The sequence below is a fragment of the Mesoplodon mirus genome (genome assembly GCF_964341445.2).
Source record: "Mesoplodon mirus genome assembly, chromosome: 20".
In the NCBI taxonomy this organism is placed as follows: domain Eukaryota; kingdom Metazoa; phylum Chordata; class Mammalia; order Artiodactyla; family Ziphiidae; genus Mesoplodon; species Mesoplodon mirus.
Window position 1 is genome coordinate 19,256,385 of NC_138996.1, and position 72,089 is coordinate 19,328,473.

The 72,089-nt window shown below is 44.4% G+C and overlaps 1 protein-coding gene and 1 long non-coding RNA gene across 2 annotated transcripts; one reads left to right on the top strand and one right to left on the bottom strand.

The window, feature by feature from the left end:
• Positions 1-4,883: 4,883 nt before the first annotated feature.
• On the bottom strand, positions 4,884-50,143 carry LOC309796004. Its single transcript, XR_014292398.1, has 3 exons — positions 48,458-50,143; positions 8,517-8,661; positions 4,884-5,046 (listed from the first exon to the last, which is right to left on the bottom strand). It is a non-coding gene; the product is annotated as an uncharacterized lncRNA (long non-coding RNA).
• Positions 46,622-58,106, top strand: PPP1R3B (protein phosphatase 1 regulatory subunit 3B). Its single transcript, XM_082608845.1, has 2 exons — positions 46,622-46,757; positions 52,359-58,106. The coding sequence occupies exon 2, from the start codon at positions 52,384-52,386 to the stop codon at positions 53,236-53,238; it is 855 nt and encodes a 284-aa protein (XP_082464971.1). The 5' UTR covers positions 46,622-46,757; positions 52,359-52,383; the 3' UTR covers positions 53,239-58,106.
• Positions 58,107-72,089: the final 13,983 nt, after the last annotated feature.

The window sequence follows — 72,089 nt, forward strand, 5'->3', positions numbered from 1 at the left end:
ATAAGACAGCCTTGTGATGTCTCTGGAAGAATAAAAGGTAAAATTTGCATTACTATAGAAAGTTACTAAGGGTGATGTTATGAGAAGGAAAAGTGAGGATTTTTTAAATGACATTTTAAAATCCACATGTAATTTCTCACTTGTGTAACTAAGTCCAGGCACTTAAGGTAAGATGTTAAACTAGTTTATGTATATTCTAGGATTGAACAGGTAGGTAAATATACGAGGACTAGAGTTCTCATTGTCAGAGAAAGGAGTTACAAATGAGAAAGGAGGAAGGTAAGAAGGAGCCCTGTGGGTTCGGATTGCAGTTGGAGATAGTAGGCACTTAGGTTTTTAATAGGTGTACAGATATTAATAGAAACAAATGTGTCTATAATATATATTTCTTAGCTCTGCCCACTGAGAGGCCTAGAAGTAATGACACTTCAACAGCAATGAGGACAACCATCTCCAAGATCTTAGACTCTAAACACCAATCTCCAAGGAAAGGAACAGTCTTCCTGGAAGAAATAGCTGATTCCAGGGCTCGAGCAGGGAAAGAACCAGATGAGCTTGGAACACCTTGATACATCAGAAAGTAAGAAAGAAAGTGCCTGAGGAATGATAGGGCCATGTCAAAAAGGACACAGGAACCTCTCTGAAGGGGCTCCTAATGGCCAAACCCAGGGATAATTTGAACAAGAAAATAAATGATGGTAGTAACGGATTGATAACTCATAGAAAATAAATAAAAATCCATGAGCCCTTACTGATATGAACAATTTTAAAATAAATAAATGAGAGAAAAGGAAGCTCTTCCTTACTGTACATTTTCAACTAAAAAATATAGAAGGAATGATAGAAACCCACCATTTGGAAAAACACCACAGTAATAATTGCTTCAGGTAAGAATCATCAAAGGATGCTAAAAGGAATAAGTGAATGTATGATGAGAAACAGGATATTTAGTCTCAAAGTATCTCTTCAAAGGGAAAAAAATAACTAGATAAAAAGAATGAAATTTTGCCATTTGCAACCACATGGATGGACCTAGACGGTCTAAGTGAAATAAGTCAGACAAAGGCAAATACTGTATGATATCACTTATGTGTGGAATCTAACAAATAAAGCAAACTAATGAGTATAACAAGAAAGAAACAGACTCACATATATAGAGAACAAACTAGTCGTTACCAGTGGGGAAAGGGAAGCAGGGAGGGGCATGATAGGGGTAGGAGATTAAGAGTTACAAACTACTAAGTATAAAGTAAATAAGCTACAAGGATACCTTGTACAACAGGGAATATAGCCAATATTTTATAATAACTATAAATGGAATATAACCTTTAAAACTGTGAATCACTATGTTGTATACCTGAAACTTATATAATATTGTACATCAGCTATGTTTCAATAAAAAAGGAAAATCGTATAAAGGAGGAGCCCAGGAGACACCACCTTAACCAAAGTGCACCTCACCAATAATGGGACATTTCTGATAAATGTGCCAAAGATACACAACCTGAATCTCATCACAAGGAGCCACCAGGCAAACCCAAACTGAGGGATATTCCACAAAATAATTGGCCTGTACTCTCCAGAAGCGTCAAGGTCATGAAAGACAAAGAAAGATGGAGGAAACATTGCAGATAAAAGGAAACTAAGGGGACAGGAAAATTAAATTCCAGGTGAGATCCTTGATTGGATCTTGGACCAGAAAAAGAACATTAATGGGCCAAGTGGCAAAGTTTGAATGTCTAAATATTAGATCTTAGTACTGTATCAAGCTTAATCTCCTGATTTTGATGGTTGTACTAAAATACTCCCATAGCTGTGACTATGTCAGATGTTAAATTTGGGGACTCTGGGTGAAGGATATACAGTACTTTTTTGTATTTTTTAAACCCTGAAATTATTTCAAAATAAGAGTTTAAAAATGGGAAAAAAATGCTCCCAGCAATACTTTTCTGTGGATAGGCAATACATCCTTGCCTCTTGCCCTTTCCATGTGGTTTTGAACTTGGGAATTTGCTGGGCTGTGAGATCCCCACACCTTACAGCAGTTATAACCACGTGTTTAGGCTCCCAGAGACTGAGTCCAGACGAAGTAATACACAGCACAGACGCAGTCTGGGACAAGCAAAATTCTTGTCTTCTTTTCCTCACTGTATTTTCTTCTTGCTTTCTGGCCACATCAGCTTTAGGCTGCAACTAAAACTAAATGAGGTCCAATCTCTTCAAAATACAGCTTGGGGGACTTCCCTGGTGGTACAGCTGGTTAAGACTCTGCACCTCAAACGCAGGGGGCCCGGGTTCGATCCCTGGTCGGGGAACTAAGATCCCACATGCCACACAGTGCGGCCAAAATTAAAAAAAAAAATTTTTTTTTAAACTACAGCCTGACAAGACACTTATGGTAGTAAGTTCAGGCCACAAGTTGAGACTCCTGCGGATGCTGGGCTGGGATGGGGGACAGGATATGGTTCCCAGCCACTCATCCCCCGCTTGGAAAAAATTCTGCTGGCCTAAAGTCTGTATTTGGACAGATAAACGCTCAGGTGTTCTGTGACAGGAGACCAAGCATCTGCCTTCAGTACAGGATAAAACTGATTCTCGTTCCTGGGCAGGTGCTCACCTCCATGGAGGCTTCAAAGACAGGAAACAGAGTCTGCCTGCCAATGCAGGGGACATGGGTTCGTGCCCCGGTCCGGGAAGATCCCACATGCCGTGGAGCGGCTGGGCCCGTGAGCCATGGACGCTGAGCCTGCGTGTCCGGAGCCTGTGCTCTGCAACGGGAGAGGCCACAACAGTGAGAGGCCGGCGTACAGAAAAAAAAAAAAAAAGACAGGAAAGAGTGCTGAGGGAGAGTGCCCAAGAGCCGAGACCAAACCTTCTCCCTCCGAGGGCGTCTGGTTACTGTCCACATTCTCCTGCAAGACTGCATTTCTGCTGGGATTTAGAGGTTTCAGAAGTTTATACTTTATATTCTCATTCCTCAGAGACAGAAGGCCTAGTCTTTCATTCCATTTCAATGAAAATAGTTTCCCTTAAACCCAATGGTTGGTTTTTCTTGATACGGGTTGTTTGGTCCTTTTGTACTAAACCTAATAGATTTATTCTAATACCCTTGCCTACATGAAAAAAATGCAGTGTACATTAATTCCTCTCTGAATCATTGAGAGACTGTGGGTATGATGATGTATGGTAATTACCATACAGGTAACATTAGGAATAGTCGTGTCTCATAAATGGGAAATAAGCAACCATGGATCATAGTGCATATTTCTTGCATTTTTAATACACGCCAGAGCTGCAAAGTGGGTCTGGCGGAAGAAATCGCTGCTGGATTAGTTTTCTGCTGCAGATACGGAAAATCATTCGATTTTTGCTGGAGCAGGACATCCTATTTTCTGTTTAGACCTTCAGACACTGTGTGTGTGCCTGGATTCCCAAGTAAGTGAGGCCGTGAGAGGGCTGCCCTAACCATCCAGGCACTTCGGCTCAGGCTTTCTACAACCTCCCAAGAAAAATATGCAAGACTCTTGAGAGATGCTAATGGAATGCCATTTGCACTGACTTTGAAATTATCTTGGAGGTGAGGAATCAAGATGGAAATTGGTGACTGTAAATTTTAATTCTGAATCCTGCCCCTACCAACACTAAACCTTCCCTAGGGACAAGCTGCTTGGTCATCTGCATGTATGACAAGTTCCCACCTCCTGTTGCCAGTTGCTGCTTGCTGCTGGCTGAAAAATGTGTTTAAAATTGAACTTTTTTTTTTAAGAAAAGAAAAAAACCTAAGACCCCAAAATAGGGTACTTTTTCCTTCTGGGAAAAACTTGCTCAAATGGAGAGTTTTTAATGAATACTGATAAGTCTGAATATGAAATGAATGATTAACAGCTCTGTAAGCCAGTGACAGATGTTCAACCCAATAAAACACAGCCTTGTATGCCATCAGCAGCCCTCCCAACAGAATTAAAGTACAGTTCTCATTAATATAGAAAACCTTTCCGGTCTTTCTTCCACTTGAAAAGAGCCACTTGGTTTCCTCAGTACCAGACGGGTTGTTTTAAACACTCGTGATAATTTATCGCCTTGGCACGGACTTTATGGTGAGGAGCGTGATTGTTAAATTTTACTCGTATATATCTCATTACTTTTTAATTATTTTGCAGCGAAAACAAAAATTGAAGAGAGCGCTAAAATACACAGGCAATTCTAAGATATAGAACAATAACAGAAACCCATGGAGAGAGCATTTTTACAGGTTGGACTCATCTAAACCAGGCAACATGTATACAAATGAAACAAATTCGAGATAAGCAGACACGGAAGGTAAATGCTTTGCTGGTGTTCACTAATCCGTAGGAAAACCCAGATCAGAAGTGGGAGTTCCAGAAAACCAGGCCAGAACAAAGGACAGAGGGTGGGGAACAGTGGAACAAGTTGTTCTTTCCATGGTGACATCATCAAACTCTTTGTAAGGCCACAGTTTAGATGTTGGTTGATTTTATTTCTCATCTCTTCTTGCCAATGTTATTTCAGAAAATTAACATCATGAATTTGAGTGGAGCTATGTCACATATAAACCTTTTTTTAAAACTGTCTTGAACCGTAATTTTATACATATATCAAAAAAAAATTTTTTTAATGAGGATCCTGTGACTTTTAAAAAATGGCCTACTTTGGGGCTTCCCTGGTGGCGCAGTGGTTGAGAGTCCGCCTGCCGATGCAGGGGACACGGGTTCGTGCCCCGGTCCCGGAAGGTCCCACATGCCGCGGAGCGGCTGGGCCCGCGAGCCATGGCCGCGGAGCCTGTGTGTCCGGAGCCTGTGCTCCGCAACGGGAGAGGCCACAGCAGTGAGAGGCCCGCGTACAGCAAAAAAAAAAAAAAAAAATGGCCTACTTTGAAGATTCCCAAAATGCAAGAAAGGTACTAAGTAGGAGTGGTTAGGGAGGAGGCCTGTTTATCTGCAAAACCACAAAAACCGCTCCCTTAGGCATCTACTTGCTTGTTTTCTGATCATTAGTTACTTGAACTTGAGTTAGGGAACTCTTGGTCTGGAGGAACAATGGGAAAGAAAATAGAGAATCAGAAAACCAAAGGGGTAAGCAAATTAGGATTTCAGTGATTTCTAGCTTGACTATTAATGTTATACCATGTTAATTGCTTTGTGGCATTTATCAAAATCTGTTATTATTCAATTCATTTACTAGTCGGTTTATAACCCTCCTCTCAAATGCAAGCCCTGTGAAGTCAGAGAGCTTCCTTGCCTTGTTCAGTGCTCTAATTAATGCCAGAGGTTCATCCAGAGTCTGACACAGGGCAGGTAGAATTCAGGGATGATTTTTGAATGAATAAGTACAGGAATGAATGAAATTCATAATCAATAAATCAATAGAGAATCAACAAGGAATCATTAACAAATAGTGGGTTGGCCAAAAAGTGCCTTTGGTGTTTTTTTGGGTTTTTAAAACATTTTTATTGGAGTATAATTGCTTTATGGTGGTGTGTTAGTTTCTGCTTTATAACAAAGTGAATCAGTTATAGCCTTCGGTTTTTAAGTAAAAATAAAAAATACATTTTTCATTTTCACCAAGAACTTTGTTGAACAAAGTATTCACCCTTTTGTTCCACTAACTTTTGCCATTTTTCAGGCAACTTCATAATTCCATCTTCCCAAAACTTTTTATCTTTTGGAGCAAAGAACTGTTCCAGGTGCCTTTTACAGTCTTCCAGGGAATTGAAATTTTTTCTGTTAAGAGAATTTTGTAAAGACTGAAATAAATGTAAATGCGAAGGTGCAATGTCTGGTGGATACAGGGGATGAATCAGAACTTCCTAGCCAAGCTTTAACAGGTTTTGTCCGGTCATCAAAGAAACATGGGGTCTTGAGTTATCCTGATAGAAGCTTATGTGTTTTTTGTTGACTGATTCTGGATGCTTTTCGTCGAGTGCTGCTTTAAGTTGGTCTAATTGGGAGCGGTACTTGTTGGAATTAATCGTTTGGTTTTCTGGAAGGAGTTCATAATAGAGGACTCCCTTGCAACCCCACCATGTACACAACATCACCTTTTTTGGATGAAGACCGGCCTTTGGTGTGGTTGGTGGTGGTTCATTTCACTTGCCCCACTATCTCTTCAATTCCACATTGTTGCACAGTATCCACTTTTCATTGGCTGTCACAATGTTTTTAAAATGGAACGTTTTCATTACGTTTAAGTAGAGAATCGCATGTGAAAATATGGTCAAGAAGGTTTTTTTCGCTTAACTTATGTTGAACCCAAACATCAAAGCAATTAACATAACCAAGCTGGTCCTAATGATTTTCAGTGCTTGATTTGGATATTTTGAGTATGTCGGCTATCTCCCGCCTGGTATAACATTGATTGTTCTCAGTTAATGTCTTGATTTGATCGCTATCAACTTCAACTGGTCTACCCGACCGTGGAGCATCATCCAGCGAGAAATCTCAAAACTTCACAAACCACTTTTGAGACATTTGATCAGTCACAGCACCTTCTCCATACACTGCACAAATCTTTTTTTGCATTTTTACCTTTCTTGAAATAATAAAGCATAACAGGCTAAAAATGTTGCTTTTTTTCTTCCATCTTCAATATTAAAATGGCTACACAAAAATTCACCGATTTTGATAAGCCTCTTTAAATGCATGCTGATATGACAGCTGTCACAACCTAACAAAATTGTTTCAAATGAAGTTAAAGAAAACTAAGTGTTACTAGAGCCATCTTATGGAAAAAAACTGAACGAAACTTTTGGCTAACCCAATACATTAATGGAAAAAAAGATTGCTTTAAAAATTTATGCTCTGTCATTGCAAGCACTCCCATCATACAAAGGCTGAGTGGTCTCTAATATTCCATAACTGAGAAGGAACACACTCCTGAGTCTCTCCCATGGATCATGGTACCCATGACATAGCTATACCCATCACCAACTTTATTGGCATCTTTAAAGATGTTGGTTCTGACTGTTTTCAGTTTTGACTACTATGGAATGATCCTGCAGACTTTTTTATATGTTGTCATTTTTCTGAAACTTTCATCTGAATTACAAAAGTTTCTAAACTAACACTTTGGAATGAGTCATGGAGATAGTGAGAGACAACATTTTATATACCTTCTTATTCTCAATTTGCTGAGGAAGCATTTCTTAAAACTCTATGAGGGGGAAAAAGCCCTACTCCTCAAAACCAGCTGGAACTGAAGAAAAGTTAAGAAAAGTATTGATTGTCAGCAAAAGATAGAAGTTATTGAGGGTAAGTTTAAGTTTTCATAGTATTATCGTAACCTCATTTTACAAGTAGGGACTTGCAAAGGAATGTGAATAAGGACATTGGGGCAGCGTGTATCATTAGGGCTCCTCTGATACCAGTCACTGTGAGGTCAGTACTGAACTATCCTGAGCTCTGATTCAGTCATTCTGAGCCACTTCCTAAAACAAAGCTCCAGCCTCCACCTGCATCAAGAAGAATCAAGTCATCTTGGCCCCAGAGGCCGGGAGGTGCCAGAGTGTCTTTGGGGTCCTGGTAGGAGAAGCCAAGGGTGGGCTGTGTCAACACTGCCTGTTCTCTGTTACCAGAGCTCCAAGTAAAGAGAGGCATTCCAGGGGTGATAAAATTGGGAATAGAGAGAAAAATTAGTGCAATCCTGGAATGCTCAGGCTAGAAGGGACCTTCATTTAATAAATGAGTAAGTGGGACCCAGAGAGGTAAAGTGACTTATAAAAGATGAAATCATGGTAGAAAAACAGATGGCAGGCAGGATACAGGTCCTAAGTGGATAGAAACAGAAGGTCAAGTTTGATGGTGAGCACAAACTTGTCAAATCCTTCTGTCCAATGGAATAGATTCTCCAGGAAGCCCTCATCCTAAAAGTTATTCTCTTTTATTGGCGGGAGTGGGCGGGGGGTTGTCAAAGAGAAAGGAGACGAAAAGAGACTCATATTCCAGCAAATACATAGGAGAAGGTCCAGCAATGGACCTACTCAGGGCTGAGTAGGCATAATTAGGGAAGGCAGTCCCTAAAGTCATTGAAATATAGTTAATGAAACAAGGACATTAAATTCTAAACTTGATGCCACTGCGCCCAGATGCACGGAAGCTTTTGCAAATAGTAGGAAAGCTCTGATCTGTCAGTGAGAGCATTCTGATTCTGACCTGCAGGGGACAGAGAGGAGGGGTGGCAGTGACAGAAAACCAGGACAAGGGAGTGAAGGTCCCGATGGGACATGACAGAGACATTGCCTTCCGCCACTGTGGGCTAAGGGTTTACCAGTAGTACCCAGAGCCTGAAGCTATCACCGGACTACAGCGAATCCCAGGGAGCTTTGGTGGGCATCAGTTATGTACCCGGGACTGGTCAAGGGGATTGGTGAACTGTACGTACATCATTCCAAACTGGGGCTTCTGTCATTCTCAACTCATCCCTTTAGAGAGTCCCTCATAGTTAAAGAATTGTTAAAGGTAAGCCTTAAACTTTCCCAGTTTGCCAACATTAAATCTTACCAGCTCACAAGATTGGGGAACCCAGAGTGGACATCCATTGGAGACGCTCACTGCACAGAGATGTGTCTGAAGAAGGTCCCCTCCAGCCTTAGGTGTGCTGCACAGGACTCATGCTTCTCTGATGCTCCAGAAAGAGCCAGGGAACCTAGGTAGGGCAGAAGTTTACAACCAGAAAGAGCATGAGTGTGGAGGTGGGCAGAGCTGGGCAGACCCCTGGGCTCTACATCTGAGCGACCCTGGCCTCTGAGTTCAGTGACCTTCTATTTCCTTATCTGTGTAATTGGGACAGGGTCATTTAAAGACTAAAATAATAAACTGAAAAAGTAGATAAGGCCTTAACACAGTGCCTGGCCAAATCAGAGGTACACATGTTCATTTTCCGTCCTTTATCTGGACAATAAACCTGTGTTCACTTCCCCAAAACTTTTTTTAATTGTGGTAAAAAAAAACCACATAACATAAAATGTACCATCTTAACCATTTTTAAGTGTCCATTTCAGTAGTGTTAAGTATATTCGCATTGTTGTATAATCAATCTCCAGAACTATTTTCATCTTGGAAAACTGAACCCCTATAGCAATGAAACAACTTCCCACTTTCTCCCTTCCCTCCAATTTTTAATTGAAAAGAACATCAATCACTACTTTGAACAGCTGCCTTAGCAGGTTTTTCTGATGAACTAAATTTCTGATTAAAAAAACAAAAACAGAAGCGAAGACATCAGAGTTGTTTAACAACTCGAAGTTCATAAAGGAGCGAGCAGTGAATTAAATGTGTCAAGAAGGCTGATCTGGTAAAACTCCATTTTAAAAACATCACAAGGGCTCAAAATCACCATGTTATATTCATGCTGCCAAATAGAAGTGTACAGCTTCATTACAAAGACAACATGCAAATATTTCGCAGGTCTACGTGATTGGGGTGGGAGAGAGAACAGGAAGGTCGAGTATACAATAAAGCAGTGTTTTCCAGGCTTCTCTGATGATAAGAATCACCCAAGATACTTGTTAAAACTACAACTTCCTGGGCCCCATCCCAGATTCACTGAATCAGAATCTCCAGGTTGGATTCCAAGTATGAAGTTCTAAAGCAATGATCTTCTAGAGGGTAAGCGATCTGTATCTAAGCACATGTCCATCTTCCAAAAAGCTGCCTGGTAATGCTGATGACAATATAAAACAAGAAACTGAGTACAGCAGCTCCAATCTGTCAGCCCCTGAGAGGTGAACTGAAATGTTTATTCCAAGCACTGAGCTGCAATTAGCCAAAAATGCAGCTAATTGTTAGGGGACACTGTTAGGGGCGCTTGGAACTGAATCAGGGACACAGTGCCTGTAGGATTTGGGTGGAAATGAACTAACAGTACAGGTTCTAAATATAACAGGGGGGAGGGGAACACCCCCCATGCACACCCACGTCGCAGTGACCCTTCAAACTTCCAGAAGAAAAGAGTGTAACTTTTCAAAACGTGCTAGAACATGGAACCAGCCTATAACACATGGCTCTAGGTGTTCTTTGATAGTGAAAACATTACTAGCTTTTCATCAAGATGACGACTGAAAACAAAGAAAAGCTAAGCACCACCTCCTAGAAAGACGTGCCACTCCCACCTGGGGCAGCTGGTCCCAGGCGCCGCACCCGCTGCAAGCAACCAAGCCAATAAGAAGGGATGATCCTGTGGGTACCAGCGGGAACTGGGCATGGGCACTGAAATGTAAAACCAAACCACAAGAAGAAGTTAACTCTGATTCTGAGCTGGAGCGTAGCTCTGTGGTTTTGTGCCTATAAAGCCCCCAGCCTTGTGCCCCCAGCCTAGCTCCCATTAGGATGGATTCTAAGAGAACCACCCCCATAGGCTTCTACCCTGATTATTCCACACTGTTACAAGTAAGACTTTTTTTTTTTTTTGCGGTACGCGGGCCTCTCACTGTTGTGGCCTCTCCCGTTGCGGAGCACAGGCTCCAGACACGCAGGCTCAGTGGCCATGGCTCACGGGCCTAGCCGCTCCGCGGCATGTGGGATCTTCCCGGACCAGGGAATGAACCCGTGTCCCCTGAATCGGCAGGCGGACTCTCAACCACTGCACCACCAGGGAAGCCCCCCAAGTAAGACTTTTAATGCCACCATCCATAGCCATCATCCTTGCTCAATGTTTTTTATTTATTCTCTTGATTTCAATACCTCTGACATTTATCAAAAAAGAAAAATACAAAAGAAACACTTCCTTGCAAAGTTCAATCAATGCTCTCAATTTGCTAAAAGGTTTTTTTTTTTATTTCTGGACATGTCTTTCACTTCCAGTAGTCCAAGCATTGACTCATATTCAATTCATCTTGCCAGATTTTCCATTGCTTTCCTTTCTTCTTGTTGAAGGAACAGTAGACTGTGCTTAACCGAAGTCCTTTAGAAGGCCATGGTGTGGATGGAGGAGAAAGTGGGGATTGTATCAAACCATGTGTGCCACATTTAAAGAAATCCCGTGTGTGTCTAAATTCTAGACAGAGCCACCTGGCCTCAGATAAAACTGCCTGTTTCAGTTCCTGCTTCCTCCAGATCTGCATTACTGAATTTTGGTGTATCCTTATGAATGAATGCTGTTCAAGTCACTGATAAAGAGCACACACCAGGGCTTCCCTGGTGGCGCAGTGGTTGAGAATCTGCCTGCTAATGCAGGGGACATGGGTTCGAGCCCGGGTCTGGGAAGATGCCACATGCCGCGGAGCAGCTGGGCCCGTGAGCCACAACTACTGAGCCTGCACGTCTGGAGCCTGTGCTCCGCAACAAGAGAGGCCGCGATCGTGGGAGGCCCGCGCACCGTGATGAAGAGTGGCCCCCGCTTGCCGCAACTAGAGAAGGCCCTCGCAGAGAAACGAGGACCCAACACCGTCATAAATGAATAAATAAATAAAGGAATTCCTTAAAAAAAAAAAAAAAGACGCTGACATCCTTAAAGAGTAAAGCTCACTGTGTTGCTGCACGTGTCTGATAAAAAAAAAAAAAGAAAAAGAAAAGAGCACAAACCATTGTAAATCCCTTTTGCTATTGCAACATTTTAAACATCTGCTGCTGCTGGATCGTGGGTCAACTGTAAAGGAAGAATTATTCAAGGTCAGAATATGGAGGGCCGGGAAATCCAGAAAGCATTGAATATGTCTTTGAGGGTCCTTAAGTTTTGAATACGATTCGATTCTCAAAACTGCTCACACTTACAGCATGTTTGCAGTTCCTTAAAATGTACATACTCGATTAAAAATTGTGCCACATTTTCCACAAATACATAGGAAGTGGTCTATCCAGAATAAAGTAGAGTTTTAAGAGTGCTGCATTTCTCTGATAGGACGATCTTAGAAATCACTTGTGGTAGAAGTAAAAACTTAAAGGAACACATTTAAAGGCCAAATTAACCTTTCAAACAACCTAAAAGTAAGATTTGTACTTGGGGGATGGAAGGCAGATACAGGTATAACTCTACCCTTAGTGTCAAGGAGAAAAGTGATGACAAAAATAATTTTAAACAGCAGAAAGTACATTATTTTTCCAAGCCTTCCCAGTTGTTCTAATTATTCATTGGTCATTGTGTCAAAACAATAGAGATAGAAACCCATATTATTCATAAGGATAGAACTACATATACCAATATTTTTTCTGGATTCCACATAGGAAATGCCTAGGTACAATAATATGAGAGAAAATACTGGGGAAAAATGAACCTAAATCAGTAACTCCTAGAAACAGGGGGGAAAGCTAAACCAGTGCAAGCATCTGCTCCCGAATTAATCCCACGGAAATTTCTTAAGCTGATATTATGGGAACTGGACTCCCCAGAGAGGGCTGCAGTGATTGGGAAAGTTGTGAGCTGGCCCTAGGGGCAAGGGGCCTGGTGACTCACAGGGTCCCTGGAGCTCCGAAGGGATAAAGACAATGAGAATTCAGCAATGAATATTTATAAAACTTTGCTACATTCCAGGCACTTCACTAGAAGTTTAACCTACATCATCTAATTTAATCCACAATATTCCAATGAGGTACATGTCATTAGTATCCCATTTTACCAGGTTTTACAAGGTAAAGAGAGCTGTTCAAGTTCACACAGCTAGTTAGTAGCACTCCTGTTCATGGTAGAACTTGCTGGGTCTTCTTAATGTTACACAGCGTCCACTACCTTGTACACACTAGATTACCCACAAGGACGTGCTATATAGCACAGGGAGCTTTACTCAATATCCTGTACACACTCCAGAGCGCCAGAGCTCTGTGCTCCTACCATTTTGAACTTCATGTTCCTGTCAAACAGGAGTGTTGCTCCCGGGTTCAGAAGACCCTTCCCCATTTCACCTTTGCTACCCGGCCTCTACCTACGTTTCAATCTCAGCTCTAATGCCTCCTCCTCTGGGAGGCTTCTCTCCCTAGTATTCCCACCGTATCTTACTGTTCTCAGTCACGGGACTGAACTCCCAGTAATCTGAGCGCCTGATGACTTGTGATTTTACCCCAGAAGACTACCCTCTTTGAAGGCATGAATCAATGCTGCTCACTCTTGTACCCCTGGGGCTCAGCACGGTGTCTGATACACAGCAGGTGCTCAAAAAATATCCCTTGAATGAATGAATCACCTAACTACTCCATTTACTGTTGAGGAAACAAAACTTCAGAAGGGTCTGTAGCTTGCCCCATGCCACACAGGACGCTGGAGCACGGACATGGAGCACAGGTGAAAAGCCAGGTCTCCGAAGCCCTGGCTGGGGCTCCTTCTACTTTGCTGCCGCCACCCTCTTACCCAGAATGTCTCAGTTCCCCCTTCACCATCTCAGTCCTCCCATCCTTGGGGCCCCAGCTCTGTGCCCTCCTTGCTGACACTGACCTCAGAAGGCCTGTTCAAGGTCACATTTTTCAGATAATTGATCACAGGCTACTTGGCGTTAGAAATTCCACTGTGGTTACCAACTGCTTCTAAACCTCTTCTACCCAGAGCTAGTGCTCGGCTGCACCCCTAGATGCACCCCCACTTCACTTGTAGCCTGTAGCAGGGCTCAGGTCAATGCTAATCTGATTTTGCAGCACCAGGCAAAACACAGACAACACTTCCTCTTTCCAAGGGTAATAACAGTGAAACAATAAATGGAGAGCTCTCCACCCACAAGACGGCCTGGGACGGCAACATGGATCCTCATTCCCTCTTCTTGCCTCAGTTCTAAGAATGGCAACACTTAATACCCAGCAACATTAGTCCTGTGTTTCCTGACACCTGGCCCCTCCCTCACTGTATATACTGATTTAAGGAGGGGCCTCCGCCATCTCTGTTATTCATACCCATCACTTCCCTTGCCTGTTAGCTATTCTCCAAATTGAGCTATTCAAGCCAATTCATCAGATTACCTCTGGAAACACTGCAGGCTGGTCAAGGGATGAGAACAAATAACATAGAGATTTCAAAGCCATTACCAAGTGATCTGCTAAAGGAAGGAAACTGAACAAAAAGGAGAGGAAGAACTTCAACGAAGCCATTGAAACGGCCCCAGGAGTAATGTAACACAGATGCCAGCAGACAGGAAAGGGCACAGAAAGCCAAGTAGCCGAGGTTGGTGACCCTGTTCATATGAGTTGTCCCTCTGACCCTAAGTCAAGAAAAATAAAAGAGTAAAGCACAGTCTGCCATATATACATTGTCCCAAAGAAGAGGAAATATTAAAATATATTATTGGAGGGTAAAAAAGCCTGGCTTCAGGAGAAAAATCTTGGCCCATTTCATTCCTCTGTTACATGGTAAACACGTTCATTCATCATCTAGCCACCCTATCTCTTTGAAATTCCATGAAACACTGCCTACTTCATCTTGAAATATCTGTGCTTGGAGCAGAATGTGCAGTTTAAGCACAAAAGCTTTAAAATGCCACGGGAGTAATATCAAAAATCAGCTTAAGAACTTAATGCAACCAGAAAAAAAAAGACCAATAAATCTCAGGTCTGAGTGCATGTGCATTTTAATAAGAGAATTCTTGCGTACAGTATTACAGTTTTGCTTGCCAAACATAAGACACATTCCTGTGTCCTATGCTCATAATTGTAATAAAAGGTCTTACTGTAAACGGTACAGGCACGAGCAGAAGGGGCATTTTGGATTAAGGACTTTTATGAAGGAGGCTGACTTACGGTTGCTAGGAAAACTTACCATTGATTTTCCAGCTCAAATCCTGCATTTGAAGCTAGACAGGTGAGTCTTGCTTTCTTACATTTGTTTTCAAACAGTTTTTGGTTTTTTAAAATGCTTATTATGTGGAAAGATGTTCTCATCTTTTTACTCCCCTGCCCTTATTTTTTACTTGATCGGAGACGCGGTATTTACATTGATATTCATCCACACAATTATCTCTAAGTGCTTAGGAATGCTCAGATGGTCTTTTCGGGGTTGGAGAAAATAACATTTTCTTCCAAACCGTCACTTCAGAAACACAAGTTCCCATTCGACATTGCAGCAGGTGATGGGAAAACACTGTAGCATCTTGGATCCTGGAGGCGTGGAAGAAGGCAGACTGCCCTTGGCTCCCAAGGTCAAAGGCAAGTTGATAGCAGGGCATTGGGCCAGGAGGCTCTTCTGGGCTAGGAGTTGGCTCTCCTGCATCCCCACGTGGATGGGACAGGGTCAGAGCAAAAGTTATTTACATACCATTGCAATTGAAATGTCCTATCAGATGGCAACATGGTCCATGGACAGAGGAGGGAAATAGACAAAGGATTTTCTGCTCCTGATCATGAGTAAATGACCTTTACTTTAGGAGGAAGTCAAGGTGAGTTACTTAGTCTCTACTTTCTGTGATTGGAAAAGCACACAGATACACACACACACACACACACACACACACACACCCTTAACTGTTAAAAGAATAAAACAGTACTTCGAACGCTTGCCTTTCACCCCTAGAAAGTCCAGGCAAGGACAACATGGCCATCACAGGCACCCAGGACAAAGCACTGGGAAAGTCACACTACTGAAACCTTGCATAGGTCCCTTGCATGTCATTAAAGGCAGAAAGTTTGAAATGGAATCAGAACCTTATACAGGAAAGGGGAATAAGGTCCAACACCCCATGGGCTCAGGAGTTAGCCCCAGTGACCCTGCCCAAGGGCCTGAGTGGCAGTTTTGAAATTAATAAAACTCATCTTCTTTCTTGGACTTTCAAAGCACATCATCACTGTTGGTGTGTGGGTATGGGGAGTGGGGGTGGTGTATGTTGAGAGAACACAATACTTCCTATCAATCCCCTCTGAACTCATAAGCAAGCGCTTGTTTACAGGAAAGGAAAAAGTGGCTTTTTAAAAATCACCTTTTATTGACAAAACAAAACATACAAAGTATATATCATTGATCAACTGTCTGACAGCTCAAAATCAAAAGGGGAAAACCAGAGAGGAGAAGAACATTGGCTGGGGAAAAGCCAGCAGAATTGGCCAAAATGCCAAGTGCTAAGTCATTATCTCCTCTGATCCCCAGAGGTGAGGGGCAGGATCCCATTTGTTAGCTCTATTGCATTGATTTCCAGACTCATAGAAGTTTGTCTCCAGAAGGACCCTGAACAGTGCCAAGTCCCTCCCTCTCATTTATTATTGAGAAAGCTGAGCCCCGCTAGGTCTTGGGGTTTTAGGAATTTCTCAATCTTAAGGTGGTAACGAAGCAACCAGAGCCCCAGGTTCCCGGCTCTACGTCTGTAATATGTGACAACAGCGAGAGCTGGGGTGTGAGGACAAGAACCCACTCCCAGTCTCGTCCTGTGGAAGTTATGGAGATATGTCCTGTCCCTATTTAGTGGTGAACAGCACTGTTGTAGGACTTTGACCTTTGAATACTTTTGATAACCTGCACCCTTATTTTACAGATGCAGAAACTGCATTCAAGAGCTGACGTGACTCATCACAGTCACCTGACTCATAAGTGACACTAAATTTTACTCTGCTGCTTCCTCTTTCTGCCTTGTCAAATGCTTGAAAAATAGACCCAAGGCACAGGTCTGCTCACTACAGACACGTAAACCTTACAAAGATAAAAAGAAAGAAAACATACAGAAAGCTCCTATAACCCTTGACAAGCTGTAGTGAGTCTGACCCACCACACACACACACACACACACACCACACTTCACTATTAAAACAATTGAACAGTACTCAGAATGCTTATCTTACATCAATTTTCTATGTGAAGGCCAACGTTTATTCTTGTAGTGCAAACTGAATTAAAATTGAAGTTCTTCAAAGAACTACATGACGCCATTCTGATTCACAGACTATTGTTACTGCCATGTGCCTCTTTAACTTTCAGGAATGTCTGAAACTCACACTCCTTAGTGGAAAAGGAAGATGAAGTAGCTATCATTACAGTCTACTGGCAAGTGTCCATAATTTAACGTTTCCATTAAGTCATGACTCATCTCTATTTCCCTGGCATTTCTTGGTTGAAAATGCATCTGACCCCAGGCAAGCACCAAGCCCTTGTCTGCATGCTTGTAGCCTTTCTGCTCCAAGCAGAGGATTCAAGGTCCGCTCCCAGACGCCAGCTGGGACAGTGGCAGTAGCCCCAACCAGGGCGTCTGGTCTCCAAGCTGTGCTCAGAGCTGATTTATATCATGTAAATGGATGTTTCAATAAAGAGATTGGTACATTAGCCAAAACTCAGGGACACGTAAAACGTATTAGGTGATTTATCGTCCAACAAGCTTCTTGTGGCGAAGGCAGCTAGAGAAACACTTCCAAAATAAATGTCATTTCAATTCTTAATCTAAAAAGAATCATCATAACCACCACTAGTTTTCCCCTTTACAATTCTGCATTAGCATCTCTAATGGAGCAGGACACTCTAAAACTGGAACGACCTCTGCCCTTGCCAATACCAGTTTTAGGGAAAGTTCCGCACTGTTCAGCATTACAATCACATCTCTCAAAGGTACAAAAGTCCCATCAATTCCCTGGAATTACAGAAACCTGAATATTTGGCATTATTGTGTATACTGTAGTAGTACACTTTCAATCAATAATAATTGCCATTGCTAAAAACAATATTTAATGGGGGCATATTTTTTTTTTTTTCCGTACGCGGGCCTCTCACTGCTGTGGCCTCTCCCGTTGCGGAGCACAGGCTCCGGACGCGCAGGCTCAGCGGCCACGGCTCACGGGCCCAGCCGCTCCGCGGCACATGGGATCCTCCCAGACCGGGGCACGAACCCGCATCCCCTGCATCGGCAGGCGGACCCCCAACCACTGCGCCACCAGGGAGGCCCAATGGGGGCATATTTTTAATCACGTTTAAAGTACCCATGACATTGCATTTTGGAAATAAAAGAGAATGGAAAAATCTCTCATTCCCTGCAGAACCATCATTCTGAGTAACTAGCTCTAGGAAAAAAAATGATGCAATCGAATTAGTAGTAAAAAAATCAATTGCAGTAATATGAACTTTTAATTTTTTTCATTTGAAAAAAGAGGTACAGATAGATGCTCATGCAGGTGATAGAAAGTTCTGCTGGGAGCAATTGCCAATAGCAGATAATACTTGAGAACTTTCTGTATTCAATTCAGCAGAGTATTATCTACCATCAAGGCTGCCGCTGGCCTCTTGCAGCCTTTGTGCTAATTAGAAAAAGATGTTCTCTGTTTGTTGGAAGATTTTTAATCACAATTTCAATTTCAGTGCTTGTGATTGGTCTGTTCATATTTTCTATGTACCAAAATGTTCATTGCAGCTCTATTTACAATAGCCAGGAGATGGAAGCAACCTAAGTGTCCATCATAGGATGAATGGATAAAGAAGATGTGGCACATATATACAATGGAATATTACTCAGCCATAAAAAGAAACGAAATTGAGTTATTTGTAGTGAGGTGGATGGACCTAGAGTCTGTCATATAGAGTGAAGTAAGTCAGAAAGAGAAAGACAAATACCATATGCTAACACATATATACGGAATCTAAGAAAAAAAAATGTCATGAAGAACCTAGGGTAAGACAGGAATAAAGACACAGACCTACTAGAGAATGGACTTGAGGATATGGGGAGGGGGAAGGGTAAGCTGGGACAAAGTGAGAGAGTGGCATGGACATATATACACTACCAAACGTAAGGTAGATAGCTAGTGGGAAGCAGCCACATAGCACAGGGAGATCAGCTCGGTGCTTTGTGACCACCTAGAGGGGTGGGATAGGGAGGGTGGGAGGGAGGGAGACGCAAGAGGGAGGAGATATGAGGATATATGTATATGTATAACTGATTCACTTTGTTATAAAGCAGAAACTAACACACCATTGTAAAGCAATTATACTCCAATAAAGATGTTATAAAAATTAATTAATTAATTAATTATTTTTAAAAAAGACGTTCTCTGGCCTCACTCCCCCTCCTTCACCCAACCCTGCGGTCTGTGCAGGTACATGCCCTCGGGAGCTGAATGTCAGCTGGATTCCAGCCTCCCCCCACCTCAGACAGAAACCCTGGTGCAAAACCAAAATGTATACTCCTCTATGAAGGCCTTGGCCCTAGAAGTAAAGAAATTAAGGAGCAGATCAACAAATTATGGTCTATCCATATGATGGAATATTAGGAAGTCATCAAAATGGTATTTAAATATTCAAACTATTCTTTAACTATTGATATATCAGGGTAATATTTATGATATAATGTTAAGTTAGAAAAAAATGCAATAGGATATCAACTTAATGAACAAATTATCAGACGTAAATAAGATGAGGTATACACCAAAATGTTAATAATTATTACCTCCAATTATGGCTACCTAATTATTTTTGTATTAATAAATGTCTGCATTTGAAAGATTTTCTTCAATGAGCATGAACTGTATCTTCAGTAGAAATCAACTGGAAATAACAAAGACATATCTATAATCCCATCTGCTTTTCAATCCAGGAAATAATATCATCTAGTTACTTATTTTGATTCAAAACCTTTCAAATTAAGGACACATAGGGATGCTGAAGTAACAAGACAGCAACTGATTGTTTCTCCAAGGCTATGATCCCCCTTAAGGATAGAGAAGAAATCTATAGTGGTTTAAAAAAGAAGAAAAGTGCAGTTTAAACCAGGGGATAAATGTTTGAATCCTACCTTCAGTAGCCATTACTATATGACCTTGGAAAAATTATTTAACCTCTTTGATTTTGTTTCTCCTTTTATATGATGGGGTTAATCATTTCTACCTTGAAGACTGCTCTGAGCATAAAATTAGCTGATGGTATAGTGAGCTGGTACTTAATAGATACATGTAATTTAGGTCTTGTTTCAATGATCTCATATACCTCACCTGTCCCCTAGCCTACAGCCCTGCACATAGTAGGGGCTCAGTATATGCTACAATCAATGTGTTGCACTAGGTTTAAAAGAAGCCTGATCGTCTCAGAGAGGAAATCTCAAATGTTATATGGCTGGGTGAGACCTATAGGAATTGCCTTGATAGAACAGACCTTAGGTTGGGTTGCCAAGAACAGAGATTCTCTGAAAGACCACCACCTCCACTCCTGACCATTTGTTTGGACTGTTTGTTCTGTGTGTTAATATATGGTGTCAGCCTCTGGGTCTCTGCACCCTTCGTGGATGGACATTTAAAAGCATAGTTCTCACTTTGTAGGAAAGAAAACTCAGAGCCGATGGATGAATGTGGAATCCATTGCAAGCCCTTTTTATGAATCACCAAGCCCCGCCACCCTCGGACTATTTGTAAGAATAATGACAAACACATGTACTTCCTAGGTGCCGGGCACTGTTACAAGCACCTCACTTACACCAGCCCATTTAATACCTGCGGATCTCAGCAGAAACTCACCTGAAAGGACAGAACCTCTGTAAGGTTTAAATCCATAAATGTTCTGAGTTCTAACAGGAAGAGGAATTTGCAGTGATGCCAGGAAAGGACAAGACAGCAGGCCAACTCCTCCCTCAGACCACAGAGTTAGGGGCTACTCATCACGTGGGTTCAGGCAGCCCAGGGGACAAGACATTAAAAGTTAGATAAGCTCTTTGGGGCCATAATGTAGCTTTTGTAGTTTAAGAGGTTTCAGGGCTCACATTTAAACTCCTTCCATGCTTCAACTCCTATACGTACATTTAGACTTTTAACTTAGAATCCTAACAATTTTCACATCATCTTAGTTTTCTCTTAACTCTTCCTGCCATTTTTGCTTATCTTCATTTTGAAAATACCAGCCTATCTGCGGGGAAGTGTTCAGGGCTAAGGGCCAGGACCAGGCGTGTTCTCCCACCCCACCCTGACCCCCTGTCACTTGGGGCAAATTAGGGAAGAGGAGGCCACCTCCCCCAGGGCAGAGCTGCGGAGGTGACAGCCAGGGACGTGTTCACTGTGAAACTAATGAGCTGCAGGGGAGGTGACAGCCAGGGATGCGTTCACTGTGAAACTAATGAAATTAAGTGAGAGGCTCCCACTTGCCTGGGATCTTTCCAAAACCGTGCACCAAATTCTACAGTATTCACTTATTTGCTTTCCTATATTTGTGCTCCCAGACTGCACAAGCTCCAGGCCGCACAAACCTGGATCCACTGCGGGTGACCGGGTAAATCAGGTGAGAATACACGGGAAGACAAACTCTGGGCGGAGGCATCGGCCTCCGTCTCCTGGAAGGCTCTGGATGCTCCCGCAAAGGGTCTGGTGTTATTTTAAGAGTTGGACTTGGTCCTGTCCACCCCATCAGCAAGGAATTATTTTTAGCCTTTTATTGTTTTATTTATTGACAATTGATATCTGAACAAGGTGGTAAAGGCTTCTTTAGCAGCAGAGGCAGCTTGCCTTCTGGTCATCCTGAAAGATATGATGGAGCAGGGCTGGTGCCTCAGAGAATAAGCTCTACCTGAGCAGCACTAAAGAAGCCTTAAGAAGGGAAAAGAAGAGGAAGGCAGTGCTTCCAACAGATGGGTGCTCTTTGCCTGTAACCCAGCAAGGCCCCCTGTGCCCTGAGGTGGAGGCGGGTGCTTAGCCAGGCAGCTGAGTCCTTAGAAACCGTCTCTAAGGGGTGGTGTAAGCCTCTAAATTATTAGCATCTCCCCAGTTCTGACACCCTGGACAATACTGCTTTGGGTGTATGTTGCAGAGAATGAGGGAGAGGGGTGGTGAACATCTTAGAAGAACAAACAAACAAAACCCTGAAGGTGATTTCGCAGAACACCCAAGGCCCTCATTTGCATTCGTTTATCCACCTGCTCCTGACTCTGGAATGTTCCTAGAAACTCCTCCCTCTGCCTTTTAGCATCCTAGTTGCTAGCGCTAATAAAATGGTCTTTTTCAGAAAAAGGAGGATAACATTTTTTATATTCAGTATTATGACAACCACATACATATTTTATGCACCCAGGAAGAAAATACATCAATGTTCTAACAGCAATTATATTAGAATGGGGATTTTTTTCCCAAATTTTCTTTAATATACATGGTTATTTTATAATATAAAAGGGACATAATAAACTTGGGAGGGGAGAACATTTTATTAGTGGTTCCATCCCCAGTACTTGGCCTGCTGGGAAGCATTAACATATGCTGTTTGAGGATAAATCAGGAGCTTGGGATCAATATACACACACTACTATATACAAGATAGAGAACCAACAAGGACCTACTGTATAGCACAGGGAACTCTACTCAATACTCTGTAATGACCTATATGAGAAAAGAATCTGAAAAAGAATGAATATATGTATATGTATAACTGAATCACTTTGCTGTACACCTAAAACTAACACAACATTGTAAATCAACTATACTCCAACAAATTTTTTTAAAAATATGCCAATTGAAATGAATAATCCATAGGAAGAGATAAGGCTACCAGGCTGGTCAACAGCACTTTGACGAATCAACCCAACTTGGTAGAAGACTGCTCCTCCTCTTCTAAAACTATTTTCATTAGATTCTTGCTCTATATAATTATTTTCCTGGCCATTTGTCCAGTAAAAAGGTAAAACCTGAAGAACACACCATGATGCTATTTAAAGTGACAACATAGAAATTAATTTTTTCCTAAAATCCCTCAGGAATTTTGAACCACCTAAGTTTGTATGCAAAGTTGATTTTTGATTCTTCAGCTTTTTCGTTACTATTATTCATTTGCACAACAGAAAACATTTGCCTCTCATTTCAACCAGATGTGGCAAATATCAACTCAAGCCAAGTCAGCAACAAAAATTCTGATTTAATTCCAACCACCCGAGGTTCCCCTCCATGGGAGAAGTTGGCTTGGCAAACCTTGTGTATTTATGTGAAATACTATACCCTAGAAAAGGGGGAAACACCTGTCTTGGGGGGAAAAAAGAAAGAGAGAGACAAGCTGAAGCCATGTTTATTAAAGTTTCCTTATCTTGCTACCGAGACCAGCTGAGGTCACCTGCCCTGGTGATGCTAAGCCAAGGCCAATTTCAACAACCTTGTCATCAGTCTGACTGTTCCCTATCTTTCCTCTCCCTCCAGTGGCTCCTCTCCCTTGGGTTGGTTTCTCCCTGTCTCTGCCTAGGCCAGGCGTCCATGGTTAGCAGGCCTCTGGTTCCTTCGGTTCCCACAAGAAAAGAAGGGCATATACAATCCAAGTCAAGAGCCACAGAGTGGAAAATGTCTCTGTGGTAACTGTTGGGACTTGGTAGAATCACGTTTATACCGATCAAACCACAGATTGGTTCCAGGCGGGATGTAGGTCAGGCTCCGGTTTTTACATGAGGAAGCCACAACCCACGGGCCTCCCAAGGCCATAGAGTTGCTTTGTGGCAAAATCCACTGGGAACCCAGATGCCTCCCTAATTCTTTCAGTTCCAAGTGGTGAGCAACTGAATAGCATCCATGGGTGACTCTGAAAATCTCAGGCTCTCTGGTGGTTCAGCAGTTAGTCAGGTATCTCACAGTGACTCTGGATGGCATTTTCCAGCATCAAAGTCCACCAGTCATAGATACACAGAAGGGTTAGTGACTAGGGTGTTTGCTCAAAGGAATTCTGACCACGAAGAACTCGCAGTAGGATGAAGTCTTGTTAACAGAGTGTGGTAGATGGTACTTTCCAAAAACGCTGACAATATTTCCAGACCCATGTGCTCTTCCAGAATCTTGCCATCCTCCCGTCAAGAGATGGAGTCTCTGTCACCTCCCCTTTCCCTGGGCAGGTCTTCGTGACAGCTTGGACCAAGGGAATGTTGCAGAAGTGATGCTGTGAGGCTTCTGAGGGTGGGTCATCAAAGGCTCACTGGCTTCTGCCTGGTTTTCTTTCTCTTTCTGTCTGTCTCTCTCCATACACTTTCTGAGTTCTGAGCTGCCGTGTAAGAAGGCACACTACTTTCCCACAGAGAAACACAGAGAAAGAGAGAGAGGCCTCCTGAGGAGTCCCAGCTGTTAGAGACCTCCCAGCCCACGTGCCAGACATGGGGGTGAGCAAGTCTTCAGATGATTCCAGTCGCAGCCACTGTCTGCGTCCCATCACATGAGGACCCCCAGTACGTGCTGGAGACAAGAATGAGACACAGCGTGGCTTGTGGAGAAGAGGGTGGGCTGCGGTGAAGCTGGGTGAAGAGGTACAACTTGAGCTGCATCTTGAGGGATGAGTAACAGCCCACCAGGCAGACAAAGGAGCAGGCTCTCCAGGCAGAGGCAACAGCAGATGAGGCGAAGAGGTGTGAAACAGCCACAGGAAGATGCAAGACATTCCTGGGGGTGGAAATGGAGGATCCTGTCTGTGGAGCCAAGGAAGGACACAGCGAGAGGAGACCATGACCTGATTTTCTTTTGACAAAGCTCACTCTGACCAGTGGAGAGGGCGGGGGGGGTGGTGGTGGTGGCAAGGTCAAGGTCAGTCAGTACCGTGGAAAGAGCTCAGCTGAGGGATGATGAGAGCACAAAGCAAGGCAGGAGCAGCTGACATGGAGAGAAAACAGCAGCGGGAAGAAGAGAAGTGGCTCAGAAAGGACCCGGTCACCGGTTAGAGGTTAAGAGAGAAGAAGTCTGAGGTGGATTCAGGTTTCTAGGTCAGAAAACAGGAAGGCTGGGTGGTGCCGTACACAGAGCTTAGATTTCAAGTTGTGTGGAGGGCAGATGAACCCATGCTTTTCCACTTGTGTTCCCGGTGGGGATGCTTGGGGACCAGGAGGATGTACAGGTCTCATCAGCAACACAGGCATTTTAAGTCCAGAAACTGAGTGAGTCTTGGAAGAGTAACACCATAATGAAGGAAGAGGGTGATGATGGAATCCTAAGGAACCAGCCTTTGAGGGACGGCCAGAGGAAGCAGACCCTAGGAACAAGAATGCAAAGAGAGGGCAGAGAAGCAGAAGACAAGTCCAAGAGCCAAGAGTCGAGAGCTTACATCTCCCTGGGCTAAGGCACAGCTCTGAAGGAAGCGCATCTCTGGAGGAAGTCTAGATGCTTCCCTTTCCTTGCCCTGGATCCTTTCACAGCGATTCATAGCACAGGATTCAAAGAAATGCATGAGCCAGCATGAAACCCTGACATCTGATTTATCATTAACAACAATATAATACCCTGTTCTTTCATTTAAGTTTACCCAATGACTTTAATGGTTTGGGCCAGGAGTTTAATTCTTTAGGTATTCATCAACATTTTGTGTAAGAACACACTAGAATTTCAGGCAGCAGAGCATTGTGGCCTTTGGATGCGACCCAACTGATACAGTAACCAGATCTGCAGTTATATCCAAATTCCTCGTGCGTACACAGATGAGTGAGCTTGCCCATATTTTAGAATACTAAGGAATCCTGAGAATCCAGCACTTAATTAATATGGATGGTCCCTTCCTAGAAATGTCGGACTTTGAAAGCACCTTAGATGTCATCAACTCTGACCTGTAAAATTGCAGACTTTGGGTGGTGTCTTCAGATGGCGGAGGACAGGGAGTTTTAATTCAACTGAAAGCAGAACAAGGCAGAGAAACTTGATAATGCAGAGCTGACCTGCAGGTGTGTATAAATTATTGATGAGGACTCCACCAGATGAATTTGGGGGTAAAGGTGGGTTGGCCAGAGATGAATCATAGTCTTTCTCTGAACTAGAGTGCCCAGGGCTGGGACTCTCATTTTCTAGATGAAGAAACAAAGGACTACAGAGGTGAAGCAACTGGCCCAAGGTCAAACCTAGATTAGAGCCACAGCTGGGATGATTCCTGGGGCTGAGTCCCTTATTCGTTTTCTCCTGCGAGCCACCTCCACGCCGTCTCTGGTTTTATCTTCTGTGTTTTATGTCAAATGTCATAAATATAGAAAGCAGAAGATATCGTTGACAAATGCTCTTCCCACATCAGCAGCCACTAGGGATTTTTTTTAAACCCTTTCCAACATCCACCCAATGCAATCGTGGAACATGCAAACAAAATGCATACAGCTTATGGGTCAATCTAATGTCTCTGAGAAATAAGGGGTGTATTGTATTCTTAAAACAGGTTTGGAAAATTAAGTAAAATTTTATCCAGACAGAAGATGTAATTGTTAACTGCTTCCTGAAATCTAATTGTTTTTATTTCTCGAGATAAAGAATAGAGCATCACAGTGGGTTACTAGGAACTCGATGATTTCCTGCTCCGAGTGCAGTGCTCCCTTGAGCAGAGAACAGATGGAAATGCTACTATCTGCTTGAATCCTGAACTCAGGTTGCTGTCCTGCTGCTCCTAAAACTGTTCTCCACAGTCTCAGGACCTCCACTTCACTTAGCTGGCTTTTTTTCAGGCTTTGTTCTCATCTGCCTCTCTAGTACTGAACATGGCTCCCACCCACCCTCTTCTTTGGGCAAGCCTTTCTTCTCTTGGCTTCCATGATGTCAAGGATAGCATAGAGTTTTTCTCTCAAGGGTCAAATCTGATCGATTAGTGCTGCTTCCTGGTGTTGGGAAGGATGCTGAGGCAAATCCAAGTTCTCTGGAGAAAATCATGGTGATCGACGAGTGATGTTTGCAGTAGGTGGAGCAAGAAAGAGTGGAGGTTGGTGGAGCTGCTATTTTGCCATCACTGAGTGCTATTCTCAACTGTCTGCCTCTTTTTTTTAATCTTGTAGATGTTGGTCTTTTCTACGGATCTGCACTTTGCCGGAGTATAGTGTCTGGTACATTGTATATGCTCATAGATTGTTAGTTGGTTTCTTTCTCTATGTCTATACTCTCTCCCTTAACAATATCTTCCATTGTTTCAACCACCACTGCCATGTATCCAACTCTTCTGTTTATCTCTTTTGACCTGAATATCTACTCGCCTGATAAACAACGTTACTCAGACAGCACACCAGCCGCTCGAGTGCAAAATTTCCAAAACCAAATTAACTTCTCTCATCTGCATACCATTCCTTTCTTTGCATACTTTATTTTCACTGAGCCAGTTTCACTTTCACTGAGCTTATTTCCCTTAGGCGTCCTCTCAATGTAATCCCTCTCACATGGATGACTGATGTCATCTTTCCTCTGGTCCATGTAGGCAGTCTCTCAGCCCTCCAACGTATTTTACACACTGCTACCAGATTGGGTTTTGGAAACAAATGTGCAGCTCCTACGATTCCTGTCTTTGTTTGGGTTTCCCTCAAAGCAGACCCTGAGACATGAATCTGGGTGCAGGTGGTTGATTTGGGAGACGACCTCAGGATGGTGAGAGAGTGAGACGAAAGGCAGGGAAGGGAGGACACCGGACATAGTGGGTGCCGTGGCTCCCTGCCCAGATCTCCCCTCAGGCCTGAGAGGCTCAGCCTCCCAGCTACTGGGGGAATTGGTAGCCGATGGCTCTTAGCTGAGTCCCTCCCTGGGAACTGCTCTGGGCAGAGGAGAGCAGCCGCACCCCGATCCTCCCCTGGGGGCAGCCTACATCCACTGACTAGTCAATGTGAGGATAAAATGGCCCATCCCCCATCCTGATCTCAAGTGGGTCAACTCTGAAGGTCTGTCTTTGCTCTGGAGCTGACTGTGGGACCTTCTGAGGCTGTAGGTGCCCTGCAGCTCAACACCTCTTTCTACCCAATCCTGCCTCCTCTCTTCCTCGTAGGTGTTGGTCTCAAGGGAATTCCCCAATAAACTTCCTTCAGGCAGATCTCCACTTCCGGGTCCGTCTTCCAGGTAACCCCTCCTGAGGCAGCCAATGAAGTGGCATTAATGAGTGGAGTACTGCTATGGGCAATTGAGACTAAGTCCTGCTGGGGACCCTTTGAGAAACTGTGTAGACTTCAGCACTGGCCCATCAAGGAGCAAGGAATTGGGGGGTGCTTATCTAGCTACTCCTGTCCTTCCCTGGTTGAAGGTTGTTCATGGGGCAGTAACGCCCTGACACTTCTCGCTGGCCCCGTATGTGGCCAGGTATGCTTCCCTGGCCAGGGGATGCTCTCAGGCAGAAACAGGCAGGAAGCCATCAGCCTGGAGGGAGCTATCTGCAGACGACCCCCAGGGTGAACCAGTGGGTTCTGAGCAGAGTGTACCAACAGCATCTGCTACAGTTCCCCTCGTGAAAAGCCACCTCCGACGCCCTATTCTCCACAGCAGGGATCACAGGCTCACAAAGTCATATCACCCACTCGTGTGATTGGTTTGGCAAAGCGCATGCTCGACATTTTGAATTTGAATTCTTTAGACAGAACAATCAAACCCAGAGACTTCACACATTTGTTATTATCTGGTCTCTGAAGGTACTGGAGATCTGGATGCTTGGTCTAGATTCCTTTGGCCGAGCATCTCTCATGACCTGTTATCAAGCCAACTTTCCATTTCTGTGTTCGTCTAGACACTTTCTTCCACCCAGATTTGTCTATGTGTGTGTATAACAACCCAAAATCTAGTCATGCAGTTCTTTTCCAGAGACTTCCCAATGACCAGAAGATGGGACTCAAGCTTCCTGGCGAGGCACACGAGGGCTCCCACCACCAGGGCAACCCCTCGTGCAGTCCCCCACTCCCCCCACCCCACACAGCTCTCCTCCATGCCTCACATCTCATCCACATGCAACGTCTGTGCATCCCTCAACATTCCAGATTCTCCCACATCTAGCTGCCTTTCTTTCTCTAAAAATATCCACCCCATGTTCTCCACCTGGAAAACTCCATGTCCTCTTTCAAGGATCAGCTCAAATTCCACCTCCTTGGCACAGGTGGGGAGAAAGGAGCTTCCTCCTCTGTGCTCCCAGTTCCCGGTACAGATTCTGTTACAGCACAGATCACTGTGCTGTATTTATCTGTTTAAATGCCTGTTTCTCCCACTAGACCATGAACTCCTCAAAGGCAACACTGAGTGGTCTCTGTATCCCCACGGTCTGGCATAATGCTGTGGATCCATTACAATACACCAACTGGATAACAGATGGTTGGACGGATGGATGGTGGATGTTAATCTAGTTGCTGGCCCTGCTGCTTTTCTGAGGGTATGAAAATATTTGCTCATCTGTAGCTGCTGATTCTCTGTCCTCCACTCTTAAGCTCACATCTCCTCCCTACCTTTAGCTAAATGTGGCCAACTGGATGTTCTTGGCTGGAGGACCTTAACCATTTCTCTTAGTTCCTGCCACTTGGGCCCCAGAAGATGCCCATATGCAGGAGGGAGTGCTACTCTCGGGACCAAGAATCTTTAAGACGGTGTGTGGCATTCTGCTTTCTGCTACCTGCCCTTAAACTCTCACAGACGTCCTGACCCCTGCCTGCCTGCCTTGCAGACAGACTACCCTCAGCTCTGGGCCCCTCTTGATTCTGGTGACACTATTGTCAGCTACTATTTTTTAAAAAATACGTTTCATCCATGACTCTCTATTGACACCTAGTTCAGCACAGCAAAGTGGAAGGCACTCCCTGAAATAGATGTGCCCACCTGGCTCTGGTTGGCACTCAGGAGCCCAGATGGCTGTCTTTGCTGCAGACTGCCCAACATTTTGATCCAGTTACAGCCAGAAGTTGTCAGTTGTTTGATAAGAGAGAACAAAAATACATGAGTGTCCGTGAACAAAAGCAGCAGGGAATCTTCCTTTTGCTTTTCCATACAAAATTGCCTCTGACAGTTTTGTCTCATTATTCTTTTTCATCCAGTCAGCAGGCCCTGTCTGTGCTCTGGGAAAGGCAGAGGTGAGGTGAGGAGACATGGTTTTCCCTTCTAAGGCTCGCTTTCTAGGTGGAGAGGACAGTGCACCAACAAGAAAATAAACAGAAGAGAAATAATGACACATGGTGGGAACTGCTGTGAAGGGTACAGGCAAGAAGGATCTAGGGTGTCGGGTGGTCCGGGGGCCTCTCTGGGCTTGTGACATTTCAGTTGAATGGAGGAGGGTAAGGAAGATACTATCAGAGGAAGGAAAAGTGTGGGGAAGGCTGCCAGGCTCTGTGCACAGCTTTTGTCAGTACATTCACACTAAACTAGAGTAGACACTTCATCTGGGTCCTTCAGGAACAGGCTGGGGTTCAGCTCCCAATGTGTTAATGGCAGTACCATCAGGAGGTGGATGGATGGAAATGGCGACCTTTGAAGCTGCAGTTCCCAGGGATTGCTGGTGGCTGCTGGATGGCGAGGTGCCTTGGTGATGCTCAGGCTGCTTCTCGTTGTCTGCAGGGTCCTCAGGGTAGGATGCACACTCAGAGAACTTTAGGGTTGCGGAATAGCTTATTGTCTGTTTTAGAGGATGAGGCTGAGCGGTGGGGGGGGGATTGACTCAAGTGCCCTGCCCATTACTGTAATTAATGCTGTATTAAAACGGACAGTATTTGTGTAGAGAACGTTTACAGGCTAAAATGCAGCCAACATTAAAATGTGGCCAGGAACAAGGAGACTATATATGTTCCCTTTCTGAAGAGGTCGAATTCCCCAAACACATCTTTGGCTGACACAGGTAACTTGATAGAAATCTTCCTTCACCAGAAGGGGGTTTCGTGAGTAGTTTTCTATTTTCCCATTTATATAATAAGCAATTGAAAGCCATTTGTCATTGCAGCCAGTGCTCCTGTGATCCACACAAACAACCTCGGCATCTGACATATTTGACAGAAGTTAACAAGCAGGGCAGTGCCAAAGCTACACCCCAATGTTCATAGCAGCACTATTCACAATAGTCAAGAAATGGAAGCAAACTGAATGTCCATTGACAATGGATAAAGAAGATGTGGTATATACAACACACACACACACACACACACACACACACACACACACACACAGGAATATTACTCAGTCATAAAAAAAGAATGAAATAATGCCATCTGTGGCAACATAGATGGACCTAGAGATTATCATACTAAGTGAAGTAAGTCAGAGAAAGACACATATCATATGATATCACTTATATGTGGAATCTAAAAAAATGATACAAATGAACTTATTTACAAAACAGAAATAGACACAGAAAACAAACTTATGGTTACCGAAGGGGAAAGTGGGGGAGGGATAAATTGGGAATGTGGGGTTAATATATACTCACTACTATTTATAAAATACATAAACAACAAGGACCTACTGTATAGCACAAGGAGCTACATTCAGTACCTTGTCATAACCTATAATAGAAAAGAATCTGGAAAAGACTATACATATATGTATAACCAAATCACTTTGCTGTATGCCTGAAACGTAAATCAACTATACTTTAATTTTTTTTAATTAAAAAAAACCAAAACTGAAATCCTCATTTCCACATTTTATCTTTGGATGTTTTTTAGCATCTTCCAGAGTGTTGTCTGATATCTGCTTCCAGGGCCTGTAGCAGAAGAGATATATTACCAAGCACAGTAGTTAATGTTTGGTTTTACAACCAACCAACCATGTGTTGGGTTGTTTCAGCCACTGAGAAAGCACCATTTAACTGCTCTAGGGATCAAAGTGGATATGCTGGGTTCAATTAAAATTGCATCCTGGGTTCAGTCCAGCAGCCCTAGTCATCACGTTATCAAAGAACCATCCCACTGGCCTGTAGTCGTTTCCATCTGTCCTCTGCCCAGTGGTGAAAGCCAACACAGCAGGGAGCCCGACTCGCTCACCCTGCATCATCAGCCCTGACAGACACGTACAGGCAATCAATCAATTGTACTGAATGAATGAATGAATGAATGAGTGAATTTTGATCCTACAAAGATAAAAACTACCCTATTTTTCTTTTTCGGCTTAAAACAATAGAAATTTATTTTCTCACAGTTCTGGAGGCTAGAGTCCAAAATCAAGGTGTCGGCTGTTATACGCTCCCTCTGAAGGCTCTAGGGGAGGACCCTTCCCTGCCTCTTCCAGCTTCTGGTGGCTCTAGGCGTTCCCGAACTTGTGGCTGCATCACTCCAATATCTGCCTCTGTCTTTACATGGCCTTCTCTTCTATGTTTCTGTCCACACTCCTCTGTTTTTAAAATAAGTAAGAGTTTTTCCTTTCAAACCCACACAAAACATTAACGTGGGTGGGTGTATTTCTAGGACTAGGGCTGATCTCAAGTGAAGCACTGCATCTCGTCTTTTTTTTTTTTTTTTTTTTTTTGGCTGCTCTTCGTTGCTGCACGCGGGCTTTCTCTAGTTGCGGCAAGGGGGGCTACTCTTAGTTGCGGTGTGCAGGCTTCTCATTGTGGTGGCTTCTCTTGTTGCGGAGCACAGGCTCTAGAGCGCAGGCTCAGTAGTTGTGGCGCATGGGCTTAGTTGCTCCGCGGCATGTGGAATCTTCCCAGACCAGAGATCAAACCTGTGTCCCCTGCATTGGCAGGCGGATTCTTATCCACTGCGCCACCAGGGAAGCCCGCGTCCCGTCTTTATGTGTCTGCATTGTAAGCCTTCATTCCTTACCGATAAGCCTTGAACTGGTTGATTTAATCTCTTCCATTTGGTTCTGTTTCTTGCACTGTCACTTGATTCTGTGCTTGGGTGAAAGAAGGCATCCTGACTGTCCTGTTCTAGGAACAGGGGTTCAGTGCATGTCTGTTGGAACTATTCCCGTCCTTGCTCCAGATGGAGGGCTAACATTACATAGAATTAAATCACGCATAATACATGTTCCCATTCCGTTAGAATTTCTTTCTAAAGTTTCAGTTATCCTCAGTTATGTTCATTTTTTTGTGTGTTTTTACTCCTTTCCATACAGTAAAATCCAACTGTGCAGGAAACACGAGTTCTCAGGGCAGTTTGGGAAGTGCCGGGTTAAATAAACAGCCAGATTTCCTCACTGCGGGATTTGTCAGCCTTCAATATGCTCCAAGCACTGTGAATCTCCAAAGAGGGTGACACTTTGTCAAAATCTCCAGATTTATTTGATCCCAGAAACCTTTTCGTGATGAATTTCTCTTGGGACTAGTGTTTCACCCAAGGCACTTTGGAGAACAACAGCATATATCTTCTTTGTTGTTTTTCCTTTGTCTTTTTACATTGTCACATTTTTTCTCCAATATTTCCCTAAATATAAAATGATTTTCTTTTCCTGGTTTTTCCTCTATCCAATTTTGTCTGTCCCTTAATCAAAAAGTCTGATTTAAACAAACAGGTATTGAACACATTTGCAATTAAAATTAAATTAAATACCTTTAAGTGTTTGGCAAATAGAGAAAGCGGCTTGGGAAATCTCAGGCCCCTCCCTGAGTGCTGTTATAAGGAGGGTGATCACAGTTTGTGTTCTACCTTCCCCAGGAAAGGGTGAGGTGGGCTTCCCTGCCAGGAGGCAGCATGAGTGTAGGGTCTGGAAGTGCCTCTGTGATATTGTTCCACAGCCGGCAGTGATCAGAAAAGCAGTAGAAACACTTATCCCAGTGAAGGTTTTTCCAGAAAGCTTATAGCCCTAACTTATAACTCCCCAGTGTTTCTCGGTGCCTTGAAATTTTCATTACTTGCTTCTACAACGTTTCTTCTTATTCATAAAAATGCCAGATGGCACACATTCATGTTTTAAATTGGAGTGAATTAGAATTAAAGTTAATTTTTGTTTTGGCAGGGTGTCTTTAAGGCTATGTGACTGCCTTGAGAAAATGGTCTATTTTCAGATCTCAGGAGTCCTCAAGGCACAAAGGTCAGGAGAACATAAAACTCATGTCCAAGACGACCCACTGGCAAACTGTCCCCCTCCCCAGTGACCACCCCTCTCTTGACGTCTTGCAAGAGTCACTCGCTTCAGATGCAGTGTGACAAGTGCCAGTCCTGGCTGGGAGCCATGGAAGGGGGCCCAGAGATGAGAGGGTGGGGTGAGTCACCCGGAGCCTCCTCTCCCGACCACACACCACAGACCCAAGTGTGACACCCCTTTCGCCCACTGCAGCCCTGTGTCCCCAGGCTGTGACAAAGCCAGAAAGGCTGGCAGATTTCTAGCTGCCCTGCCCCGAGGTAGTCACCCAGCCTGAACAACTGTCACAAAGCAGGGTTGAATAGATAGATTAACTCCTCCCGGGTTACTAAGGAATTTTCTGCCTTCAGTGCATTTCTAGCAGGTTGTTTCGTTTACTTATTTTCGTACGCTGTCTCAGGATGTGGGGTGGACTTGAGAATTGTTTGGGGCAGGAGAACATTTTTCTGTGTCTGGCTTTTTCCCAAAAACAGGGATTTTTGGCATCTGTTCCTCCATTGTGTGGCCTTTCCCTTTTACCCCGCGTAAGCCTCTGAAACCTTCCTCCCCATGTGTCCCCTCTCTTCCTCTCTTTTCTCCAGCCCTACGGTTTCCTGCCCCACCTCCCCAGATTTCCTTCCTGCCCCTGTGCTGTAGCTGGCCAGGGGGGCTGCAATCCTCTCCTCCTCCAGCCACGGTAATCCAATCATCCTTTCCTCACTGCCTGCCTGTGAATGAGGGAGCTGTCCTGGCGGCCAAATTAAATTAAGGGCTATGCTTGCAAAATTCACAATTTATTCTGCTGGGGCCCCGGTGAAGACCCTAAAATTCAATTGAGCAGACTGGGGGGGGGCAAGACAAGAAATCCCTGAGGTGGGACTCTCAGCCTCTTTCATCTGGTTGCTGTGAGCTGCAGCCTGGTGTGCTGGGAAGAGCCTGGACTTTGGAAGTCAGACAGATTTGACTTTGAATCAAGACTCGGCTATTGGCTGCTGTGTGATCTTAGGCAAGTTACTTAACTTCTCTGAGCCTCTTACCTATAAAAAGGGGATAACAGAACTACCTACCTTTTGGGTAGTAGTGCCTGGTACTGAGGGAACGCTCAATGAAGGAAAGTCCTTACTGTTTAGATTGGGCCTGTGGAGTATAAGGAACAGAAATGAAGCCGAGGAGCTGGCGAGAAGGCTTTCCCCCGTGGAGGTCACAGCTGTCACTTTGCTAGAGTTGCACCAGCCAGCTGGACGGTGATGGAGCCAAGGGTTAACCCGGGTCACCGGGGCTGCACCACCACCCACACAGGGCCGAAGGACGTCATCTCAGAAACTCCAGCGTGGGTGTCTCCGCCTTGTCTGAAACGACCCCACGTTGAGTCTGTTTCTTGCCTGGTACCAAGTAAACCCGTTCTCCTGCTCTCCCTGCTGGTGAATATCTTACTGGGGGAGGGGAGAGCGCGTCACCAAGACCCCTGGAAGTGGCTCTTGCTAGAGGATAGAAATCCTCCCCAAAGCACTGCAGACGCTCATTACCCAGCACAGGTGCTGAGCTCCTGCGCTCTTCAGCAGCGCTTCCTGACCAGGGGACAGCATCCTGTACCTTCCCGAAGTGCGCTTGGTGATGGTGGTGAAGGGGACGACAGAGGAAGGGAATTACTCATTTCTTTCTTCCCTTCTTGGAAATCCAAGGTGGCAGTAACGTCAGAAAGACAGCGCGTGTTATCTTCTCCACATTCTCAAACCCGCTACGGGTAATGATAGAAACAATGGCTATTGTTTACATCAGTCTTGTACCTATTTCCTGCCCGTTCTCTTTAATTTAGTGACAGAAAATGCTCCTCCACAGAGAAGTGGGCATGGAGCCGGGCTGGGCCACCCCTCTGACTACAGTTGTTGGTCCTCCAATGTACAGTTGTATGCCGGCATCAGGTGAGATTCCCTCCTTCCTCTCTGCATTCTAAGTGGGGTTGGTGTTGGCCCCCAGAAGCCAGCAGGCACGTTCCCCACGATGCCGAGTTTATCCTAGAAACAACCCCACCCCTGCCTTCTTGGTATTTGGTCATGTGAACCAATTTACTTCTTCTTTTTGTTTGTTTGATTAAGCTAGTTGGAGTGGGGCTTCCCATTTGTGCAGTCTCATGAGTTCCTGACTCACTCAAGTACCAAATCGAAAGGCTATGGGATCCACAAGTGCAGGCTCTGATCCTGACCCTTGACTTTGGTCAGTGTTTGAAGATAGGATGTCAGGTATCATGAACCAAGTCTGCTTGTTTAGAAGGGAAATGTTCTTGTTACTACAGCCCTTAAAAGTTAAAACTTGGAAGAACTCGGAAGAACTGGCTGGAGGCATGTCGCCTGTGTCCTCAGACTCTTCCGTACCGAACACCTTTGGTTTTTGGTTACTTCAAGGTGCCATGTTGAGGGTGTGTCTCCACTGATTGTTGGAAACTCACTGGTCTTTTGAGTAGTGGGCATTAGTTTCACACGTGGCCATTCCGTGGGCTTTGACCACTGGCCTACAGGAGCCCCTTCCTCATTGTAAAGACTGGCTCACGTGAGCCTTACAGTAGATCTTGCCCATCAGTCTGCCTGGAGGTGGATGCAGAGAGACCAGGAGCCTAGTTCGCCCAACTCAAACAGGAGATGAATCTATGACTTTACACGAGCAATGGCACCTTTCTGGGTTTTCGCTTTCTCACCTGTAAACAGAGGGGGCTGAACTAGAAAACACAAAGTCCTTTTAACTCCAGTAGTCTACGATTTTTCAGTATAATTTATAAATGAAAGTCTTGGCATTTGGAGTGAAATGGAGCCAAGACTTATGTGAAGCTCTTCCACCTGAGCAAACACTACGCCCACAAAGTGTAAATTCCCACTGGTAAGGAAAACAATAGACCACCCTTGGAGTGGGAAAGGGAAGGTTCAAGACGTCACTGGGAGACAGACCTCTTTTCTCAGCAGCAAATAACACTCCCACTGCCAGATAAGATGATTATTAAAACCAAGGAGAAGTGAGGGGCACAAAATAGACTTTTACCTGTAGTGTGAGAACCTCATCAAGGAACTAAATCAGCATGGTGGATAAGCTAGAACTTTTTCTGAGTACTACTCAGTCTCATTGGTATATTTTGTAACGTCAGGGAAACTCTGGTAAGAAAATTGGGAAATGTTAGGAAGAGAGGTCATGTACACATATAAAAATGTATATGAGTATAAAATTCTTTTAGATGCTTCTCCATGGTTTTCTGACAGTGAGTATTGTTACTACAAAGAGGTCAGAAGTCAATCTGGTGTTTTTTCTTTCATCAATAATTTGTTTTCCAGGGGGTGTTATTTCCTACCTGGATACTTGTAGCACCTTTTTTCTTTTGTCCTTGGAATTCAAAAATGTTTTAAGTATGTGTCTAGATGTGGGTCTTTTAAAATTGATTTTATCTGAAATATGTGGGCCCATTCAATCTATATATACTCTGGTCTCTTTCCAGCTTGGAAACGTTTTCTTCAATAAAAGTTTTTATAACTTCTTTTTCTGCTGTTCTGGGGTTTTCGTTAATAGTGCTATAATTCTTCAATTGGATTCCCATTCTCTTTCATAGTATCTACTTCTTTTTTCAACAATTCTTCCTTTTTCTCTTATCATTTCTAACTCAATGTTCTTTTCCTATACATTCTGGTAGACTTGTTAAGATTAACCTCCAAATCACTGATTCGATTTTCCTTTTTTTTTCTTTTCTTTGGCTGAGCCACACGGCTTGTGGGATCTTAGTTCCCCAATCAAGGATCAAACCCAGGCCCTCGGCAGTGAAAGTGCAGAGTCCTAACCACTGGACTGGCTAGGAAGTCCCTCACTGATTCCATCTTCTACACTGTCAGTTTTGCTTATTTCCACTTCCACAATGGAGTTTAACTGTTTGACTGCATTTTTGCCATCCATTCGTATCTCATCTCTCTTCATATCTCATGTTATTAACTTTTTAAAAAACCTTATTTTTTTAAAGAACTTTTAGGTGTACAACAAAATTGAGGCGAAAGTACAGAGAGCTCCCATACACCCCCACCCCACACATGCACAGCTTCCCCCATTATCAACATCACTCATCAGAATGGTACATTTTTTACCAAGGATGAAAAAATGTCCCATTTTTGGTACATTTGACACAGTACAGTCAATGTTGACATAGTACAATCAATCAGAATGAACAGGGTGTTTAACTTAGGGTTCCCTCTTAGTGTTGTACATTCTATGGGTTTAGACAAATGTGTCATCACATACCACCATTATTATAGTATCATACGGGGTATGTTTACTGCCCTAAAGATGCTCTGTGCTCGTCTATTCATCTCACCTGATCCACCCATGGCAACCACTGACCTATTGTCTCCATAGTCTTCTCCTTTCTAGAATGTCATATAGTTGGAGTCATCTAGTACGTAGCCTTTTCAGATTGGCTTCTTTCACTAGTAACATGCATTTGAGTTTCCACTATGTCTTTGCATGGTTTGATAGCTCATTTCTTTTAAGTGCTGAATAATATTCCATCACCTGGATGTACCATAGTTTATTTACCTGCTTACCTACTATGGGACATGTTGGTTGCTTCCAAGTTTGGGCAATTATGAATAAAGCTGCTATAAAAATCGTGTGCAGGTTTTTGTGTGGAGATAATTTTTCAACTTTCAGTTTTTTTGGTAAATACCAAGAAGTATGATTGCTGGATTGCATGATAAAAGTATGTTTAGCTTTGTAAGAAACCATCTTGCTATGGTGTTAGAAATCAGTATAATTCTTACCCCTGTGGGGAAGAGTGACAAGAATTGGGAATAAAAGGGGTTTCTGTGGTGCTAGTGGATGGATATAATGAGAATTGATTAATCTATACACTTAAAATTTGTTGACTTTTCAAAGTGCATGCTATACTTTACTAAGGGTTTACTACAAAAATTATTATATGGCAGAACTATCTAAGAAAGCAATGAACCATACAGGATAAATGCACTTTTTTTTTTTTTTTTTTTTTTTTTTTTTGCGGTACGCGGGCCTCTCACTGTTGTGGCCTCTCCCGTTGCGGAGCACAGGCTCCGTACGCGCAGGCTCAGTGGCCATGGCTCACGGGCCCAGCCGCTCCGCGGCATGTGGGATCCTCCCGGACCGGGGCACGAACCCACGTCCCCTGCATCGGCAGGCGGGCTCTCAACCACTGCGCCACCAGGGAAGCCCCCGATAAATGCACATTTAAAAAAAAAATCAGCTTGCTAACTTTTCATCTGAGTTTTTTATGTAATTTACAAAGACCATGCCTTTTTGTAATCAAAGATACCTTAAATTTTTCTTTTGTTTCCTGTAGTAAGCCTGTTTCAGAGGTCTGCTCATTTCCCAAGTCTTTAGGAATATCCCTTTCCCCTTTTCCTAAGCTATATCTTAGTTGTTTCTGTTCACCTACCCTCAAATGAGGGAGTATCTGGCAAACCAGTGATGTCCTTGGAATATCTACCATGTGCTTGGTAGTTTACAAATATGTCAGCATATATGTTTGTGCCTTATTCTCACATATCCCAACACCTTACACCAGAGAAAAGGGTAGGTCTTTTTTTCCCTAAAGTCTCGACCCTTAGCCCTAACAAGGTGCTAACAGTTCCTTCGAGTTTCAGGAGCATCTGCAGAAATAGCCCCCATACAACCCTTTGTTTGGGAATTCTGGCTCCTACAGAAGGGTTCAGAACTGTCTAAGACTGGGAGGGTATAGTGCCTGGTGCTTCTATGGGTTTGCAGAAAGATCCACCCTGAAGAGGAGGTGAATCCCAGAGCCTGGGAGCTGCGGGATCTGAAGTTTCCACAGGTGATGGAAGCTGACATCCTGCTCACATGGAAAAAGCTGAGATCCAGGAGTGCAGGACCTTCACGCCAGGCCTGCCAAGGGGGCCTCACCGAAGCCTGCCTGAGCAGCAGCTGCAGTGGGTGGGTGGTGAGGATGTGACCTCCACAGCAGGTGGGCTGCAAAAGGAGTAGGCAGTGACCACAGAGCCTAAGAACAAAGGGCCTGTTCCCAGTTTTGAGGAGCTGCACACAACAACCAATATTAAGCTTCTTACTGGACTTGGTAAGTAGAGGGTTCAGATCCAGATTTTACTGTATTTAGAATAATCCAGAAATGTGACTTTCATTGCACTTGGGTTTTATGCAACGAGTCATCCTGGTTACATAGAAAGTGTTCTAGGAAATCTTCCGAGTAACCCTGCCAGGAAGGCATTAGTATTCCCATTTTACAGATAGGAAAACAGAAGCACGAAGTTGGGTAGTAATTTTTCCAAAGTCCACAGCTCATTGTGGCCAAGTCAGTATTCAAATCCAGGACCACCAGATGACCGAGCTCTTAACCAACTACATTTTACTGTGTCTAGGGCATGAGGGTTATATGAGTTTTTATATTTTTATGTGTCTTCCTAGGAATCTTTACAGGAAGTTAAACCAGAAACCTTCTCTTATACTTTGTAATATGTTCCTTCTTCTCATCACCTATGACTTTGGATTGTTCCTGAAAGTTGATGGATAATGCTGCTTTATAAGAAAGAGAAATGCTTCTTGACTAATCTTAGGAGAGAGAAATTTCTAGATTTTTACAAACTAAAAAGTAATACCAAAAAAGAAAGAAAGAAGGAAGGAAAAAGAGCCGGGGTCAAAATCAGGGAAGAAAGCTTAAGTTATTACACCTTTTGGATTAATAAGAAAAATAGGAGACAACAGACCCTACTTATAAGGGGCTCTGCATTTGAAGACGACCAAAGTATTAAAAGAAGAAAATAGGAATCATGCCAGATATCTTTGCTAAGGTTTACTATATGGTCATATCAATTTCCAAGGCTTAGATGTCAAAGTTTGGCTTTGTATATTTTATGGTCCTGGCTGCTTGCCAAGTAAGACATACAAATAGTTATCAGGTTGTTGTTTTTGGTGAAGTGTAATTTTATAACAAGGTTGAGTAGCCTTAACAACAAATGCACTATTGTCCCCTGCATTTTATTATGCAGTAGGTGAAATAACAACGTTAGACGATGGCTCTCCCACTGCTCCTTGAGATTTGTGCCTCCTTGGGAACGTGAGCAAGGCAGAGGGCAGAGTCAGAATATTCTCAACATGTGGTGACTTCCTAGCTTTAACTGCCCCGACAGCCTGTGGCTCTGTGTGGAGAGATCGTTACCATGAGTTTCAAGAAGGAAGAATGCAGTCTTTAAGTTGTAATTCTCTAGAGGATATCAAATGATCAGAAGGAAAACCATGAAGTCCGTTCAGCTTCTGACTCTAAATTTCAAAGAAAAAGAGGAGTGATAGAAATGTAAAGTTGTGGGAAAACATAGTATGTACATTTAGAAATTATTGTACCTAAATAGTCTTTTTTCCTCATCCCTCTAGTGAGTCACTGTTTTCTTCATACAAATTATATCATTGCCTGTTTCTAAGAGGACAATCCAGACAGTTTTGTAAAGATCAGGATGGAACCAGCCAAAATACAACTGTCTACACAAAAGCCCCAAGTGCTTGCAGTATCTGAGGTAGAGGCATGCGGCCGAACAGGCCGAAGATCCAAAGCACACAAGGCCAAGTGGCCTGTCGTAACCCTCAAAGCAGCTTGACATGTCATTCTCATAAAAGCGCATGCCACTTGTCATGATATTCTGGATGGTACACGTTGCATCACATGTATATAGTTATATGTTCAAATATAATTTATGATCACACCAGTCACAAACAGGGGATGAATCAGCAAGGAATAGAAATACATACTGGGTTCTGCCTAATTCCTTTTAAGCCTGTGGCAAAGTGGTACCCCACGTTCTCAGCCTCTGCCTTTCTCTCTGACCATCCACCACTTAGTATCATTTAAGTCAATAATATGGGTTATGAAGTCCCCATTCATAACACAAATTGGCTGTGTATTTTGAGACTCAAAGCTACAAGTGTGTAGCTATTTTCACCCAGGCACAGAGTATATGATTCATTAGTGAAAATTCTCATATGGCTTTTTTGTAAGATGAGGTATAATTTGTTCAAAGTCCACAAACCAAGACCTAATTAGGATTACTTAACTCTTAAACTGCTCCAGTAGTGAATAAAAAGTCAACACTGATCTTCCTAAAAATGATTTGACAATACAAATCAAGAGTCTGAAGAATGTCTGTACCCTGTCGGAAACAGACTTATAAAAAATAATCAGGGGGGCTTCCCTGGTGGCGCAGTGGTTGAGAGTCCGCCTGCCGATGCAGGGGACACGGGTTCGTGCCCCGGTCCGGGAAGATTCCACATGCCGCGGAGCGGCTGGGCCCGTGAGCCATGGCCGCTGAGCCTGTGCGTCCAGAGCCTGTGCTCCGCAATGGGAGAGGCCACAACAGTGAGAGGCCCGCGTACCGCAAAAAAAAAAAAAAAAAAAATCAGGGATGTGGACAAAGACTTAAATATGAAGATTCTTATCAAAGTTTATTTACAATAGAGAAAATTTGGAAAAAATCTAAGTATCCCACAATAAGAAAATAAAGTATAGTCTCTTTATATGAAGGAATATTACGCAGTCACTAAAAAGCATGTCAGAAAAATTATAATAATACTAATACACTCAAAATGAGCAGTCATGATTAAAAAATTAAGATATTAAATTTTATATATATCAAACTATAATCCTGTTTTATGCACAGAATAAATACTGAAAGAAAAGACAGTGAGTTACATTGGTAGTTATGGCTGGGTGGTACTGATTCTGTTTTCACCTCTATATTTTTCTGTATTTTCCACAAAATACAGTGTCTACAGTGATCTTGTATTCTTTTTATATTCATAAGAATAATACACAATACAAATTAAAGATATATCTGGATCATACAAAGCACGGCACAAGATATAAAGCTAGGAAATAAAATCTACTCTGTATATGTAACTTTTAAAGGAGTGGTCCCTACATCAGCATCATATAGAAACTCAGAAGCCCTCAACTGTGTAAATTACTGATGGGCTCTAGGAGCTTTGACATGTAAATTACTCAAGCTCTTCTCCCCATGCTAAGGACACATTCTCCATAGACAGAGGCTTTCAGAATCCCTTGGCTCGTATTCCTCTGCCTGTCCCATAAAACATGACCTAGCAAGTCCCTTTCAGTCAAGTCTGAACGAGGGGCAGAGGGCCCCAGGTAACATGATGCACCCAGAGCACGTCTGCAGCTCTGACAGGTGCAAACAACTCCACTCGTCTAAATATAAATGGATTTAAGCAGTTTGGAAACAGTCTTTCCCACTTTCTATTCTGATCTAGCAAAAGAATGTTCTCTTCTTTAGTTCTGACTCGACGCTGGTTATTTTTATTTAGATTCACTTTGCAATCACTTTCATTCAAAGAGAAGCAATGTTAGAATTTGAAGAAGAAGAAAAAAAGAAAGAAGAAGATTTCTCTTCCAGAATCTTGCATGATTTGAGCTGTTTTTGAAATGTGTTCAGTTGAGGGGGAGATGAGGCATTAACAATATATTTTCAAACTTTCTGGATGAGCAAAAAAAACTGCTGTTTACACATGCAGAAGGAAGCAGCGTCCAATATTTAAGCCAGAAAGAGGATCTAATTTTTAATCAATGGCGTGGAAATTCTTTGGGGGAACATATAGAACTCTGTGCCATTTCCAATTCCTGCCATGCTCTCTTCCCATTACCCCTAAACTCTAACTCCCCCTTCAGGATCCTGCTCAACGGTCACTTCTCAAAGGTCAGCCTTCTCAGACTTTCCCCTCTCCTGCCCCAGACATGCACAGTCTTCCTCTTAGCTCCCCTAAGAGAGATTTGCCTTTCACACATTCATCCCACATCATTATATATTAGCTTAAGAGCTTCTCAAGAGTAAGATAATATTTCACTCATTTTTCCATTTCCAGCACCCAGGTTTACGGTAGTTAATAGTGTGCTGTTGAATGAATGAACAAATGTGTAAGAGAGAACTGAAAAAGTCACAAGATGAGCCCAAGTGCAAGAAGAAGACAGTGCTACTAACGGCCATGAAAAAGAACAGCTTATGGCAAAATGATCATTAGCTATGCTTAGCCACTGTTAGGCTTCTTGGTTTTTGCGGGGAGGAGGGTTGGCTTATTAAATGAAATTAAGGCTACAATTCAAAGCCAGATATTAGAAAAGGAACTTGGTATGCATTGACTAATGCGTTGAAATTTTCCATTTTCAGTTTCCCTCTTTGTTGCTATAAAATGAAAGGGTGAAGCAAGACTGTGTCTAAGGGCCAGTCCAGCTCTCAGGTTCTGGGACTCGGGACTGCTGTGAATTCTACTGGAACAGTTCTCCAGAGCTTGCATCCCAGCTCTATTCAGATCTCAAAGACTGCACTCTTTGTAAACTCATAGACGCTACACTCCTACCTACCAAGACTGGGGTGTGCCACAACTAAGTTTAGCCCCACTCTCCCGGTCTGAAATAGTCACCTAAACCACAGAGATGATTTCCTAGATCTATGTAAGGAAGATGCTTCCAAAACCTAACACTATAAAATTGTATTTACTTGTCCCACCTCCTTCCCCGTTTGGTTCAGATCGCCCTTTGCCTGCATACATTTTGCAATACCTGTTGGCTCTTTATCTCTGCCCACTCCTCCAGCATGCTCCCTCCACTTGAGAAATGTAGCCAGCACTTGGCATCATAAATCTTCAACCTACTCATCAGCTAATCAAAGGGGGTTTAGAGTTGGCAAAGGGAATATTGCACAGAAATTTTATTTGCCAATCGCCTACCAATAGCTAATGTCACAGGTGGTCCTTTACCAGATTTGTCCATTGAAAGAGAAGGAAGAGGACTAATGTTCACAGGAAGATTGAGTCTGGGGAAGCTCTCTATGGAGCTGAAGGCTTCGACTGGGTTATTGTAGTGGACTAGCGTTTTTTTACATTCCTAGTAAAATTAGAAGCTGCTTTAAAATCTCTTACAGCAGAAATTCCCATATGCCATAGTCAATGTAATGAATTTTCATAAAGCTAAACATATGCAATGTGAAGGACTGGCCTCTCCTCCGAGATTATGCCCTTTCTGCATTTTATTGTTATTGCTGTTAAAGAGTACTTCTTTTAAAAATGAAAGATGGTAACAGAAGATAGTAGGATTCGTTTGTTTTAGTGTCTTTACTTGGCACTTTAGAAAGCTGGCAATCCTATATTAATTTCCAAAGTTCATTAAAACTGGAAAACTGGGATTCTCATCCCTAAAGTGGCTAGCGCAGAGCTGATCACCAAGGAGATGATATATATGACTATATACATGCATATTTAAATTGATCTCCTATGGGAGGAGGGGCTTCTAAGCTCTCTTCTAAGCTCCTCGTTCTCTACAGATCTTAAGGCATAGCACAGAGATCACCGAGGCCCTGTGGTACAGGCTGAATCTGTTCATACAGATTCAATTCAGGTAGTTTCCTCGAAAATATACCTACCTGAGAAACCCTCAGCTATATATGCGGTATTCTGTGAGATGGGTATTGGTCCTTTGCCCCAATAACAACTTCATAAAAAGGGTTTTACTGTATTCCTTTCACAGTAACACCTTGACCGTGATGGGCACAAAGCAAGCGTTCAGTAATTACTTACTTTCGACACTATCGCTGGAGCTGGGGATACTGATCCCGAAAAGGCTCCACCTAAAACGGAGGGGAACGCATTTGGCATTCTCTTGGGGCTCCTCTGGGCCCCACGTGTGATGGGGGAAGTAACGGTCATCTGCGAACCCCCGGTAGCTGAAGTGTAAGACCAAAGGCGGGGCGGGCGGGGCGGCTGAATGCAACTGCAACCAGGTCCGCGGGTGTAGAATGACTTTGCCCGGCTAGGACTTTGCCTAGGGAGAGGGAACTCTGCCAGCCGCCGGCGTCCAGCCCTCTTGCTGTAAGGGGATGCTAGGCTGTAGGAAAGTGCCTCTGCCCCCTGGCGCCGGTCCTCGGGCTTCTGATGAAATTGTGACCCACCGCCCTCTTCGCAGGCCCTGGACGCCAGCCCTATCACTCCGGGCGCGCAGCCGATCACGTGGCGCGGCGGTGCTCTGGAGGACCGCGGCTCCACGGCCATTGGTCGACGGCGCGCGTCCCGGGCGTGCCCATTGGCTGTGGGGGGCGTTCACGTGAAAGGGGGTCTGGGATAACATCCCGAGTGGGGAGAAGTGGTCGGAAAGTTAAAGGGAGCCGTGCGGCGGCTGGGAGGCCGAGTCCCGGGCGAGGGGGCCGCAGGGAGGAGGCGGGCGGGCAGCTCTCGCGCACGGACGGATGCGGCTGCCCGCGAAGGGCGCCGACCTGAGCCCCGGCCCCCGCTCCTGCCGTCGCCGCCGCTGCCCCTGCCACCCCGGCGCGGATGCTGCCGCGGGCCGGCGCCTCCGCACCTCGGGGTTTATGAGCTGTACCAGGTACGTCCCTCCCAAGCCCGCAAGGCCGGCTGCCCGGCCGCGGAAACAGCGGCGAGGGAGCGTAGCGGGGACCCTCTTTGGTCGTGCCACCTACACTTTCTCCGTCCAACTTGCAATTACACTCCGGGAGTGGGACACTTTAGAAGGGTTCAAGGAGGCTGTTGCTTCCACGTGGGGAGGGCAATCCAGGGACCAGAGGTGGGATGGAGCCTGGCCTGACCCACGTGATGCACCGAGGTGGGGGTCCCGGCCGCGACGGGCGGCCCGGGGGTTGGGACTTCAGATACTCTTAATCCCTATTGTGCCGAGTTCGAACCTGACACAAGGCTTTTCCACCTGGGACCCGACACTTCTAGAGAGTGTCCCCGGAGTTGAGCGATGGGGTCTTAGCACAAGGGAAAGTCGCTTCGTCTCTCCCCTGGCCTCGATTTCCCGGTACAACGTAGGGAAGCACACTTGGTGATCTCTCAGGCCGCCGAGGGCGATGGGACACAGGGCGCTGCGGCGGCCGGGGCCTCCCGGAGCAGAGCCACCTCCGGTTCCCGGTCCCCAGACGGGCTGTTACGGGCTGTCCCGGGCCAGCGGGGGCGAGGTGGCCGCGCGGGGACGCTCTCGTGGCGCCGCTCCGCCTCGGGTGGCCCTGCCGCCCCGCCCCGATGTGATAACTAGGGCTCCTCCTCCTCGTCGTCTTCCTCCCCCTGCCGGTCACAACTCCGGGAACCCAGCCCAAGGCCTGCCTCCCGGACACACTGAGGCTCACGTAGTCTGGTGGCGGCAGCCTCCCCTGCCATCTCCCTCCGGGCTTTCCGATGCAGCGAGCCAGCTGGAGAGGGGGCTTCCCCGCGGCCCAACAGGTGGGTTCCGGACAGGCGAAGGACCTCGGGGAGGGGGTGGGGGCAGGGTGCAGCCCGGGCCTGGCGGGACCGGGACACAGAGGGCAGGACGCTCTGGCCTGCCCCCGTGTCCTGTTCGTGCCACCCTTTTGAATCCAGAGAAAGGGGTGTGGAAGGGACTCAGTGCAAAAGAGGGGGTTGGGGGCCCAAAACACACTAGAAGATTTGGGCTGTCCTGGTATTGTTTCCCGCAGAGGAGGAGAAAGTTGAGGACAGACTTGAGGACTTGGAGAGTTGCTAGAAGATGTTGGAGCCTGTGGTCTGCGTGGTCAGGCCTCCGTGGGAGACCCAGGGTCCAGGAGAAGAGAGTGTTAGGGCTTTGGGGGCTGGGGTGCAGAGAAGAGGAAATAGCTCACTTGGCAGGGTTATCCAGGAGCCAAGACTAACGTGAAGACAGCTGGAGGACTAACCACAAAAGTGAAGTTGAGGTATTTCGGGAAAAGTTAGTGAGAAGAGAACCATCGGGCAGTGTTAGCAACCAGGAATGTCAGAGCTGGAAGGATCTCAGAGGAGAAAGCTCAAGCCCAGAGAGGTTGAGTGACTTGCCCCAAGTGGCACAGCCATGTGCAGGTATTCCTAGGCCAGTGAGCTGTGTTTCACATTGAACATTTTTAGGTGGCAGACACTGCCATTTTAACTTATCTCTTTCCTATAATATGCAGCCTCATCCACAGATATTTATCTCAAAGATGCTTTGGATGATGGTGACAGAATAGAGGAGTCCTAGTGGCTTCTAGGGCTGTGAATAAGGGCCCCATGGTCTGAGTACCAAGGGAAAGATGCCAACTTTACTCATACTGTGGCAGCCAAGCCTTTTGGGAGGGAATAAAGAAATGCCGAAGGGGTAAGTGGCCGCATCTTTTAAAAAATTATACCTGGTAATCTGGTTGCGAATGCTTAGCTAATGCTGTTTCAGTGTTCCTGGTGGGTTCTTGGTGCGTCTGATTTTTCTGTCTTTTCTTATCAGAGTACAAGAGAATGGAGGAGGCAATGTGTTGGCCTCAATACAAAAGAGAAAGATTTGCTTCCTATAAAAGGCACAGCCAGAGAGTCAGTAGCTCAGCCGCCTGAAACTGTGAAGGTCATGGGGTTATTTTCTGTGCAAGTCGATAGTTTTTAGAGAAAAATCACCACAATATCTAACCCTGGCTGAGAGGGTCTGTTGTTTGTCACTAGAGGAACACGGAAAGCGTTTATGCAAAACTATCCATGTTCTGTCTTTGCATGGCGTGTTAGGGTTTGCCCTCTTTTGACCAGAAACACTGAAATCTACCCTTGGTGCATGTCTAGTCTCTCACGGGGCAAAACTGATCTCCTAGGCATCTATTTGGAAGCAAAGGTTTTGAGAATCTGTACTGGTCTGAGTAACAGCTACTCACATTCTCGTGACCCTGTCCTGCAACGAACTTTTATCCAGGTCCCATTTCATGCTGTGCTGGTTCAGCCGTGTGTCCACATCTCATTCTGGTTCTTCTCCCAGACCAACCTTGGTGACTCACATTCCCTGGCTTGGGCATGGGAAAGGGCAGAGTGGCCGAAGAGTCTGTCATATGAGGGGCCCTGAGGTACAGCCTGATGCGTCCTGTGTTGGAACTGATAATTTTCATGCCATTTGAGGACAAAACACTTGTCCAGCTTTCAGGGACTTAGGAAACTATTACCTTGAATGTCTCCGTGGCTAGGAGTACGTCTGGGTGTTGGTCATCCCTGTCACGGTCCATGCGGGAATTTCTGAGCAGATGATCAGCAAGGCTTACACCAAACCAGCACTTCGGTGCACCAGTTCTTGGAGACCGATCTGGTTAACAAAAGCTGGAATCTACCTGTGAGGATAGGCAAGGGAGCCAAAAGTCAGATTGCACCCTCTACTGAAGCCACTGGGGTTAGTGACCTCCCCTCCAGTGCTGGTGACACCAAAAAAGTGAAGGGATTCTGGGTAGGGGTGCTTGTGCAGTGGGCCTGGAGCAGGAGCCTGGGAAGAATGCCTGGGCCGCCAGGTGGTTCACCTTCCTTTTGCCCTCCATGGAGAATGCTGCAAAACCAATTCGGCTCCAGGAAGTGCCGGTGGAATTGTTTAATTACCTCTGGCTCCGACTCCAGCTTCACCTCCTCACCTCCAGTTCTTAAAGCTTGGTGGTAAAAGGGATCTCAGGGGCACGTTTATACTGCTGGGTCCAAACACTGAAACTTTACCAAGGCCTTCAACTAAGCCTTTCTAACCTGCAGGATTAGACCTTGAGAGTGACTGCAGTCCACTGCAAGTGTGCAGATTCTTTGCCTGATCCCCTTGTCTTAGAATTGTTTCCACAATAGCTTGAGAGTTTCCCAGTCATTTTCTAATGAGCTGTTTTAAGGTGGTTGGGGAAAGCATGCCTGAGGATGGTTTGCAGGCCTGCGGGACACGCGTAGAGAGCTAGCAGTTGACCTTGTGCTGACTCAGGCAGAGAGGAAGCGGCTACGGAGGAGGAGGAACCCCTCCTTCCTCAGTTCACACCCAGGTTGTCAGGGGTGGGCAGAGTGGGAGGGGCTGGGATGCAAGGCTTTGCCTGCTGTTTGGTTATTTTTAATTAACATTTAATTTAAAAAGCAAAAACTACCTGTATTAAAAGTAGAACTGAACATGTGACTCCAGTGCATTCTAACAAAGTTTTGCAATGAACAGGGGAAAAGAAAAATTCAAGTACTTTGTAAGTATAGGGCTTTTGTTTTGTTTTTTTATGTTGAACCCACTGACTTTTTTTTTAAAGCCGTCTTGCCCAATTCAGTCAGAACTTTCCTTTCCAGAACAACTGAATGGGTATAAGAAAAGATAATAGGGACTTCTTTGGTGGCGCAGTGGTTAAGAATCCACCTGCCAATGCAGGGGGCACGGGTTTGAGCGCTGGTCCAGGAAGATCCCACATGCCGCGGAGCAACTGGGCCCGTGCACCACAACTACTGAGCCTGCGCTCTAGAGCCCACGAACCACAACTACTGAGCCCACGTGCCACAACTACTGAAGCACACGCACCTATAGCCCATGCTCTGCAACAAGAGAAGCCACCGAAATGAGAAGCCCGCGCACCACAACGAAGAGTAGCCCCTGCTCGGGGCAACCAGAGAAAGCCCGCGCACAGCAACAAAGACCCAAACGCAGCCAAAAATAAATAAAGAATAGATAAATTCAAAAAACAAAAGGAAAGATAATAGCCAATTTGCTCCTAAAATTTTTACTTGTTTAACTTTGTTAGAGGAGAAACTATAAGGCTATTTAAGGATATTTAAAGGATAAGATGTTTAAAGGATATTTAAATATCCTTATTTAAAGGATAAGATATCCTTTAAAATGCATGTTTAGATAACTACATTATGGCTATAAATTAAGATAAGAACATTTAGAAGGGTTGGGCCTTTTCAGACTAATACAGGTATTTGTATTATTGTTTTGTCTCTGGATGTCTGTTTCCCCACTTGGTCATCACTAAGTGATTCTTGCATCCTGGGGAAGTGCTGGGTTTTTTGGTGGTTTTTTTTTTGAAACTGGGATCAAGCCCAATACGTCTGCATCCTTTCTCATTTTTTAAAATATATTTGATTAAACAAAATCAGAAGTTGAAAATGAGATATTATTTATTGGACTGATAGTATTTGTTGGACCAGTGGTCCCCACTGTTGTCAGGTGATGAGCGGCATTTTGCCTGTCCTTCTCCTGAACCACTGCCATCACCCCACAGCACCTCCCGGGGTGGGGATCGGGAGGCCTGAGAGCTGGTACCCCAACACACCACCATACACCGACACCTTTGCCGTAGTGAGGGGAGATGTGTTTGGCAACTAATCCAGATCTGTGTTCTGTGATTCTCAGGCTAGAGATTTTAATCCTGATTTCATCACTGACTTCTTCAATTAGCCCATTGGAACTGTCAAATCAGAATATCAACTTGCCATGGTAATTAGAATAATAATGGCTTGGCTTTAGTGAGGCAATAGTGTTGGGTGGGTTTTTGGCAAATCTTAAGATATTTGAGGTGTTTTATTAGATTCATTTTGTTTTCTTGATTAGAGGAGTTCTGTTATTTTAGAAAATACAAGAAAGTACAAAGCAGGAAAATAGAAATTTCCTGAAATCCCATCAACCTGGAAAATTCTGACAGTTTTAATTGTATCACTAGTCTTTTTTCTGTGCATATACGTAATATTTTTCCCTACAAGTCTAGTCTCTATGTACAATTTATCTTCTCCATTTTCTACATTAATTATATATTATAAATTTTTGTGCCATTTAAATCTTTTTCCACATAATGGCTTTAATGATGATATAAAATTGTATCACATGGATATGGTGTACTTGATTTAATTGGATACCTGTTATTGGTCATTTAGTTTACTTTCTCACCCCTTTTCCCTCCATAATGTTGCACTGAAGATTTTAGTACAATTAACCTTCACGCATTTTTAATTATTTCCAAGATTAATACCTGTATGTGATATTAGAACCCAAAATGATGATTTAGCAAGGTTGTGCCCATTAAGACTAATACAGATATTTGTATTATCTTTTAAAATTCTTTCCTAACTCACTAGGTAAAAACAGGCATTGTTTTCTAATCTAAATTTCTTAAATTACTTGTAATGCTGGACATTTTACATATTTATGAACCACTTTTAAATTTCTTTCATGAATTGTCTATTCATGCCCTTTGCCCATTTTTCTACATGGAATATTTGACTTTGTTATTGTTTTATAAAAACTCTTTATAAAAGTATTAACACTTTGCTGCCGTGCTTTTTGGAAAATGTTTTCCCAGTCTTTGGTTTTTTGGTTTTACTTATTTTTTTCACTTATAGAAAAACATTGTTTTTATGAAGTCAGATTTAATTTAACCTTTAGCGTGATTCTCTTTGCTTTTTATTCTTATAGAGGCTATTTTCACTGGAAAAAACACAATTATTCACTGATATAAAAGATTTTAAAATACTAAATTGCTGGCACTTTTTAAAAGTAAGATATACTAGAATATAAAAATCTACTGTCCATTGAATGAAAGCAGGTGTGGGTCTGTCTTCACTCCCGATTCCCAGTCTCTGGCACCATGCCTGGCACATAGCAAACACCAATCAGTATTTGTGGGATGAATTAATTTCTTTTTATCGGAGGAAAGCAGTATTTACCAAACTGCGTTCAGCAAGGTGCTCCACCAAAAAAAAAAAAAAAGACTTTCCTTGTTTGGGATAAGTTTAGGAAATTCTGCAAACAGCACGCTGTTTTCATTATTCCCCATGACCCATCAGTATACTGAAGGCCCCAACAAGCCCTGACAGGGAAACCCATGAACTAGTTTTAAAACCAGTGGTTCCATACTTCTTTGTTTGTTTTAACCTTGGGCCTCTTACCCCGCCCCCCACTTTACACTCTTCATCTCCCCTGAAACCAAGGTCGCACTGGACCACACTTGAGGTAATATTGAGCTGTAGCCACGTGGGCAAAGATGAAGGCAAACATAGTTCGCTGGTCCCTGTCGGAGGGTTGAGTCTGAACATCTGTCTGACCTCCTTGCTGTTTCTTTCTTTCCCCTTGGCCAGGGTTCTAGCCTGCTCTAGCCCCGTGATGGCTGTGGACATTGAGTGCAGGTACAGCTGCATGGCCCCCTCCTTGCGCAGAGAGCGGTTTGCCTTCCAGATCTCACCGAAGCCAAGCAAACCCCTGAGGCCTTGTATTCAGCTGAGCGGCAAGAATGAAGCCAGCGGGACGGTGGCCCCGACCGTCCAGGAGAAGAAGGTGAAGAAGCGGGTGTCCTTTGCAGACAACCAAGGGCTGGCCCTGACAATGGTCAAAGTGTTCTCCGAGTTTGATGACCCGTTAGATATTCCACTGAACATCACCGAGCTCCTGGACAGCATCGTGAGTCTGACAACAGCGGAGAGCGAGAGCTTTGTGCTGGATTTCTCGCAGCCCTCTGCCGACTACCTGGACTTCAGAAATCGGCTTCGGACCGACCACGTCTGCCTGGAGAACTGCGTCTTGAAGGACAGAGCCATCGCGGGCACGGTGAAGGTGCAAAACCTCGCATTTGAGAAGATGGTGAAAGTCAGAATGACATTCGACACCTGGAAAAGCTTCACAGACTTTCCCTGTTGGTACGTGAAGGACACGTACGCAGGTTCAGACAAGGACACGTTCTCCTTTGAAATCGACTTGCCTGAAAAAATTCAGTCTTACGAGAGGATGGAGTTTGCCGTGTGCTATGAGTGCAACGGACAGACGTACTGGGACAGCAATAAAGGCAAAAACTACAGGATCATCCGGGCAGAGCTGAAATCCACCCAGGGAACAGCCCAGCCACCAAATGGACCAGATTTTGGAATAGCTTTTGACCCGTTTGGAAGCCCTCGGTGTTCCTATGGTCTGTTTCCGGAGTGGCCTAGTTATTTAGGATACGAGAAGCTTGGGCCCTACTATTAGTGATGGCCTGGGATGGAGCCGGGCTGAGTGGGTGCACACGAGCCGAGCTGCATCACCCCAGGACGGAGATGGAAGCCCAGAGAAAAGCCGAACTGCCAGCAGGCACAGTTTTCGAAAAGAAAGGATCCTAGTCACTTTTCTTCTTCAAGCAGCCAAGCCAGCCAGGCTTAGATCACAGAACTGGGTTCACACTCAGAGGAGATGGGTGTGCGGTCTGTTTGTTCCCCGCGTGGTGGCGACGAGGGTCTGAGCAGGATGGTGCTGGAAATAGTCTGGACGGGACCCAGGCCTGCAGGAAGCGCTGGCGAGGCCGGAGGATGGTGGCTCAGTGACGAGGAGCCCCTCTCCCCTCGGGTGTGGGAAGTCAGTCCCCCAGAAAGCCCCCGGCCCCCTCTTCTTGTGGTCTTCCCCGCCCACCCGGGGCCTCCCCGCCTGTTGCAGCTGCCCCGCCGTGTCTACGTGGGCTTCACACTTCATCTCTGTGTGTTTGATTTTCTTCCACAGTTCATCTGCAGTTCAGGAAAAGATAATAAAGGCAGATCAACTCATGACGGAGACAGGCATTTCCTTTTCCTGACCCCGCTTAGATATCCCAGCAGAGGACGACACACCAGCCATGAAAAGTCAACTGGCTCCTGTGTGGTGTCACCACCCATGGCAGGCTGATGCCAGGCAGGTCAGGAGTGGGACACTTTTAGCTCCACCTCTTGGCGCTGGGGGGAGCTTTCTAAGCACTCGCTCTTACCCTGAGTCACCCGCGGGCTCAATTACAAGACTTGCTGTAACTTGCCAAGCTGGTTTGCCCGTGTCTCTTTCTTCACAAAAGGATTTTAGGATCTCTTTTCCTGGAGAGTCATCTTTTACGCTGTGCTCAGGACGTTTGGATTTGCAGATTAAGTGTATCCTCGGCACCTTCAGGAAGTGCTTGGTTGTATCTTGACTGTGATTTACAACATCCACGTTGTAAACAGCACCTTACAAGCCCTCACGGACTTGGATTTGGTTGTTCTTACCTATGGTGTGTGGGTATGTAAAGGGATAGGGGAGAAGAACCTCACCGAGTTCTCAGATGTCGTTTTCGCTGTTTGCCAACTCTGAAATATCAGAGATTATTTGTTCTTAACCACGTTGGACTAAAGCATTAAAAGTCTGTTGGTTCATACTGTTGTGAGACTCCTGGGACTTTCCTTGTCAGATGGACCCCCCAACCCTGTGATTTTTCTTGGGCAAAATTGGTTGGTCCTTGGGGGTGTTTAAAAATATTTTTACATGTGTATTTGTAGAAGGTTGGGGTCTTTTTCTGTTCTGTTTTTGTTTTTGGAGCTTAGCTAAATGACTGCCTCATTTTTCTTTTGCCTGACCTTACTAAAGTGAGGTCTCCCTCAGGGAGGAAGGAAGAGGAATGCCCCACCGCCTGGATTTGGGGGCACAGCTCCTGGACTCTGCAAGCAAAGAGTCTTCTTTCGCTTGCATTATCCAGATCAGTTGGAAGAGACCTCCCAGCTTCTGTGGCTTTGTAAATTAGCATCAAGCAGGTCTGGAGTGTCTTGGCTCCTAGAGTTTTGTGGTTGGGTTTTTTCTTTTTTGAACTTTAAAAAGTTTTAACTTTTTAAAGGCTCTTAAGTGGTGTTCCACGGAGTTCTTGTTCCCAAAACTGGCTGTGACTAGTCTGCAATCTACTGCTTTATTTTTTATGTCTCTCCTAGGTGGGCAGCACTGGGGGTTACGTGATAATTTATGGGACAATCACATTTTTTATGCTGATACTGGGCAGAACTGGGTTTTATCTAAGCATGTCTTACATCAGGTACACAGGCAGTACTCCCTGTGTTACAAATCTGGTGATCAGAACTATCACATAATAGTGTAAATCGACACCATGGGAAGCAAAACCGATCTTATATAGGTCATGAATTTATTTTGCTTTACGAAGTCCCACCCTCCTCCTCCAGTTTATGAAGGGTACAAGGGGTACTGTCCTTTCCCTATTAACAGACCAAAGGTATCAAGATCGTTCTCTGTTCGTAAGAAAAATGCCTCAAGTGACTTCTGTATGGTTTTCAGTAATAAGGATCTTAAGGCGTTCCCGTGTCGGAATTTGAAATATGGTAATTCAGTGATAAGTATGTCTTTTAAAACACCACAAACGCTCCCCCACCCCTCTTTCCTCCCAGCTGACCCCTGCTTTCCTGCCAGGGGCACTGCTTGCAAGCCCCCTGCTGGTGCACCTGGGTTGCTTACCCCACCAGGCAAGTCCTCACCCGCTGGCAAAGACCCTTCTCTGACTAAAGCAAGTGCCCGCCCGAGTTCCCTGTCAGCACCGTCATGCAGTGAGGTTACAGCGTCTGAAAAATAGTCTCCTCTTTACCGATCAGTCTGTCTCCTTTTGGGGCGGTTCTGTCCCAGGAAATCAACAGATGGCCTCAGGACCTGCTCCTCCTATGGGCCTTCTCCTTGTTCGTAGCTCACCGGCAGTAGACAGGTGACACACTGCAGAAAGTGACCGGTTTCTTTTCTTTTTCCTCACTTGCAAGGTCATAATGTCACCATTTTAATTAAGAAAAACAGCTTTTTTTTCTTCCAGTGGAAATAGCTTGAAACTCAATTGATAATTCTTACAACTGGTACTAAACAAAGGTGGGGAAAAAAACCCAATCAGAACTGGTAACAGCAGGTCAACAGCAGACAAAGAGCAGGGAGAAAGGGAATTTTCCATGCAAAGGAGATTGTGCACGTGCATAATTCAAGGCCACAATCATTTTCTACCCCCAAGTTTGTGTGTTGTATGCTTGCTTTCAACTGAATTACTATAATATTGTTTGTATCCATGATTCATTTACCTAGCCAAAAATAGGCTCACCAGTGAGTTTTGCAGCTGTCCTTTTTTTTTTTTTAACATCTTTATTGGAGTATAATTGCTTTACAATGATGTGTTAAGTTTCTGCTGTATAACAAAGTGAATCAGCTATACATATACATATATCCCCATATCTCCTCCCTCTTGTGTCTCCCTCCCACCCTCCCTATCCCACCCCTCTAGGTGGTCACAAAGCACTGAGCTGATCTCCCTGTGCTATGCAGCTGCTTCCCACTAGCTATCTATTTTACATTTGGTAATGTATATATATGTCCATGCCACTCTCTCACTTCATCCCAGCTTACCCTTCCCCTTGGAAAGTGACAGGTTTCTTAGTTGGAGATATGAATGCAGCCTGACCTGTAGGTTTGACCCTCAGACAGCTCTTGGTTATGATGACACGTGGCCCCCTCCCCAACTTGCCCCCAAAGGACCAGCCTTCTGCCGCTGGTGCAGCTGTCCGTGGATGGGGAGGCAGCTCCATTTCTGTTTCATATTTATTCCCCCATATGTCCTGGGGAGCATTTGCAAATTAGGTGCAATAAATAAGCTAGACTCTCTAAAGACAGATTTTAAACAATAAGCTTTCAGTGTCTCTTGGAAGATGTGAAGCATTTGGGCGAGTTGGTTTGCTTTTTTTTAAGTATTCTTGTGATAGGAGAGCTGGTGAGAAACAATGGAGTTACGTAGTTCTCCAGAAATTAAAACAATTTCAGAGTCAAGGTAGAGTTTATTTCTCTCTGAGATTTAATTTTAATGGTGGCAAAACATTACTCTCTCAATGTTTCTTAAAGATGTAAATCTTGAACTGCTAAAAGAATGTTTTGTGGTTTTGATCTTTGCATATAATTTGCTTTTTTTTACAACAAGCGTTACTTGTAGTCACTGGGACATTAAGTGGCTTGTATATATATGTTTATAAACCAAAAAAGTGTTTGCTCACTTTTCAGAAGTGCCGTTGTCTAGGTCTTCCCTCTCAGTGGACAGTGAGTGAAAACCTCGGTGTCTTTCCTGTTTTCCACGTGTTAGATCCCTCGAATGGACGTGTTGTGCTGGAGAAAGCACATGGCTGTCTGCTCTGGGAGGTCCTGACGGCCTGTCTCTCCCCAGATGATCACTGACATTGGGGCTAAGATGTTACACACACAGTGGGATCTCCCAGGGTCATCGAAGACGATTTGCCAGCGTATCTTCGCTTCCTGAAGTGGGACACCTCTGGACGGGGAAGGACAGCTGTGCTGACGGGCAGCTTTTCCTTGTTATGGTTGTAAAGCGTTGCAGCCCAGGTTGTAAGGTTGTGAATGTTTTTACAGTCTTGTTTATCAGTTCCTCGAGTCGGCTGGACCCGTGAAGACTCCAAGAATGCAGCTGTGATGGTGGTGGTCCACTCTTCCTTCTATGTATGTGAATGTAGAAACGGAGACTCATCTTCATTTTCATGCCTAAAAGTGCCTTGTTGAGAAAGTTCCACAGGCTTTAAAAAAAAATACATATTTTTGTACACAAAGGGGAAATGCACTTTAAAATCACAAGAATGGATGCCTTTTGTGTGGTATAAGAGAGTGGTTTGTTTGAATCTCAAATGCAAAAATGTAATAAAGGTTGAAAACAAAACTGAAAGTGTCCTATTTTAAAACTGACTCTCTTCTTAGAGTCAGAGGCTGGGGAGGAACATTTTCAGTCTGTGTATTTCCACATCTAGAATGCCGGTTTCCAAAAGGGACAGGACACAATCAATGGCTAAGTAGAAAAGCTGTAAGGATCAGAGGAAGGGGGGTAATTGCTTTTTAAGTTGTTCAGCAGCCAAGGCTGGGTACACCTAAGAGAGTGATTGCCAGGGAAGTGGTACAGGGGCCCGTGTTGTTCTGAATCGTTTTTAATGATCCAAGGGCAGGTCTCTTCCCACCCTGTCACTTGCTCTTGAAGCATATTTTTGACTTAGTGTATACGCAGCAGTGGGAAAACTGTAAGCAGCTATCATAGCTTTGCACTGCTTGATCAGACAAACCCTGCAAGCGGCAAAACCACGCAGCTCCTGGTGGGGCCCTGTCTCCGTTGGGTACAGGACATTCACCCTAAGTAAGATTTCGGAGATGTTTTATTTCCAAGTTCAGAAGATGGGATGCAGGGGAGGTAAACTGCTGCCAGGTGTTTCCTGCCAATCAGTCTCGGCCACGCCGGGAAAGGCAGCGGTGGTTCTGCCGTGGAACGTCGGAGCATTTAAAATCTCAGCACCCGGTCAGTGAGCGCCCAAACTGAGGTACGTGCATGACCGCCTTTCTCAAGCCTGGCAAACACTGCCCGCGTTTTCGCCTCCACAGAAATGGGAAGGGGGCGAAAAATAACACTGGTTTTATGAATGTCTACTTGCGATTCAATGTGGTTTTCATAATCATTACATAATTCTAACTCGTGAGACAGACATCCCAGAGATGTCTGGAGTAAAAAGGAAACAAAACAGAAAAACCGCCAAACCACTTTTCTAGAGCAATGTCCCCAGAATAGCAAATATCCAGATAATTCAGTGGAACATTTATTGCTTGTGTGCAAGGCTGTTTCTAGGTGCTGTTTCTACCCAGCCCTGTAAGGGACAGTCGTGTTTTAGGTGAGTCCTCTGGGAGCCGGGTAAAGGGGTGGGTGGTGCTACCAGTGGTATCAGCAGTCAGAAAGCCTGGGTTCTGCCCTTGACCCTGCCACCCCCCGTCAACTGCTCTGACGGGGCTCTGAGTGTTTTCAGCAGAAATAAGGTAAGCAGGGGCTCTGGCGGTGCCCTGAGTACTTCTCAGAGTTGGCCAACGTATTCGTTTTTAAAACGGTTCTAAATATAAACTTGTAAGAAGTGCCACATACACTGTTTGCATTCTTTGTATCACAGGAACGAAGAGCATTCCAGACAACAGCTGGACTTCACAAAGCCATCCAGTGTCCGCACTGTAAGCGCTGTCAGGGGGCGCTCAGGGTGCAGAGTTGAAGGCCCTCGGTGTTTTCCCGAAAGTCACAGGGCCAGTCGGTGACAAAGCTGAGAGGACTGCACACACGGGTCTCTTTTTCTTTTTCCAAGAACTGTCACCCCAGCGTGGAGCCTCTCTCACAGAACTGAGACTAAAATGGTGATTCTGAAAAGAAGTTCCTCAGGCTAGAAAGATGCGATCCCCAGGGGAGGGGTGAACACACGCATCTTTATACACAAAAGGCGCATGGCAAGGACCACTGACCACACGAAAGCATAAAGGTCAACATTAACTGATTTGGGCATCCTAGGGCCCAGCTGGACAGCAGGATGTGATTGATGGAAGGAAACCACCAAAGGGCCCCATAGCTCCCCATGTGTTCGAGGAGACGGGCTAGATTCGGGGCCAGCACTGCCTTTCACCTGTAGCACGGGACGCCCCAACGCTTGTTCCTCCCCCTTTGCCATCACCCACCCTTGGAGAGGAGACGGAATCTCAACAGAGGTCTTTGTCCACGTGAGATTCTCTGGTAGCTGACACTCATTCCACAGACACTGATGCGCTTCCCCGGCACCAGGCCCTCTGCCGGACTTGAGTTTGGCCAAAGTAGGATGGGGATACACAATACTCTTTTCTTTGGGGCCAAAGACAGGGATGATCCAGGCCCCTGGCCCTCTACGCCAAACGCAAGATCAGGTGGCTAGATCAGGGCTTGGCAACCTTTTTCTGTAAAGGGCCAGATAGTAAATATTTTAGGCTTTGAAGATCATATTTGATCTGTGTCACATATTCTTCTTTTTAAAAAAAATTTTTTTAATGTAAAAACCGTTCTCTGCTGTGGGTCATACACAAACAGGCCAAGGGCTGGACTTGACCCGCTGGCCGTAGTTTGCTGACCCCGATTGAAGAGTCACGTAGAAAGAGTGAGACTTCAGAGGTGACTTGCAGACCCTCAGCTGAGGCCTGGAGTCAACTTTTTAGTTTGTTTGTTTAAAGACCATATAATTTATCGTCCAAACTGGGATGCTTTTGAGAATGAATAGGGGTGCTCTGAATGACCCAGGAGCACTCATGTAAACCAGCAGCTGGGCCAACCCTACTGGGCCAGGCCTGTCGGGCTTACCTCTCCTGGGCCTTTGGGATCTCCTCAGACCCTCAGGGAGCTCAGAAAGCCCTGGCCAGTCATGGGCCAGAATCAGTTCTGGCTGGGTAGTGCTTTTGGGTGGATGGGTTATAACAGAGTCGTGATTTTGTCTGTGGTTTAGATGTGTTTTTGTTGGTTAGGTTTTCTTTCCTAATTGTAGTGCTGATGGCCAAAAGCCCTCTGGAAACTCCAGCCAATTCACTCTTAAGAGCAGAGAATTTGAAAGGAAAGGGGTTATTAATGGTTTGGGCTTATGTCCTACCACCCCTCCACCCCAACCCTTGTGCCCCAAAATAGGGCATCACCAAGCTCCCAGAGAAAGCTGTTCATTGTGGACTGTGACACAGGCTGAATCTCGCAGTATTCCAAGCCCCAGTCCCCAGAAAGTACCACTTAAGTGCTCCCAGGAATTCTGCAAACTACAGGGTCTCAGCTCATCTCTCTCCAGCCCAGCAAGTTCAAGAGGCCTTAAGCACCACAGGAGACCAAAGAAGTAGAAATTCATCTCCAAAACGCTCCAGGCCTCGGCCCTGAAGATCCCCTCGTCCTCCCCGATGGCCATTTTTGTGATGTGGACACACATGCTCTTCGTTTTAAGTTTTGTCACCTCCTACGGCTGGCATTTACCATCACCCAGTGCTGGAGGAGGGGCGGCAGTGTGGAGAGGACCCCAATGTTAGTGCTGCAGGGACTTGAAAAAGTTTTACGAAGCCCCGATACATCCAAGGGGAGCTCTCCACCACCAGATGTGGGTTAAGCTTCCCCGGGTTCATCCCTCTTCAGAGAACATGGATACACCACACATCACAAACTGCACTGAAGACAGAAAATGACTCCCCACCTGCTGGGCTCACTCCCAGGGCCACCTAGTTAGTTGCCCTCTGGTGGACATATTGGTCCCATTTGAATGTGGAATTAGCCAAGTGACATTTTGCTGATCTTCTTATCACACCATTTTATTAAAGTTTATTTTAATATTAATTATTCACCATTAATCAATTACCTATTGAAACAAACACTGAAATATCCCCCAAATATTTTCATAAATTCTTTTTTGCACACTGCTTTGCACATTCTGCATGCAATAAGCATTTGTTAGTTTGAATTCTCCAGTCCCCAGCTGCTTTTCTCATCAACTGATCGATGACCTCACAGCTTGGGTCCTTCATGACTTACGTTACTTGTGTGTTACTTCTTCTTCTACTACTACTACACACACACACACACACACACACACACACATACACAACACACAGACTGAAAAGAAAAATCAAAAAGTATTTTCTCTGCCAACTCCCCTCTCACACTGGTTCATTTTTCTGCTTTGAAATGGGGAGCTTCTGCCTCAGAGCTTCTGCAGGTGGTGTGTTCTATCCCAGCCAGGCAGAGGCAACACGAAACGCACAGCACAGCTGGCAGTGAGTGCAGCAGGAGAGAAAGAGCGATGCCAGACGCCACTGGGGCTTTCACCCCTACACAGCACCCTCACCCTTATCTGCTCAGCCTCTCCACAGCCTCCCCAGAAGGGGGATTTGGAGACACTGGGTTCCAACTGCAACCTCAGCCCTGCAAAACGGCAAACGACGGGGTTTTACGAAGCACTGGAATCTGTTCTTAAACCAAATCTTACAAGAACGCAGTTTGCAAAATAGACAAGAGAGAGAGCGGCCTAAGGTGGCTACTGCTGGGAGCAGGGAACCACAGCCATCTCCCCCCACCCCAGACCCCTGAGACACGTCCTAAGAGCCCTGGGCTCCAGAAATAGAGGCGAGAACCTTTGCCTTAGAGCACAGTTACACTGCCCCTATGCTACTGAACGTAGGTCAAGGATATCCCGTAAAATAAAACAAAAGCAAGCTAACAAACAAGCAAACACCCTCTGTGGGAGGAAAACACAACGATTTAACCCCATATTATGCAAAAGGACTTTAGTTATGTTTTGGTTATGTTATCGAGGTTAATTATCACCTTTCACAAAAAATCATCAGCTTATTCACACACAACCACATCTGAGTTGCTTATTACGGTACGTGCGTGTCTTACATTTACATACAAAAATTAAACTGCTTGACAAGGCAACTTCTACTGCATACTAACAGTGATACATAAAACAACATTACTGAGTGCTTCTATGGGTAAGCTTACGATTGGGGCCAGGTACTCTGGGGAATATAGAAGGAAAAAGACAAATCCCTGTCACCAAGCTATTTATAATCCCTCCAAGGGTTATTTTAGTCTTTTCTTTTCCCAAATTCTACATTTTTAACTCCATTTATTGCATCAAACTGAGCCCAGATAGAGAAGCCAATGTTTCTTTATTTTAAATTAAACTTTGTTATTTTGAGATAATTGTAGATTCACATGAAATTTTTAAAAATAATAGAGAGACCCCACGTACTTCTTACTGAGTTTCCCCCAGTGGGAACATCTGGCAAAACTGTAATACAATGTCCCACTCAGGATGCTGACACTGGTGCAGTCAAAACAGACCCTTTCCACCACCACAAGGATCTCTCATGTCCTTTTATAGGCAATGCCTCCTTTTCCCTCTCCGTTCTCCCACCGCACCCAGGTCCTCGGCCCTGGCAACCACTCTTAGGTTCTCCCTCTCTATAATTGTCATTTCGAGAATGTTGTATAAATGGAATCATATAGTATGTAATCTTTGGGGACTGTCTTTTTCCACTCAGCATACTTCCCTGGAGATTCAGCCAACTTGTCCCACGGATCAAATGTGTGCCTTTTTATTACTGAGTATTATCCCATGGTATAGATGTCCCACAGTTTGGTTAACCATTAATACACTGAAGAGCACTTCCGTTGTTTCTAATTTGGGGCTATTAGGAATAAAGCAGTCATGAATATTCATGTACAGGTTTTTCTGCAAACATAAATTTTCATTGATCTGGGGTAAATGCCCAGTGAAACTACAGGGTCAGATGGTAGCCCTGTGTTTAGTTTTATGAGAAACTGCCAAGGTGTCTCCCAGAGTGGCTGCCCCATTTTACAATGCCACTGGTGATGTATCCAGTTTCTCCACAACCTATCAGATTTTGGTGGTGTTACTATTTATCAGATGTGTAGTTTGAAAATATCTTCTCTTAATCTATAGGTTGCCTTTTCACTCTCTTCACATGGACTCTCCCAGAGCAAAATTTTTTACTTTTTATCAGTTTATCAGTTTTCCCCTTTATGGAATCATGCTTTGGGTGTCAAGTCTAAGAATTCTCTGACTAGCCCTAGATCCCAAAGACTTTCCCCTATGTTTTCCTTTAAAATTTCTATAGTTTCACATTTTAAATTTAAATATATGATTCATTTTGAGTTAACTTATATAAGATGAGAGGCTTAGCTCAAAGTTCATTCTTTTTGCCTATAGATATCCACTTGTTTCAGCACCAGTGGCTGAAAAGGCTTTCTTCCCTCCATTGAATTAATTTGCATCTTCACTGAAAAGCAGTTGGGCATATTTGTGTGGTTTATTTCTGGGTTCTTTATTCTGTTCCACTGATGGATTTGTCTATCCCTCCGCCAGTACCACACAGCCTTGATCGCTCTAGCTGTATGGTCAGACCTAATACCAGATAGTGAGTCTTCCTACGTTATTCTTCTTTTTCACAATTGTTTTAGCTATTCTAGGGATTGGTTTTCCATATAAATTTAAAAATAATCTCCAGCAGCAGCTGTAAGTGGCTTTCTATAGTTCTTCCTGTAATTGCAAGCAAATATACACACACACACTGAGAAAAAGAGGTTTAGGTTTGAGTTTTCGGAGAATGGCCTTTCTGGTGTTATCATAAACTATCCTTTCACTCTCAGTTTTCCTTGTCACTTTGCTACCTTTGTGCTATCGTTCAGGATGTGGCCATGAATCGCAGTATTTCACAAGGCCCGAGTAAGACAACTGTAGAACCAAAGGCTGTAAAGAGATCATGAAATCCAACCTCCAGTTTTACAGATGCAGACCATGAGGCCCAGGGAGGTTAGGAGACCTGATGAAAGCTGAACAAGAGAGTTCCCAGCAGAAGCCAGCCTACAACCAGGGCTCTGACTGCAGTCCCAAGCCTGCATGTCCCGGCACTCGGCCGGCTCTGAACTTGAAGAAGCACAATTCAGCAGCAGAGCCATTTTCTTACCTAGATCAAGATCATTATTGCATCAACTTCTGCCAGCCTTTGAATCAGGGGCAGGGAGGGAGGCAGGGAGGAAGGGAGGAGGAGAAGATGACATTTAAAAGGGCTGACTTCTGCTTTTGCCTCCCTAATCAGTTCAGAAGTTTACAGATTTGAATAATTTCTAACATGTGAACAATGGAGGTGACTAAACCACTACAGAAAAATAGGTGTGAGTCTTTGCCCAGTATTACGGTTAATGGTCTGGCTGGGTGGACGGTGGGGACAATCAAACCTTGAGTCATCAGCTACTAATCAGCCACTAACTGCAAGTCTCTGTGGGAGATTTCATAAGTAACCATCCTGCACCTTGCCCTCAAGGAGCTTGCAATCAACTTGGAAGGGCTGGCAATTACTTATTGCCCAAGTGACAGGAAATGTGAACTCATAATTAGGTAACAGTCATTACCAACTATGGGAACACATTCATTTTTCTGGTGCTTATTTCAGCAGAGGTCAAGGCCACCTTGAAGGCGAAAAGTATAACCTCTTGGTGAGCACCACTGAAAAATCAATCGTTTTTTTTCTTCTTTCATTCGGCATGATGCATGTCTAGACCAGCTGGCAAGCATTCTATGCTGACCGCCCTATCCCTGCTATTACAGCCAAGGCCAAAATACAGCACAGAAGGCACAAGCATCTACCTCTTCCCTACCTCCTGCTCATAAGTACAGTCCTGAAGTAGACTTAGAGGCGCTTAAGACCCTTTTATGTCAATAGTCATACCATAAAGGTAGATGGGCTGTCTTATAGCTTAAATCCTGAAGTGTACTAGAGAACAAAAAAGTAACCATTGCAGATAATTTCCATTTAGCCTTTGCTTACTTTTTCTTCTAATTAAGAAGCAAAAATTTCTTAATTAGAAAATTTCTAATTAAGAAACAAAATTTCTAATTAAGAAACAAAAAAAAAACTTCCCTGGTGGTCCAGTGGTTCAGACTCCATGCTCCCAATGCAGGGGGCACGGGTTCGATCCCTGGTCAGGGAACTAGATTCTGCGTGCCATAACTAAGAGCCCACAGGCCGCAATTAAAGATCCCACATGCCGCAACTAAAGATCCCGCATGTGGCAATGAAGATCCGGTGTGCTGCAACTAAAACCCAGTGCAGCCAAATAAATAAATACATTTTTTTAATTAAAAAAAAAAAGAAACAGAAACAAAAATTTTCTTTTCTTCCCTTCCTTCCTCATTCAGTCCAACAGTCATTGGGCAGGCACAAGCAGGAGGTTAACAGGGCCTGGGCAAGGATGGTATTAAAGCAAGGTGACAGGGGCGGCTTGCAACAGCTAGGAATGATGACCTTTACAAGGATAGTATCAGAGCAGCATGGAAAGGCAGCCTCATGTAGTTAGGGAGAATGGCTACATACAGTGGATTGAGCAAGTAAGCATATTAAGGATAATGGGACCCAGAGAAACAGACAGAAGTAAAGAAGTAAAGGATGCATACATACGTATGTGTGTATGCCTGAGTGTATGTATAAAAATACATATATTTCCTAGCTCTGTCCACTGGGAGGGCCTGGGAGAAGCAACACTCCAGTAGCATTGCGCACACTTAGCACCCAGATCTTGGCTTCTAAATATCATTCTGCATGAAAAGGAACCAAGGTTCCTTAGCGAACTGGCTGATCCAGAGCTGGGGCAGGGAAAGTGCAAGAGAAGCCAGGAACAGCTTGTGGTGAAGGCAGTGCTCAAGAGTGATGGGCACATGTCAAAACGACACAGAAGCCTGTTTTGCAGAGCTCCTACTGTCAAAATCTGGGTCAATTTGAGCATCAAAATAATTAATGAAAATAACAGATAATAACCCATTGAATACTAGATTATAATGAACAATAACTCATTTGTTTATAAACAGATACATTTACAAATGGGAGATGAGAATTCTTCCCTGCAATAGAATGCCAACTAGTAAATGTGTAAGAAGGATACAATTAGAAAATTACCATTTGGCAAACATCACGGTAATAAATCCAGGCAAGAAACATCAATGGGTGCTAAAACAAGTATGTGAAAGTGGAATGAGTAATGGGATATTTACATGATATGTATGAATTACAAAAGAAAAAAGTAACTTTCCAGTGGAGACATGGGACAGACACTCTCTTAATCAAGTGATCAGAGATACCACTGGGACACAAAGTTAACGGGACAAAGTGACATCACAGGCCATTTGACAGGGTACAATAAGAACACAATGTCACTTTCATGACAATCCTGCTCTAAGTGCATAACCTGGGGCTAATCATGAAGAAGCACGGGATAAACCTAAGCCAAGGGTCATCCTAGGAAAGGTAATCTTCATAAAGGTCAAGGGCATGAAACTCAAGATCTAAACAGACTAGATCATGTGGTCGAGAACTGGTATGTTTGCTACCAAGCACATCATGAGTGAAATTTGGAAGGGTCTGTGTGAAAGACACACAGTTCTTTGCTCTATTTTGAAGTTTGAAATTGTTAGAAAATTTATTTTTTTTAATTAAGACAGATTAATAGTTATAGGGAGTGAGAGGGATGGACTGGGAGTTTGGGATTAGCAGATGCAAACTATTACATTTAGAATGGATAAACTACAAGGTCCCACTGTACAGCACAGGGAACTATATCCAATCTCCTGGGATAAACCATAATGGAAAAGAGTATTTTAAAAAATAATGTATATACATGTATAACTGAGTCACTCTGCTGTACATCAGAGAGTGGCACAACACTGTAAATCAACTATACTTCAAAAAAATCTATCAAGACAGATTAAGAGTTATAGATTAGAAAGATGACCTGGGACTTCCCTGGTGGCGCAGCGGTTAAGAATCTGCCTGCCAATGCAGAGGAGACGGGTTCGAGCTCTGGTCTGGGAAGATCCCACATGCCGTGGAGCAACTAAGCCCATGGCCACAACTACTGAGCCTGAGATCTAGGGCCCGTGAGCCACAACTACTGAGCCCACGCACCACAACTAGTGGAGCCCACGTGCCACAACTACTGAAGCCCGTGCACCTAGAGCCCCTGCTCTGCAACAAGAGAAGCCACCACAAGGATAAGGCTGTGCACGGCAACAAAGAGTAGCCCCCGCTCGATGCGACTAGAGAAAGCCCGCACGCAGCAATGAAGACCCAACGTAGCCAAAAAGAAATAAATAAATTTATATTAAAAAAAATGGTGACCTAAGTGACAGTAATGTGTATGTCAGCACATGTCAAAGTGCAGTCTGCAGATTTTACCTCCCACATCAGAAGGGGCTTGCGCCACGCTGCACATCAACCACCTCACGAAGAACACTGTGGTTCAGCTGATGGGTTTTTCAAAGCCTGACTTCCTCACTGAAGGAAGTAGTACATTGATTTACATTCTGGACCAAGCCCCTCATGTCATCAGAGACTGTCATAGTGACAGTGAAACATGGATTAAAACTTCATAAAGCAGGCTGTTACCTTGGAGTTCTCTCCTGTGAGTCACAGTTAAAAATAGTCATAAGCATATAATTCTCAAGTGTCCAGTTCAGAACATACTCCTCAAAACATTCTGGATGAAAGTGATCAGCACCCACGGGACCCAGCACAAGCTTCAAGTACCAACAACCTCATGGACTTTCTCTGTTCAAGATGGTTTCCATCTTGGCATCTATATGGCCCTCAAAGGAAGGGAACACCTCTCCATACTCCCATAGTTCATCATTAGTTCTTCACCAAATGAACACTGGTTAGATTCTTGCAATGGAGAAGAAAAATTACTAATTAAGGAAACATGTCTAAGTGGAACAACGAAGGGAAAAAGTTTCATAAAACTTTAAGGAAAACCTCCCCTGTACCTAAAAGGGAGGTTTCTTACAAATATCATGCTTAGTGTTTGTGTCTAGCAAACTGGAAAACAAGCATCTGCATTCACTTTTAGAAGTTCTTGGTTGTCTATTTGTTAATAATTCTATTATTTGAACAAAATTTCTGTTGGCGTGTCTCTCTCACATGATTGGAGACAGTTCTTCCTGCTAGTTTTACATTTCGCCTTTTTGGTGGACTCTACTGGCTCAGTCCAAACTGGTGTGAGCCTTTTTTTTTTTTTTTAACTTCCTGTGTTTATGCACCACACCATACTGCTCCACTTCTGCTGCTGAGAATGTGTGTTGCCAGGGTAAATATGATCACCTGACTGGTACACTGCAGTTCAGAGTGGGAGGGGCTCCAGGATCCAGCAGCTCGGGGTTGGTGCACCATGCTGGGTCACATGGCCTTTGGGGCCATCCAAGTCCACCAACTGGAGGAACCATGGAAGAACCAGCAGGATCCTCAGTGCCAGCCCAGCACTGTCAGCGACTGTGGCACATTCAGGAAGAACACAAACACCACTGCCTTGACCCAGTGAATCAATGGTCCTTCCTGCTCCAGTTCTTCTGTAGCACTTGGAGGTGACATCAAACATGGGGCTGGGGCTTCCCTGGTGGCACAGTGGTTGGGAGCCTGCCTGCTACTGCAGGGGACATGGGTTCGAACCCTGGTCTGGGAGGATACCACATGCCGCGGAGCAACTGGGCCCGTGAGCCACGACTACTGAGCCTGTGCGTCTGGAGCTTGTGCTCCACAACAAGAGAGGCCGCGATAGTGAGAGGCCTGCGCACCGCGATGAAGAGTGGCCCCCGCTCGCCGCAACTAGAGAAAGCCCAGGCACAGAAACGAAGACCCAATACAGCAAAAATAAATAAATAAATAAAATTAAAAACAAAAAACAAAAAACATGGGGCTGTCTGCCCCGGGCTGGTTATTCCCTCCTGGCTAGCATTGCTTGCCCTGGATCTCCAGAAACAATCTCATCAGCACTGTTAAGTCTGAAAATATGAGCAGCACGTATGTGAACAGAGCCCTGGAGTGGGTAGAGAGGGTTTTCAGGGATCATCAGAAACCCTGAAAACCAGATCACGTTGCTGCAAATGTGGTGGCTGCCGGAGCAGTGAGAGCCCTAGGGATGGAGCTCTATCTGAGGTACCATTTCATTTCCAAACTTAAAAAGCACTTTGCTTCTTGATGTAGGTTCTCCAGCATCTGGCTTCTGCCTACCTCCACAGCCACATTCCCCGCTACCCGCTGACTCACGTCCCACTGATGCCAAGTTGTCTGGCGGTCCCCACATTCCCCCACACTACCTCTTACCTCTAGGCTTTGCTCAAAAAATTCCTTCTGCCCTATTGAGTAAAAGCCAGTGTTTGGCTTGGAGTAGACACTTGGGCATGGTGTTGAATTGAGCTGATGAGACCCCACGCCCCCTTTCATTATGTGGACTATTCAAGCTGCTGCCGTTTACTTCTTGCCCATTCCTTAAGGCTTCTTCTTGGTCTATTTCCCATAAATAAAAGATCTGACACATCTCAGCAATAGGTTAAGCCCATCTCAGAGACATAAATGCTGATTAGAATTTTAACCTTGAGAAAATAACCCTTTGCATTACATTAACCAACAACACAATATAGCCTATACAAATATCTCAGGTAATGAAAGGAACTGCCTCATCCAAACTAAAAAATGCCCAGGGTATGACAGTGGCTTTCCTGTGTTAACAAAGCACTAATCTTCACGGTTCTCAGTTGCTTTGGTAGTCGTCTCTGTTGTTCTAACTCCCATGGATGAGGATACCAAGGCCCTGTCATACCCCAGCATTAAGGCAAGCTTATAATTTTTCACCCAAACTAGGATGCTTGTGAAGGTCAGAGGGTTGATTAATAATTAACAATTCTCCCAATACATATATAAGTAGGACGGTTCCTGGAAAATTGAGCTATATTGCCACACTACCCATCAGGCTTCATGTTTTCCCACACAAAGAGGCCCTCAACAAGTGTTTCCTGACTGGAAACACTTTCTCCCCAGTTTCAATTTAAGATCCTTAAGAGCAAGGGTGATGTCTAATGAACCTTCTAGATTACTCATAATGTTGGATTTACAATAGCTGCTCAGAAATACCTGTTGATTGACTTAGAGTGAGATGTTCTTCTCAAGCGAAAATTTCCTATGGGTAGCTGGAAATATATAAGAATAGGACTCTGTTGAGAAGATAAAGCTAGAATATTTGGGTGGGTCTTTAGCATAGAGGAGATGTATTAGCTAGAAATAAAAACTCTTCCATGATACTATATATACCAAGGAAAACTCAAGTCTGTGATGAGACCTGAAATAGTTCCCTAGGAGGATGAAATCCTCCTGTCTTCTGCTGACCTAGAACATGACAGAAGTCATGGGCTTGTACTAATCTTAGTACTTTATAAAGTAAAGTGTGAGAAGGGGAAGGAGAGGAGCTTGGAGATTAATTTGTTTAGGGGGGAAAAAAGGTAATAAAATAAATAATTCTAAGTACACCAGCTTTGATAATGATAATTGAACACAATAATAGTAAAAAGACAGACTCAGACTGTTGAGATAGGAAGGAACCTTGGACCCCCTGTGCCTCCTATCGCCTCATTTTATGGATGAGAAAATTGAGGCCTAGAGAAGTTAAATGGCATACCTTTTGCCCTTCTGGGAAATTCCTGCTGTGAGAATTGGACAGCATTTAATTATTCACCCGATGGTTGCTTTAGCAATCCTGGGAAAGCTTAAGTCTTCCTTCTCAGGCAAGAACATTTTCCCTCTTTAGATAAGGAAGTGGAAACTTTTCAAAAGTTTTGCCAAGATAAGGGCTTTCTCTTCTTGTTTGGCGACTCCAACCCCCAGCAGGTCTAGGTTAGCAACTGTGAATCAGAGCTGGGAAGCAGCAGACGTGTGAAGAGGGAAAAGACAAATAGAAGTCATCAGCAAAAGTGGCAACACCTGGCCCCTCGTGTGGGAAAGTCCGGTCCTTGCCAAGTCTAGCACACAGACTGTAAAATGTCAACATCTGATTTAGACATCCCCAGAATGACCTGGAGAGTGCGGGCTCGGAGCAAATTGAGGCCATAAATTGATGACAAACCAGAAAGTCCTATTTAAATATTGTTATCATTTTAAGCAGTGACCAGAAATGTCACCCTTGTAAGGTCACTTTCTCTAAGACTCTCCTAATATCTGAAGGGTCTTCACTGTCACAAAATCATGAGAGGCAACACCTGGGCACCTATCATTCATGCATGGACCACCGAAAGGTTGAATTCATTTTCCACAGTTACACAGTGAGTCAAAGGGAAAGTACAGTTTACACTCCTCCTATGAGAACCATTTCTGGAAAGATCAGGAAGTCGAAGGCCTCCACCAGCTCTGGCCCAAACTGTCATCTTCCAGTGGTAAAGAATCCGCCTTCCAATGCAGAGGACGCGGGTTCAATCCCTGGCCAGGGAACTAGGATCCCACATGCCGCGGGGCAACTAAGCCCGCACGCCACAACTACCGAGATCGCGTGCTCCAACCAGATAGCCTGTGTGCCACAAACTACAGAGCCCATGCACTCTGGCCTGCGCGCCACAACTGGAGAGAGAAAACCCGCACGCCACAACTAGAGAGAAGCCGGTGAGCCATAATGAAAGATCCCGCATGCTTCAGTGAAGATCCTGTGTGCCGCAACTAAGACCCAACACAGCCAAAAATAAGTATAAACAAATAAATAAATAAAACAAATAAATCTTAAAAAAAAAAAAAAGCAATGTGGGGGTGAGGAAGGGGGGAGATGGACCTTATTGATTCCAGAAACTGACACAATGCTGGTGACAGGGAGTCATTTCAGTCAGGACTTTAATAATTCTTTAATGTACTTAATGAACACCTGTAGA

Bases quoted from the DNA above. Each gene is read 5' to 3' on its own strand.
- PPP1R3B (XM_082608845.1), top strand. From the start codon at position 52,384: ATGGCTGTGGACATTGAGTGCAGGTACAGCTGCATGGCCCCCTCCTTG.